General features: G+C 39.9%; 2 protein-coding genes and 2 long non-coding RNA genes across 4 annotated transcripts; 2 read left to right on the top strand and 2 right to left on the bottom strand.

Annotated features, from left to right (window-relative positions):
- Positions 1-13,210: 13,210 nt before the first annotated feature.
- On the top strand, positions 13,211-27,498 carry LOC125615304. Its single transcript, XR_007345874.1, has 3 exons — positions 13,211-13,249; positions 25,464-25,591; positions 26,879-27,498. It is a non-coding gene; the product is annotated as an uncharacterized LOC125615304 (long non-coding RNA).
- On the bottom strand, positions 21,641-22,606 carry LOC107145445 (olfactory receptor 10G3). Its single transcript, XM_015489411.2, has one exon. The coding sequence runs from the start codon at positions 22,604-22,606 to the stop codon at positions 21,665-21,667; it is 942 nt and encodes a 313-aa protein (XP_015344897.1). The 3' UTR covers positions 21,641-21,664.
- Positions 27,499-35,822: 8,324 nt separating the features above from the next.
- On the bottom strand, positions 35,823-36,970 carry LOC107145440 (olfactory receptor 10G2-like). Its single transcript, XM_015489398.2, has one exon. The coding sequence runs from the start codon at positions 36,846-36,848 to the stop codon at positions 35,850-35,852; it is 999 nt and encodes a 332-aa protein (XP_015344884.2). The 5' UTR covers positions 36,849-36,970; the 3' UTR covers positions 35,823-35,849.
- Positions 36,971-50,214: 13,244 nt separating this feature from the next.
- Positions 50,215-55,063, top strand: LOC125615305. The gene is made up of 3 exons (XR_007345875.1): positions 50,215-50,265; positions 50,788-51,001; positions 52,257-55,063. It is a non-coding gene; the product is annotated as an uncharacterized LOC125615305 (long non-coding RNA).
- The last annotated feature ends 1,931 nt before the right edge of the window (positions 55,064-56,994 follow it).

Genomic DNA, 56,994 nt, shown 5'->3' with positions numbered 1-56,994 from the left:
CGCAGAGTCTCTGATTTGATATCAAGCTCCTTGATCCATTTTGAGTTAACTTTTGTGCATGGTGAGAGAAAGGGGTTCAGTTTCATTTTGTTGCATATGGATTTCCAGTTCTCCGAGCACCATTTGTTGAAGATGCTATCCTTCCTCCATTGCATGCTTTTAGCCCCTTTATCAAATATAAGATAGTTGTAACTTTGTGGATTAGTCTCTGTGTCCTTTATTCTGTACCATTGGTCTACCCGCCTGTTTTGGTACCAGTACCATGCTGTTTTTGTTACTATTGCTCTGTAGTATAGTTTGAAATCTGGTATCGCTATGCCGCCTGATTCACACTTCCTGCTTAGAGTTGCTTTTGCTATTCTGGGTCTTTTATTTTTCCATATGAATTTCATGATTGCTTTATCTATTTCTACAAGAAATGCATTGGGATTTTGATTGGCATTGCATCAAACCTATAGAGAACGTTTGGTAATATCGCCATTTTGATGATGTTAGTTCTGCCTATCCATGAACAGGGTATATTTTTCCATCTTCTAAGATCTTCTTCTATTTCTCTCTTTAGGGTTCTGTAGTTTTCATTGTATAAATCTTTTACCTCTTTTGTTAGGTTGATTCCCAAATATTTTATTTTTTTTGAGGATATTGTGAAAAAAAAATGGCTTCTGTTGTTCCTTCAAGTACTGCCTCCACGCCATGGGTTGCAAACTCTGGGGCACTGACGTGCTTTTGGAGAAGGGAAGACAAATCCTCGTACAGACCAAACATAAGTGCCAGAGTGGTTGTTTTCTGCATTAATGGTGGAAGGATTCCATGATATAAGTTTCAAAATCCATCTCTCCTCAACTGAAGCACTGCATCCCAAGTTTTGATTCCTTAGAGCTGCTGCCTTTAAAAAGGATCTTCCAAAAGGGAAACGTGATGGCTACATTGTGGAAAGCTGTGCAGCAGCCACACAAGTAATGCTGCATCTCACCAAATTTGTAATGTGAGGGAGATGTCTTGTTTTGAAGATGTAAGGATTGGTGGTCTCTTTTCATGAGCTTCTGAATCCATCATGTTGCTTAAGGTCTCTCTTCTTCATGAAGGATTTTTTTTTTAACCTGTGACACCAGATGAGCCTCAATGGTATGAGGGATGCTAGCTTTTTGGCAACTTTCCCAATTTGCTCCATTGTTTATCAGGTTCTTTCTTCTGGAGTCAATTTTGATAACTGGATTCCCATGGCTGCGGGCTGCCAGGCCCCACGTCCCGAGCCACCGGCCCGCAGGACCGCAGCAAGGGAGCCCGCCAGCCGCAGACCTTGACCAATCTCCAAAAGTTCTTTTACACTAACAACAGACAGGGATGGGAGTGGGTGGGTAGGGTGGGGTTGGAGGCTAACTATATTGGACAGGGGAGAGTTGGGGGAAGGTGGGGGTCAGGCATGGGAATGGGAAAGACAGTGGAATGAATTGGACATAAAATCCCTATGTTCATATATGAATACACAACTAGTGTAACTCCACATCATGTACAACCACAATTGGAAATTATGCTGGGCTGGTGGGGCACACCTATAATCCCAGCTACTTGGGAGGTTGAGGCAGGAGGATCATGAGTTCAAAGCCAGCCTCAGCAAAAGTGAAGTGATAAGAAATTCACTGAGACCCTGTCTCTAAATAAAATGCAAAAAAGGGCTGGGGATGAGTGTTTGAGTGCTCCTGAGCTCAATCTTCAGTAACCCCCCCACCCCCCCAAAAAAGCCAGAATCCAATAATTGGAAGTTATACTCCATGTATGATAAGTCAAAACAATAACAACAACAACAACAAAAAAAAAAAAAAGCAAAAAAGACCATTCTACTAAACTGGGCGTAATAGTGACACCTGTAATCCCAGCGGCTGAGGAGGCTGAGGCAGGTGGATTTCCAGTTCAAAACTAGCATCGGTAAAAGTGAGGTGCTAAGCAACTCAGTGAGACCCTGTGTCTAAATAAATTACAAAGTAGGGCTGGGGATGTGGCTCAGTGGTCGAATATCCCTGAGTTTAATTCTAGGTACCCTTCAAAACCAAAAATCAAAAAAGCATTCTACTGTCATGTATAATGAAAAAGAACAAATAAAAAATTAAAATAGGGCTCAGCGGTAGAGCACTCGCCTTGTAAGTGCGAGACCCTGGGTCCAATCCTTAGCACTGCATAAAAATAAATAAGTGAAATGAAAGTATTGTTTCCAACTACAAAAACAAATATAAAAAAAATAAGCCAGGGGCTGGGGTTGTGGCTCAGTGGTAGAGCACTTACCTAGCACTTGCAGGTCCTGGGTTCGATCCTCAGCGCCACATATAAATAAATGCAATAAAAGTATTGTGTCCAACTACTACTAAAAGATAAATATTTTAAAAAGAATCTATTTTTTAATTATCTACATTTATCTCTACCCTCAAATGTCCATATCCTCCTACATCCACCATTTCTAACCTGCTCTTTTTTAAAAATATTTTTTAGTGTTGACGGACCTTTATTTTATTCATTTATTTATATATGGTGCTGAGAATTGAACCCAGCACCTCATACATGTGAGGCAAGCACTCTATCACTGAGCCACAACCCCAGCCCCAAACCTGCTCTTCTTTACATAGTCAACTTGAACTGTTTCCTCCTTCCCTTTTCTGTCCATTCCTTCTTTTCTTTGCTTTCTTCCTTCCCTTCCTCCGTTCTGTCTTTCCCTCTCTCTCCCCCACTTTCTTTCTTTCCAATGGGGTCTTGCCATGTTGCCTAGGCTGGCACTAAATTCTTGGGCTCAAGCTACCCTCCTGCCTCATCCTCCCAGCTAAAATTACAGGCATGTATATCACTGTGCCTGGTTCCATGGAGTCAGGTTTTTTTTTTTTTTTTTTTTTTGTACCAGGGGATGTGGCTTTGAACTCACAGGCACTCGATCATTGAGCCATCCCCAGCCCTATTCTGTATTTTATTTAGAGACAGGGTCTCACTGAGTTTCTTAGCGCCTGGCTTTTGCCTCAGCCTCCTAGGGCGCTGGGATTAACGTGAGCGTCACTGCGACAGGCTCTTGCAGTCAGTTTTTTAGTGCATCTCTTAAAATCACACTCATCTAGAGTCTAAGGTCATCTAAGATCAAAATCTCTAAGGAAGTAATACATATTCCAATACGGAATAGATTGCCATTTCTTTGGCTGAATATCAGATAATATAGGTGGCCTGCATTTAGGGGATAGGTAAAATTTTTTTTAAAAATGCACTTCTTGGGCTGGGGATGTGGCTCAAGCGGTAGTGCGCTCCACTAGCATGCGTGCTGCCCGGTTCAATCCTCAGCACCACATACAAACAAAGATGTTGTGTCTGCTGAAAAACTAAAAAATAAATATTAAAAATTCTCTCTCTCTCTCTCTCTCTCTCTCTCTCAAAAAATAAATAAATAAATAAAACTCCATGGCTTTCAGTGTAGTGATTTCCAAACTTAAAAAAATAAAATAAAAAAATGCACTTCTTAATATAGATTCACATTCATGCTTGTATTAGAGAGGTACAAGAGAACTGAGAGATGTGCTCTGGGCTCATTCATTAAAATGCAAAAGCAAGAATTACTGCATTCTTTGCATTGTTTCTCCCCTCCCTCCCTCCCTCCCTCTCTTCCCTCAGTACTAGATATTGAACCTGTGTGTGGCTTTGCATTGCTAGGCAAATGAGCTACATCCTCCACCCTTCCTTCCTCACCCCTTTCCTCCCTTCCTTCCTTTCCTCCCTCCCTCCTTCTTTTCTTCCTTCCTCTCAGAGCTACATACCCAGCTCCTCTTTCTTAAAAATTTGATTTTAAATATTTTTATTTATTTATTTTTTTTTGCTGGAGATTAAACCCAAAGTCTCCTGCACACCAGGCAAGCACTCTACCACTGAACACTTCCAGTCCCTGTTTTTTATTTTATTTTTGAAACAGGGTCTTGTAATTGCCCAGGTTGGCCCAGAATTTGTGATTATCCTGCATCAGCCTCCTGAGTAGCTGAGATTACAGGTATGCCCTACCTCACCCAGCTGTTTCTCTCTTTTGCAGATGGCAACTGTAGTTAAGTTGCATATTAAAAATTCCAACTTGTATTAAATTGAATTAAAGTATTAAAGTCCATCAGCAACCCTCTGAGGCTTGCTGATCTCTGTGACCTCCCAAAATAAGTTCAGTCAGAAATCAAATCAGCTTAAAGGTTCATGATTCTCTATCTCCAGATGGCAGAATCACCTTAGGATTTAACTCCAAGCCCAGACCAGAGAAATCCTTTCTTTTGGGACATAAGCACCTAGCTAGATCTTCCAATTAGTTTCATATTCAACATTTATCAAATGCATTTTATATTTTACTCACTGCGCCTGCATTTAATGGGGAAGATAGAATTAAAAAAAAATAGATGCCCCTCAACATAGAATCACATTCATGCTCATGGTAAAAGAGGACAAGAGAGGTCTGGAGAGGTGGCTCAGGGGTAGAGTGCCTGCCTGCCTAGTATGTGCGAGGCACTGGGTTTGATTCTCAGCACCACATATAAATAAATAAAATAAAGGTCCATTGACATCATATATCATATATATATTCATATATTTATATATCTCCAGAGTCTATGGTTACAAAGGCAAATAAGACATGGGTCCTGTCTGTCCCTGAGAAGAGGAGCAATGTTGAACAAAAGAATATAAAACAATTTGAAAAGTTGTCATAGAAGTATGCATAAAGTTCTCTGGGAAGAAGGGAGAATTGACACTACCTGTTTGATTTGAGGAAGAATTTTCAGAGAGATCACATATAAAACGAATGTGATGTATTATATAACTCTGTGTGTGTGTGTGTGTGTGTGTGTGTTGTGAGGTAAGATACGATTTAGAGGAATGAAGAAACAAGATAAAGATATCCTAGGCCAAGAAAACTGCAAATATGAAATCATAGAGAGCAAGGATTTCTGTATGATGTAGAAATGAGTGGGGAAAGAAAGTTTGAAAGGAAGGTTGGGGCTAAATTGTGAAAGAACATTTATGCTATATTAAGAAATTTGGGGGCTGGGGATATAGCTCAGTTAGTAGAGTGCTTGCCTAGCATACGCAAGACCCTGGGTTCAATCCCAGCGAAAGAAAGAAAGAAAGGAAGAAAGAAACTTGACTGAGTGCTATGGTGCACACCTGTAATCCTAGTGACTAAAAAGGTTGAGGCAGGAGGATCACAAGTTTGAGTCCTGCTTCAGCAACTTCATGAGAACCTGTCAAAATAAAAAACAAACAAAAAGGGCTGGAGATATAGACAGGTAGTAAAGCAACCCAGGGTTCAGTCCCCAATATCAACAAAACAAAACAAAACATTGAAGCTGGGGTCTGTGGCACACCACTGTATTCTCACTATTTAGGAGGCTGAGGCAGGAGGATTCCAAGTTCAAGGCCAGTTTGGGCAACATAGCTGGATCTATTCTCAAAAAATAAAAAGAGCTGGGTGCAGTGGTGCATGCCAGTATCCTAGTGGCTCTGGAGGCTGAGGCAGGAGGATCCCAAATTCAAAGCCAGCCTTAGCAAAAGTGAGGCGTTAAGCACTCAGTAAGACCCTGTCTCTAAATAAAATACAAAATAGGGCTGGGATGTGGCCAACTGCCACAATAGTCGAATGCCCTAAGTTCAATCCCTAGTACCCCCACCTTCAAAACAATAACAACAACAAAAACCCCATAAATAAATAAATAGAAAAGAAAAGAAAACCAAGGGGTTTGGGGTGTCTCTTAGTGACAGAATGCATGCATCATGTATGAGAGCTTTGGGGTTTTATCTCCAGCATCCACCACCCACCCTACATGAAATTTGAGCTTGACAAGGAGCCATCAGAAGTTTTAATCAAAGCTGTATTTTAAGGGCTAGGGATATATAGCTTAGTTGGTAGAGTGCTTGCCTCTCATGCACAAGGTCCTGGGTTCAATCCCCAGCACCACAAACTATATTTTAAAAGGTGAACTACTGAAATTGTGGAAAATGGATTAGAACTGGGAAGACAGCTGGGAGTGGTGGCACACACCTATCATCCTTGCTATTCGGAAGGTTGAGGCAGATGGATCACAAATTAGAGTCAGCCAGTCTGAGCTAAGAACATAGGGAGACCCTGTCTTAAATAAAATAAAAATAATAAAAACAAAAGGGGGCCAGTCTCAATGGAACATGCCTGTAAACCCAGCGATTTGGGAGCCTGAGGCAGGAGAATTGTAAGTTCAAAGCCAGCTTCAGAAATTTAGTGAACCCCTAAGCAACTTAGTGAAACCCTGTCTCAAAGAACTGGGGATGTGGTTCAGTGACTAAGCACCCCTGGTTCAATCACACCTCCCCACCCTCACCCCCAATTTTGGAAAAAAAAAGTTGGGGGGAGTGGGGCTGGGAATGTAATTCAGTGGGAAGAGCACTTGCCCAGAATGTGCAAGGTCCAGAGTTCAATTCTTAGTACTTAAAATAAACCAACCAACAAATAAATAAAGGAACTGGGAAGACAAACAATGGAAACAAATGAATTGGAAATCCCAAACCCAGGCAATAGATGATGAATGACTGACCTAAAAATGGGATGGAGAGAACATGTTCCAGACAATTATGGATGGGGAGGAATCTTGTTCATTTGCAGTAAATTATTCATCCATCTTTTCATAAAACAAATGAATGATTAGTTACTACATACAAAGATACCATGCTAGATGTCATATGCAAAGAGAATAAAAGCAGACCCCTCTTGAAGGAACATTAATCTGGTAAGAGAGATGAAACAGGTAAGCTGTTAATGGGCTGCTTCTTTGAAAAAGCCTTACATAAGGCTCTTCACCTAACATTTTCTTTTATAAAAATCCATTGAGGTACCAGCTATTAAAATCTGAACATTTAGGGGCTGGGGTTGTGGCTCAGTGGTAGAGCACAGCCTAGCCTGTGTGAGGCACTGGGTTTGATTCTCAGCACCACATATAAATAAATAAATGGTTCATTAACAAATGAAAAAAATTCTTAAAAATTTTGAACATTTATGTTGGGTGCTGTGGTGCACTCCTGTAATCCCACAGGCTTGGGAGGCTGAGGCAGAAGGATCGTGGGTTCAAAGCCAGCCTCAGCAAAAAGCAAGGTGCTAAGCAACTCAGTCTCTAAATAAAATATAAAATAGGGCTGGGGATGTGGCTCAGTATTTGAGTGCCCCTGAGTTCAATATCCAGTACCCCCAGAAAATAAAAAAAATAATAATCATTTAGACTATAAAATTTAGAGAAGGCTTAGGGAGCAAGGCAGAAAGGAGCTTGTTGTCTGTTGTTTGCAGGAGGTGATGAAATACAAATGCAAGCAAAGAAATTCGGGAATGACAGAGTGATAATTAAACAAGGTAATAGAAGAGAAAGTGAGGAGAAGGGGTGGGGCTGGTTGATAAGGGATTAAGAGATGAAACTTGACTCTATCTCAAAGTTCATTTGTAGATCATCTGCTATTTGTGAATAGATACAGAATGTGGGCCCAAACTAAAATGCAAATGCTCCTAAAAATGGGGCCCGTTAGTAATGAAATATGAAAAACATCTGATTTAAGCAGAACAAAAATAACACTCCCTAATCAATCTTTGAAAGAATCAATATGTGAATGAAGACATTCACATCCTCAAGTTTTTTTTTTTTTTTTTTTTTTTTTGGGGAGGGGGGTACTGGGGATTGAACTCAGGGGCACTCCAACACTAAGCCCTATTTTTTGTATTTTACTTAGAGTCAGGTTCTCACTGACACTTCCTTGGTGTCTTGCTTTTGCTAAGGCTGGCTTTGAACTTAGGATCCTCCTGCCTCAGCCTCTGACCCTCCTGCCTCAGCCTCTGGAGTCACTGGGATTATAGGCATGTGCTACTGGGCTCATCCTCAAGATTTTTTTTTTTTCAGTTCTGGGGATTGAACCCATGGCCTTGTGCATGCGAGGCAAGTACTGTACCAACTGAGCTATATCCCCAGCCCCCTCATCCTCAAGGTTTTAATAATGGGGGAAAAAAGTGTTCTTTGTCCTGAGTTTGTCTTATCTTAAAGTGGAACAAAGTAATATTAGTCAAGGTTATCTTATTTCTCATTTGCTTATTCAACATTTTACTGAGGGTTTACTGAATGTTGGGTACTATGCCATGTCTGGGGGAATATGATGTAGAAGAGTTCTCTTCTCTTACTCCAAAGGGCTTTTAAAACAGGAGGACACATCAGGAGAACCCAGGTCGGTTTTAACTCATCTTTTGATGTTTCTGGAAAAGGCATAGAGAGAACTTGGTAGTGTAGGGCCCAGAGTGTGTCCTAAAAAGATCTGTAGGGAGAAGGCAAGTACCTTTGATGGCAGAGATTTTAAATTTGATTTTAAAATTTAAATCTCCCAAATCTTATTTGAGTTAAAAAGCATTGATTGCCTTTCACATTTCTCTGTGCATTCCACCCCACCACTCCTCCTGTAGCTGTAGGCAACTCTTGCTATCCAAAGTTACCAATTCTCTCCCTCTTCCCACCCATCACAACTCCCATCACAGTTCCTCACAGCTTGTCTCTGGGCTCAGCCCCAAGCCTGGAGGGACAGAAAATGGATTCAGAGTTGCTACTCAAACACTGATTCCCATGGAAACCAAACCACTAAAAAAACAAAAAGGGAGAAGAGGCAGCCACTGGCTGACCTCTTAAGTTCACCCTCCAAATTTTTTTCACTTCTGGGCATGAAGGCAAGTGCTTATGTATATAACTAGCAGAACAGAATAACCCAATCCCTCCCCCATTCTCCAATTTCTTGAGAACCTTTTTGCTTTTTGACAAAAGGCAGGGGACATCTCCACCTGGTGGTAGAAATGCAAAATTACCACAGAGAGAAGCCCTAATTAGTGAGAAAATCTGCAATGCAGGCTATTAAGTTGCTGCAACAGGAAAAGGGTGAAAGATGTAACATTCAGAAGGCACTCTTCCAAAGTGTTTGATTGTGATGCATTTAACACTTGTTCCTTCTCACTGTACATTGTTTCAAGATTTAAATATTATTTTTATATTGATGCCATTTATTTATTTATTTTAAAATAAATTTATTTTTGCATCCAATCCAAATATGGAAACATTATACTGGGAATTGAACCTAGGGGCTCTTTACCACTTAGCTACAACCCCAGTTCCTTTAAAAATTTTTTTTATTTTAATTGAGACAGTGTCTTGCTAATTTGTTTAGGGTCTCACTAAATTGCCGAGGCTGGCCTTGATCTTGTGATTCTCTTGCTGCAGCTGGGATTACAGGTGTGTACCACTGTGCTTGGCTGAGGTCTAGTTTTTGGTTTCTGTTTTTTTTTTGGTGTTGAGGATCAAACCCAAGGTTTTATCCATGCTTAGCACATGCTCTACCACTGAATTCCACCTCCAGCTCCACAATGTCTAGTTTTATATCTCCCAATTCCATACTATTTCCCATGTGAATGTCTTGTTGCCACAAACTTAGTGTAAAACCAGCATGGACAGTGCTTGGTTTCCCTTCCAGAGAGCAGCCTTTGCCATCTTTCAAAGGGAAATAGATTTGCTCCATTGTCTTTTTGGTATGGCCTATTTTCTTCAGGGCTGTGAATATTTGTGCAATCATCTGCAGAGGCATCACCCCACTGATCAACATGATTACTAAAAGAGAACAAGGAAAGTCAAACCAGAGGGTACAATTACCATAAAGCTTACAAAAGCAAATTCTCTAATTCATCTTATTCTACTGGTTATCATGAGATACTTACGCTTTATCCAAAGGGATCAGGAAAAACAACAATTACGTCTACTGAGCATCCTCCTTGTGCCAGAAACATTTCCCACATCATCACAGCAACTCTATCCTGGAAGTGACAGGAAAGGCAGGAGAGGTGGGAATCTGTCTGATACACTGACTACTCTGTATTTTATCTCCTCCAAAAGTTTTTTTTTTTTTTTTTTTTTTACTAGGGATTGAACCTCGGGGTGCTTAACCACTGAGTCACATCTTAGCCATGTGTATGTATGTGTATGTGTGTGTGTATATACATATATATATATATGTGTGTGTGTGTGTATATATATATATATATATATATATATATATATATGATTTAGAGACAGGGTCTTGCTGAGTTGCTTTGGGCCTCACTAAATTACTGAGGCTTTAAACTCAAGATCCTTCTGCCTGAACCTTCAGTGCTGCTGGGATTACAGGCGTGTCCCACCAAGCCTGGCTCCTCCAAGTTTTCAGCTTTTAGAATCAATTCTTTTCTACATCCATGCAATATTTTCAATTTTATTCTATCATTTTTACCTTGAATGTGTTTGATTTTTTTAGTGTTAGGGTCAACCCCAGGGGCTCTTGCATGGGAGGCAAGTGCTCTACCACTGAGCTACAATCCCAGCTTCCTTGTAGGGTTTCTTCAAGGAGATTGGTAAAAGAAAATTTAGGAACTATATTAGAGTTCTCCAGAGAAACAGAATCAATAAGATCTACCTATCTATCAATATAGATGTAGGTATCTATAGCTATCTTAGACAAGATATATTTATCTATAGCCTACATATTTATAAATCTCTCTCTCTCTTTTTTTCTCAGAGGAGCTTTATTGTTAGAATTGGCCCATGAGATCAGGGAGGCTAATATTGATGATATTCAGTTGGCAACTTGGGAACCAGAGAAACTTGTGGTGTAGCGCTGTCCAAATTGGAAGGCCTGGGAACCAAGGGAGCTGTTGATGTACATTGCAGTCTCAGGCTGGTGGTCTGAGAATCCCAAGGACTTCTGGTACAAGTTCTGGAATCTGAGGGCCACAGTTGCTTCTAAAGGACAGAAGATGATGGATGGATGTACCATGTATCATCTCAGAAACAGAGAGAAGGAGACTTCATTCTTCTTCTGCCTTTTTGTTTTCTCTGGATTTTCAACTATTTGGATGGCAAATTCCCATATTAGGTGAGGGCGGATTTTTCTTACCCAGTCCACTGATTCTAATTGGCATCAGAATCCCCCAGGCTTGGCCAATCTCTTCTGGAAACATTTTTACAGACATATCTAGTTGTAATGCTTTCTAGCCATCTGGGTAGACCCATCACCCAGTCAAGTTGACACCTAGAATTAAACATTGTATTACAGGACGTATGAGTTCACTTTCAAGTTTCAGGCTGAGAAAGATAGTCTCTGCTGTTAGTTTGGCTCACTTTCTTTTGTCCTTTAAGTGTCAGTTACTTTTTTTTTTCTTCTTTTTTCAAAGTACTGGGGATTGAACCCAGGTGTGCTCTACCATTGAGCTACATCCCTAGCCTCTTTTAAAAACCTTTTTAATTTTGAGATAGAGTCTCATTAAGTTTCCTAGTGATCCTTCTGCCTCAGCCTCCCAAGGTGCTGGAATTACAGGCATTACCACCACATGCGTCTGGTAATTGCTTTTTCTCCCCTTATTGGTGATTGAACTCAGGGGCATTTAACCACTGAGCCACATTCCCAGCACTTTTTAAATTTTTTTTTTTTTTTTTTTTTTTTAGATAGGATCTTGCTAAGTTGCTTAGGTCCTCGCTAAATAGCTGAGGCTGGCTTTAAAGTCACAATCCTCCTGCTTCAGCCTCCCAAGAGGCTGAGATTACAGGCATGCATCACCAGGTCTGGTTGGTAATTGCTTTTCTATATGAGGAAAGATAATCCTTGATTAAAATATATGTATATACCATATTTTGTTTATCTATTCATTTGTCTGCACTTGTGATGCTTCTACCTTTTGGCTGTTGTGATCATGTAAATAATGCTGTTATGATCACGGATGTAAAGTTATTATTAGTATTTTAATTTTTTATTTCTTCTTTTTAGTTACACATGACAGTAGAATGTATTTTGATATATCATAGACATATGGAGTGTAACTTCCCATTTTTGTGGTTGTACATGATGTGGAGTTCCACTGGTTATGTATTTGTATATGAACATAGAAAAATTATGTCCGATTTATTGTACTGTCTTTCCCATTCCCATTCCCTCTCTCTTCCTTCCACTTCCCTGCCGGAGGAGTCCAGCCCCAGCAGGGATCCAGGGGTCCTGGAAGGATGAGTGACATAGGCGAAAGAAGAAGAGACGGGATGACAGGTTGCAAGTTACAAGCAGCCTCCAGATGAATCTGCTGCTCCTAGAGGGGCCTCTATTTTTATAGCTTTTATATATCTTAGGTAATCAATGTACGTCAGAAAAGATTCAGGTAGTTAATGGATAGCCTCAAAGCCCGAAACTTCTTTGATTTACATCATTTTCACGAGTTACAATCTTTTCTGACGTATATTGTTTAAAATATTTTTCTATAACCTTTGCCAATCATGATCAAGCTTTTACATTCTTACCTTAATCACTAGGTGCTAGACAACGCAACTCGACTACATGCCTCCTGATCTGTTATTAACTTTTAACTTTAAAGCATAACTATAATTATTTCATTAACCTTTAACTTTAAAACATACCTATGATTATTTGGTAAGCTTTCTTACTTCTAAACTGAAGTTCCAATAAAACACACTTAACATAGTGAAAGACTATTACTTAAAAGCCTACTACTCTGAAGTGCCTCCAAAATATATTTATGTTAATTTTACATCATTTTATTTTATTTTTTAAATTTTTTTTAATATTTATTTTTTTAGTTTTCGGAGGACACAACATCTTTTTTTGTATGTGGTGCTGAGGATCGAACCCGGGCCGCACGCATGCCAGGCGAGCGCGCTACCGCTTGAGCCACATCCCCAGCCCTACATCATTTTATTTTTAATTTCCAAGGTAATTTCCTTTTTTCATATGACCTATTTACCTGCTTTCTTAAAGAGTTTCTTTGATCCTTGGTCAAAGTACACCAAGTATTATGTCTTTGTATTCTTTAACTAAAGGGCAGGCTCTGCACCTCAACTCATTTGCCATTAATATTAACTATGTGTTTCCCATTTCACTTTAAATTCCTGTGTAAGGCAAAGGAGGGTCTGTTGGTGGGGGGATGTATTTTTATTAGCTTCTTGTCGTCCTTGAGGGGGATACCATAATCTTCCTTTATTTAAGTAAGCTACTTAAGGTGGTCCTTGCACTGTTGGCACAGCAATTGTTTTTCTGTAGCTAGGCTGTTGTTCAGGTTGTGGATTTAGAAGGAGGGGGGCTTATTGTTAATCATTAACCATGGGATAAACATTTCTTATTGCTTAGGCTTTAGGAATAACACCATTGTTTGTATCCTGAGAGAGATATTGAAACACACCTTAAGGTATGTCTTAATTGTATCCTTAATCTCATTCTGGGAATTTTCCTGCAATCTCAGGTAATACGTACTTTTATTATTGATTGATGTATGCCCTATTATCCATATCATGAGTATCATGAACAAAATACTTAACATTCCTAATGGTTCCGGTTTCCAGATGGTGCAGCCCTGCCTCAGCATCCCCCCCACACACTGTGACCTTGTCAAACATTGGGTGCAGGAATGCCTTCACCACCTCCCCACCCTCCAATCCCCTGAACATTTCCCGCTCCCACCTATTGTGAGTCAGCATCCGCATATCAGAGAGAATATTCAGCCTTTGGTTTTTTGGGATTGGCTTATTTCACTTAGTATGAGAGTCTCCATCCATTTACTGGCAAATGCTATAATTTCATTCTACTTTATGGCTGAGTAATATTCCATTGTGTATATGTGCCACATTTTCTTTATCCATTCATCTGGTTGAAGGGCACCTTGGTTGGTTCCATAGTTTAGCTACTGTGAATTGAACTGTTATGAACATTGATGTGGCTGCATCACTATAGTATGCTGATTTAAATTCCTTTGGGTATGAACCAAGGAGTGGGATAATTGGGTCAAAAGGTGATTCCATTCCAAGTTTTCTGAGGAATCTCCATACTGCTTTCCAGAGTGGTTGCACCAATTTGCAGTCCCACCAGCAATGTATGAGTGGGATGTACAATTATTTTTGAAGATTCTGCTTGCAATTATTTGGGTATATACATAGGAATAAGTTAACAGATCATATTGCAATTCTATTTTCAATTTTTTGAAGAACCATCATACTGTTTTCCATAGTGGCTGCACCATTGTACATTCTCACCATAGATCAATAGTGTACACGTTTTCACAAATTTTTACATCCTAGCCAGAGCATGTTATTTTCTGACTTTTTTTTTTTTTTTTCCAGTGCTGGTATTGGACTGAGGGACTTGAGCATGCTAGGCAAGTACTCTACACTAAGCTATACTCCCAGCCCAGGCTTTTTATTTTGTTTTTTGAACAGTAACATTATGGGTGTGAAATTGTATCTGGCACCTAATCACTGGATTATTTTATTTTATTATTTTTTGGGTTCAGGAATTGAAGCCAGGGGGCACTTGGCCACTGAGCCATATTCCCAGCCTCTTTTTTGTATTTTATTTAGCGACAGGGTCTCACTGAGTTGCTTAGTGCCTCCTCATTGCTGAGGCTGGCTTTGAATTCAGGATCCTCCTGTCTCAGACTCCCAAGCCTCTGGATTATAGGCTTGTGCCACTGTGCCCAGCATCACTGGATTATTTTAAAACAAATCTGTTATGGTTTAAATATGAGGTGTCCCCCCAAAAACTCATGTGTGAGATAATGCAAGAATTTTCTTAGGTAAAATGATTAATGTTACCTAGTCAGTCTTTTTTTTTTTTTTTTTTTTTTTAAATATTTTTTAGATGTATGGACCTTTATTTTATTCATTTATTTATATGTGGTGCTGGGAATTGAACCCAGTGCCTCACATGTACTAGGCAAATACTCTGCCACTGAGCCACATCCTCAGCCCCATAATCAGTCTGTTAATCCACTGGTAGGGATTAACTGGGTGGTAACTGGGTAGGCAGGTAGGGTGTGGCTGAAGGAGGTATGGGGGGGCATTCCTTTGTGGTTTATATTTTGTCCCTGGTGAGTGGAACTTTCTTTCTGCTTTCTGATTGCCATTTTCGGAGTTGCTTTTCTCTTCCATGCCCTTCTACCACGATGTTCTGTCTGTCTCAGGCCCAGAGCTATGAAGTTGCCTGACTATAAACTGAGACCTCTGAAACCGTGAGACAAAATAAATGTTTCTTCCTGTATGTTATTCTTGTCAGGGTATTATTATTATTATTATTATTATTATATTGGGAATTGAACCCAGGAGCACTCTACTACTGAGCTACATCCCCAGTCCTTTATTTTTTGAGTCAGTGTCTCACTAAGTTGCTTAGGGCCTCCTTGCTAAGTTGCAAAGCTGGCCTCAAAACTGCAGTCCTCCTACCTTAGCCTCCCAAGTTGCTGGGGTTACAGCTGTGTACCACCATGCTTGGCTTTATTGGGTCTTTCAGTCACAGTGAAGAAAAAACTGACTAAAACAAAATCCCAGACATCATGGGATAATTTATCATGGCTGATGCCTCAGCCTGTGACAAGAATATTTCTCTGCTATTATAAAAAAGAGTCCCTGGGAGACATCTTATGCATATATGTAGTATAAAAGTACTAGAGTCATTTGACTACAAGATTTAGGATGTGACCAACATAGAGGGGACACAGTCATGAGAACTACAGATGGCTGGGCACAGTGGTACATGCCTGTAATTACAGCTACCTGGGAGGTGGCTGAGGCAGGAGGATCACAACTTTGAGGCCAGTGTGGGCAAGTGAATGGGTCCCTGTCTCAGGTCGAGACCCTGGGTTCAGTTCCTAGCATTGGGAGCAAAACCCTGATGGGACCCTGCCTGATCATAGCATTACCTTTTGGCTGAATGTAACTCAATAAACTCTCAGTTTAAAAAATTATATTTTCAGTTTTTTGTTGCTGAAAACATTCTTCTTTTCTTTTTTTTGGCACTGCGGATTGAACTCAGGGGCACTTAACCACACTGAACATCCCCAGCATATAAACCACATCCCCAGCCCTTCTTTGTATTTTATTTAGAGACAGGGTCTCACCGAGTTGCTTAGGGCCTCACTAAATTGCTGAGGCTGACTTTGAACTTGAAATTCTCCTGCCTCAGCCTTTGGAGCGGCTGTGATTATAAGAGTGTGCCATTATGGGCTGGGGATGTGGCTCAAGCGGTAGCGCGCTCACCTGGCATGCGTGCAGCCCGGGTTTGATCCTCAGCACCACATACAAACAAAGATGTTGTGTCTGCTAAAAACTAAAAAAATAAATATTAAAATTCTGTCTCTCTCTTCTCTCTCTCTCTCTTTAAAAAAAAAAAAAAAGAGTGTGCTACTACATCTGGCTTTTATTTTCTTTTCTTCATAGCATGTGTTGTTATCCATTATCTTTCTGTTCATTACTTATGAATTGTTTCTCTTTCCTCATAGATAATGCACTTGATATCAGTAAGCTGTCCTTCTTCATTTATCACTTTACTCCCCATTGCCAAACACAGCACCAAACACATGATAATCATATAAGTATTTGTTGACTAAATGAATCAAGGTATATTATAAAATATTTCTTTTTTTAAATACAATATTTGTAAGTAAAGGGTTAAAAGTTGTTATCATCTTGGGCTGGGGCTGTAGCTCAGTGGCACAGCACTTGCCTAGCATGTGTGAGGCACTGAGTTCCATCCTCAGCGCCACACAAAAATAAACAAATAAAATAAAGGTATGCTGTCCATCTAAAACTACAAAAAAAAAAAAGTGGTCATCATCTTAATGAAAACAAAATTTGTGATTTTTTTTTCATGCTGGGAATTGAACCGAGAGCCTCATGTAGGCTAGACAAGCTCTCTGCCACTAAGGAAGGTGATTTGTCACTTTATTTGAAATTTTAAAGCTTAACATAAATTTAATAATGGCCTATGAGAAAGAAGAAATAACTTTATAGTTTGTGCTCTTATTTGAACTGCCTACAGCTTAAGGCCTACATTTCATGAGTGGGGGAAGCCTAATTGCTATTACTGTGTGCCCAGTGTATAATTCCCCTGCCCCACAGCCCCACGCACTGAGCTAGGATTAAACCCAGGGTCTTGTGAATGCTTGGTAAGTGCTCTACCACTGATGTACTTGTAAAACAAATGTTTGCTACAGATTTGTTCCATTTTGTCTGTATTTTTATTATACACCTACAGATTATTTTAATGTTATTTTATTGTTAAGGTATCAGTTATAATCACAATTATGCTAACCACTCTGAAAAGGGAATAAGAACTATAATAGATGAAGGGCGTGGTGGTGCATGCCTGTAATCCAGGCATCTCAGGAGACTGAAACAGGAGGATCACAAATTCAAAACCAGCCTCAGCAACTTAGTGAGACCCTATCTTAAAATAAAAATAAAACAGGGCTGAGGATGTAACTCAGTGGTTAAGCACTCCTGGGTTCAATCTCCAGTACTGGGAAAAAAAAAAAAAAGAACTACAATAGAATTTGGAAGTTTCTTTTTTGGCTCAGAAATACAGATTTATTTATTTATTTATTTATTTTTGTGTGTGTACAGGGGTGGCTTGGGGTTGGGGGGGGGGAGGATTCTGGGGATCAAGTCCAGGGCCTGAAGTTTTGGGCAAATGCTCTACTACTGAGCTATATCCCCAGCCTGTAAGCTTATTTTTATAATTAATTATTTGATGGGGGCTGGGGATGTGGCTCAAGTGGTAGCACGCTCTTCTGGCATGCGTGCGGCCCGGGTTCGATCCTCAGCACCACATACCAACAAAGATGTTGTGTCTGCCAATAACTAAAAAAATAAATAAATAAATAAATATGTTAAAAAAAATACTCTCTGAATAATTCAGTGACCTTAGCCTTGTTTGTACAAATGTTACCTTAAAAAAAAAAAATTAATTATTTGACCATTTTATATGTTAAGTATTTTGAAAGATTAAGCATTTGATAAACAATATTATAGTGCTGCAACACTAAACTAAATCAGTCAGGGTCACTATAGATGAATTGGGTTGGCACTGAATAATTACACAGAGACAGAGAAAATATTTTTTTCTTGGGGTTTAGGGAGTCTTCTTGGCCCCAGCCCCCACAGGGGAAGCAAGAAAGGCAGGAGAGGGAGAGAGAGAGAGAGAGAGAGAGAGAGAGAGAGAGAGAGAGAGAGAGAACACACACACACACATGCCTGAAGCCCTATTTATTGAGGGGAAGACACCCAATGAGGCAAGGGATTAAGGGATCGGGTTTCAGGGGAATGTAGCCCAGACGCCCACTCCCAGAGCTTCATTCCCCTGCCCAGCGGAGGTGAGATCCACCTGTCTTTTCACACTTCCCTCCCTCAAGGCTAAGGGTCCATGCTCTGTCCTGTGTGGCAGCTCCCCACATAATAGTTTAAGGAATTTGTTACTTAGTGTATTGTCTGTTCTCTTAACAAAGTACTAAGAAATTGTGTGGGTCAGTTTCATTTAAGGGAGAATGGTTAGTTTTCAGTCTCTCCCATCTATTAGGTGAACATGTTAATCCCTAAGGGCTGAACAGTCACATGACCAGAATCGACTATCTGCCTTCCCTGATTTTGCTTTATAGATAACACGGTTTCATTACGGTAACTATCCAATTTTAAAAGCTTGAGAATGAGGCAGAAGTAGAATAGGATAGAACTGGGGATGCTCTTAGGTTGGAACCAGAACTATTGCACAAAATTTCCCTAGGACCTTTCTTAGGTCTTGATCAACTCATGAAAAAGCTCATTAACCTTACACATATAAATTGATATGGAATGCTAATTTGTATAAATTATCCTGGCACCCTGATTAATTTCTCTATTTTATTTTAATGGGAAATTTCATATTGAGATTTACTTTTTATTGTGTGGGGAATTTATTATTGAAACATTTGATTGGACTTCATTGCATTTTTCTTTTGGATTGATTAATTTGGTTTGGTTTGTGAAAGCACCAGTTTAAGAGAAGGCTTATTCCTTTAGCAGGCAAGAAAGAGTAAGTGTGTGCTATGATTTGGATATGAGGTGTCCCCTGAAAGCTCATGGTTATAACCTAATCAGTGGATTAGTTTAGTCAATGGATTAATAATTTGAAAGGACCACTGCACTGGGTGATAACTGCAGGCAGGTGGGGTGTGGCTGGAGAAAGTAGGTCACTGGGGATGTGCCTTTGGAATTCATCGCTTGTGCCTAGCTCCTTTTTAAAAAAAAATATTTTTTAGTTTTAGGTGGACACAATATTTTTATTTTACATTTATGTGGTGCTGAGGATCAAACCCAGTACCTCGTGCATGCTAGACAAACACTCTACCACTGAACCCCAGCCCCAGTGCCTGGTTCCTTTTGCTCTCTCTGTTTTGTGGTTGCCATGAGCTGAGCAGCTTTCTTCTGATATGCCCTTCTGCCATGATGTCCTGCCATAACCTCAGGCCCAGAGCAAGAGAACAGACTGATCATAGGGCTGGGTTGTAGCTCAGTGGTAGAGCACTTGCCTCACAAGTGTGAGGCCCTGGGTTTGATCCTCAGCACCACATAAAAATAAATAAATAAAAGTGAGGATATTGTGTTCATCTACAACTATAAGAATATTTAAAAAAAAAAGAACAGACTGATCATAGACTGAACCTCTGAAACTGTGAGCCCCAAATAAACTTTTCCTTCTCCAAGTTGTTCTTGTCAGGTATTTTTAAAAATTAATTAATTATTTTTATTATTTCTTACATACATATCAGGTATTTTGGTCCCAGCGATGGAAAGCTGACTAAAACAGCATGTTAGTCTCTCTTCACACATCCATGGTATCCTCAGGAAGTCTCCAAAGTCAGGCCTGTTAAGATGCACACAGCAGCCCACCTATAATCCCAATGACTCAGGAGGCTGAGGCAGGAGGATTGCAAGTTCGAGGCTAGCGTGGGCAACTTAGTAAGACCTTGCCTTAAAATGAAAAATTAAAAACAGACTGGAAGTGTGGCTCAGTGATAGAGTGTGCTTGGGTTCAATCCCCAGTACCAGGGTGGGGTGGGGGATAAAAGATGCACATCTCATGGCATTTTTAGTTCGTTGCCTAGCACTTGCTCCTAAGGTATAAATCCAACTGAAACAGAATGGAAGAACACTCCCCATCAAGAGGATTATAGTTTATCTTAAGGGAGCTTGAACAACCATTGTGGGGAGAGTTTAAAACCCATCGGATGCTTTCAGTATGCCAGTCTTCTGGATGTTTAGGTATGCCATCTTTTGTTGTCTTCTGGATGGCTTTAGTCTCACTCTCTACTCTTGTAGCAGCAGGGAGCTGTTTATCTGGAGGGGGCACCAAGGAGCTGCCAGGAAGTTGTATTTTACCGCAAACTGTGTTTGATCTTATTGTATGGATATAATATGGCCACAGAAAAGACAAAAAGCAAGAAGATAAAATCTCACTTGGTGAAGGCGTTCCTGCACCCGCTGTCTGACATGGTCACAGCATGTGGGATGCTGGAAACTGGAACCATGGGGAATGTTAAGTGTTTTGTTTGTGATACTCGTGATATGAATAACGGGGCATACGTCAATCAATAATAAAAGTACGTATTGCCAGATTGCAGGAATATTCCCAGAATGAGACTAAGGATACAATTGAGACATGCTATGAGGTGTGTTTCAATGTCTCTCAGAATACAAACAATAGGGTTATTCCTCAAGCCCAAACAGCAAGAAATATTTATCCCACGGTTAACAATTTACACTAGCTCCCCCACCCCCCAACCCAATCCTAAAGCCACAACCTGTACAACAGCCTAGCTACAGAAAAACTATCGCTGTGCCAACAGTACAAGGACCACCATATGTAGCTTATGGTATCCCCCTCGAGGACAAGAGGCTAATAAAAATACATTCCCCCAAACAAAAGACCCCCCTTTGCTTTACGCAGAAACTTACGATGAAAATGGAAAACACAGTTAATATAAATGACAAATGGGTTGAAGTGTAAGCCTGCCCTTTAGTTAAAGATTACAAAGACATAAGAATTGGTGTGCTTTGCCCAAGGATCAACGAAGTTCTTTAAGAAAGCAGTTAATAGGTCATATGAAAAAAGAAAATTACCTTGGAAATTAAAAATAGAATAATGTAAAATTAACATACATGTATTTTAGAGGCACTTCAGAGTAGTAGGCTTTTAAATAATAGACTTTCATTATTTTAAGTGTGTTTTACTGGGATTTTGGTTCAAAAGTAAGAAAGCTTACCAATAATCATAAGTATGCTTTAAAGTTAAAAGTTAATGAAATAATTATAGGTATGCTTTAAAGTTAGAAGTGAATAATAGGTCAGGAGTCATGTAGTCTAGTTGTGTTGCCTAGCACCTAGTGATTGAGGTGAATACCTAAAAGCTTAATTATGATTGACTTAGGTTACAGAAAAATATTTTGAACAATGTATTCAATATCTGAGGTAATCAATGTATGTCAGAAAAGACTGTAACTCTTGAAAATGATGTAAATCAAAAAAGTTTCGGGCTTTGAAGCCATCCATTAACTACCTGAAAAAACACCTGTAAAAAAGGTATAAAAATAAAGGTCCCTCCAGGGGCAGCAGAGATTTCTTCTGGAGGCTGCTGTAACTTGCAACTTGTGGTCCCAACTCTTCTTTAGCCAACACCACTCTTCCTTCAGGACCCCTGGAACCCCACTCCCTGCACTGGGGCTGGACCTCGGCACTCACTAAACCTAAACATTAGAATAATTTCGTACTGTGGAGATTTTCCCAGTGGGAGATAGACCATTTCAAACCTTGTTCTTGGTTCTCAGGCCTCCTATCATTCTCTTCAGGGCTAGCTTCACCTCTTGGTTCCGCAGAGTGTAGATGAGGGGATTGAGGAAAGGGGTGATGGCCGTGGGGAACAGAGCAGCTGCCCCATCCAGGGGACTATTGGTCCCAGGCCTCAGGTAGATGAAGGCACAGGGCACGTAGTACACGGTGACCACAGTTACATGGGCCCCACAGGTTGAGAAGGCCCGGCGGCGCCCATCGGCTGTACGGATTCTGAGGATGGCCCTAATGATCTGAATGTAGGAGAGGAGGATCAGAGAGAAACAGCTGGCAACCACCACCCCAATGTCCACAAAGGTCACCAGCTCGTTGACTGTGGTATCAGCACAGGCCAGCCTCAGAACGGCAGGAATGTCACAGAAGAAGTAATCGACCCGGTTGGGACCACAATAGGGCAGGCGGAAGGTTAGAATGGCCTGGAGAGCCCCATGAATGGAACCGGCCACCCAAGCCCCAGATGCAAGCAAGGTACTGAGCTTAGCAGTCATGAGCACAGGGTAGCGCAAGGGCCGGCATATTGCCAGGTACCTGTCGTAGGCCATCAAGGTGTAGAGGAAGCACTGGGTGCTTCCCAGAAAGTGATAGAAATAAAGTTGGGCCACACAGCCAGCGAACAGGATGGGTTTGATGGCTGACCTGAAATTCATCGTGAGGCGAGGGACAATGATGGAGGAGATGCCCATGTCGATGAGGGAGAGAACACCAAGGAAGATATACATGGGGCGGGCATGGAGCTGTGGGTCTGTCCAGACGGTGACCAGAATAAGGAGGTTCCCCAGCTGAGTCAGGATGTAGATTGATAAAAAGAACACAAAAAGGAGTGTCCTTAGCCTGGGTGGGTAGGGAATTCCTGTCAGGATGAACTCAGTCAACAGTGTGTGGTTGACTCTTTGCATCTCCTGAAGAGATCTTTCCTAGAGAATGGACAAAACAGGAGTTAGCACAGAGGTGAGAGGGAAGTGAAGAGAAACTAGAGAAAGAGATAATAGAAATTTGGGGCAGTAGCAGAGAAGTTCCTCTGGTCTGTAGAGAGATGGCCAATCAGGAGAAGCTATGTTTTCTGGCAAGAGTTTTGTAAATAAAATTTTACTGGAACACAGCCATGTTCATTTATTTACATATCATCTGTAGCTGCTTTGATGCTAAGATGGCAAAGCCTCAATAGAAAAAGGTTGTGTCTAGGGGTTTGCACCTGGAAAACTATTCTAGAAGTCTATGAGACATAGTTATTGACTGTTATTTCATCACAGGCCAGGGTTTCCTGGACATAGGATGTGTATGGGAAAGGGATTTACTGCCTGAGATGCTCTCTGCGTTCGGAATCTTTCAGAGGCCACTGTCTCATTCTTATCTCTGCCAGGGCAAAAACTTACATGGGAAATGAGGGAACTCCTTTCCCCCCATTGTTATAGAGAGAATGAAATAGAATTTTGTTCGAATGGCTACTTGTGAGTGACACTGCTTGATGCTGCTTGATGCAAATATTTTGTCCAAGTTCTCAACAGTTCAAAGGAATAAAATACCAGGAGGCTGTAAGTGTATAAGTAAACTGAGTGCAAACACCAGTGTGCACCATGGTTGGTGCCCGGTGCTTGGGATTTCACTTGCCTCATTTGTAATCATTTAGCCTTGAGACCCAGTAAAGGAAGAGAGGAGAGAAAAAAGAAAAGAGGCATGGCTATAGTGAGAAATCAGAGATTAAAGGAAAAGAAAGGGCCGGGTGCGGTGGTGCACGCCTGTAATCCTAGTGGTTTGGGAGGCTGAGGCAGGAGGATCAAAGCCAGCCTCAGCGAAAGCAAGGCACTAAGTAACTCAGTGAGACCCTGTCTCTAAATAAAATACCAAATAGGGCTGGGGTTGTGGCTCAGTGGTTGAGAGCCCCTGAGTTAAATCTTGGTTACGGGGTTGGGGGGGAGGAAAAGCAAGGATGATTAAAGAAGGTAAGGAGAACAGGATGAGAGGGTAGCTAGTGCAGAGCAAACAGCTCTGTGTGGAAGAATTATTTTTAAATTCTTAGTCCAAGCCTGAGGTGGTGGGGGACTTCTGTTGTCCCAGAAATTTGGGAGATTGAAGTAGGAGGATCACAGATTTGAGGGCAACCTTGACAACTTAGGAAAACCCTGTTTCAAAAGAAAAAAGACTGGGGATTTAGCCCAGTGATAAGGTGCTGCTGTGTTCAATCCTCAGTAACAACCTGCCCCCCCAACAAACACTTTAGTCTAATCCCTTGACTAGCATTTCTTCAGATGAAGAAAAGATTACATTTCTCTCTCTATAATTTATTTATTTATTTTTGTACTGGGGATTGAACCCAGGGCACTCTACCAGTGAGTTATATCCCTAGTCATTTTAAAATTTTTTATTTTGAGACAGTCACTAAGTTCCTCAGGTTGGCCTTGAACTTTTCATCCTAACTCAGCCTCCCAAGCCTGTGGGATTGGAGGTGTGTACAAGAGTACCTGGCTGGTAATACATTTTGAAATCAGGTGGTGTGATACCTTCAGCTTTTTTTTTTTTTTTTTTTTTTTTTAGCTTTGAGACCCAGTAAAGGAAGAGAGGAGAGAAAAAAGAAAAGAGTCATGAAGGAACTTTTATTCATTTATTTACATGAGGTGCTGAGAATCAAACCCAGTGCTTCACACATGCTAGGCAAGTGCTTCATGACACTGTGCCACAACCCCAGCCCCTCAGCTTTATTTTTTTTTGTTTAAGATTGCTTTGGCCATTTGGACTCTTTTGTGTTAGAGTCTGTAAACAAGTCAGGATGGCGCCTGGCATTTTGCCAGAGGGAGTGGTTTGTGAAGTAACTCCAGCGAGCCATTAAGTGTGGAGATTCTTTATCGGTTGACTGCGAGCCATTAAGTGTGGAGATTCCTTATTGGTTGACTGCTGTATTTAGTTTATGTTAATTAGATAAGCTGTGTGGAATGTATAAATACCTCTGTTGTCCTACAATAAACAGCTTCCACTCCTGCTGTATCAATCTACACAAGTTGTTCGTCAAGCCCCCCCCCCCCGCCCCCCCCGCCCCTTACTTTTGCTGCAGCTGGATCCCCATACGGACCACCAAATGCCGCAGTCTGGCTGGGCACAAAATAACCGAGCCACCACAAAAGCCTTGTAGATTCAAACAGCAACTCTTTATTCCCGAACTCTCACCTGCACTCTACATGCACGTTCTGCGAAAATACACTCCCTCCACCGGGCTCTGTCTACCAATTCTCTCAGAACCCTGAGAGAACTCAAGGAGCGGGCGCCTGAGGCAGCAGGATACGCCCTATTCCCAGCAGGATCCACCCTAAGCAGGATCCACCCTAAACCTGGAGCCACCCTAATCCAGCAGGATCCACCTTTCAACCAAAAATGCCATGCGTCCTACTTGGCTATGGCTCTCAGCACTTTTGTGGTTCCACTACGGGGAAAGAATAGTTTTGTCAATAAATGCTGTTGGGCTAACTGTATATCCATGTGCAGAAGAACAAAACTGGACCCTTATTCCATACTATATACAAAAATCAAAATGGGGCAGGGGCATAGCTCAGGGGTAGAACATTTGCCTGGTATGTGCAAGGTGCTGGGTTTGTTCTCTATTACTGCAGGAAAAAAATATACTAAAATCAGTTAAAGACTTAAATGTAAGACCTGAAACTGAAACTACCACCATCACCACCACCACTACCAACAATGACAAAAAACAAAAGCATGGAGGAAGCTCCACAACATTGATTTTGGCAATGATTTCTTTTTCCATAGGACCCTGAAAGCATAGGGAACAAAACCAAAAATGGAAAAATAGAAATGCATCAAACCAAAAAGCTTCTGGGCTGCCAAAGGAACAAGCAATAGTGAGGCAACAATCCACAGACAAGGAGAATATACAGGTAAATCAGACATCTGAAAAGGGGTTAATATCCAAAATATATGTGGAACTCAACTCAGTAGCAAAAAAAATAACCTGATTAAAAACTGGGCAAAGGGTTCAATCCTCAGCACCATACAAAAATAAGAAAATAAAATAAAGGCATCGTGTTCATCTACTACTAAAAATATTTTTTAAAAATTGACATTATTTTCAGAATAAGACGTAGTAATCACCAACAGTTTTATAAAAAGTGCTAAAAATTTCTAATCATAAGGGAAATATAAATTAAAACCACAGTGAGATATCACCTGACACATGTTACAGTGGTTATTATAGAGACAGGAGAAAGGGCTGGGGGTGTAGCTCAGTGGTGGAGTGCTTGCTTACCTAGCAGCCTGAGGTCCTGGATTTGATCCTGAGTACTTCAAACAACCAATGCTAACAATAAAGCAAAAGCCTGTTAAAGACAATAAGTGTTGGTGAGGATGTAGACAAAAGGAAACCTTTTTACACTATTGTGGGAATGTAAATTAGCATAACCATTATGAAAAACAGTGTTTTAGTCAGCTTTTTCATGGCTGTGACCCCAAAAACCTGACAAGAACAATTTTAGAGGAGGGGAAGTTTCTTTTGAGGTTCACAGTTTCAGAAGCTTCAGTCCACAGATTGTCAACTCTACTGCTCAGGGCAGAGGTGTGGCAGAACATCCTGGTGAAAGCAGCTATGACATCATACCGAGAGAGAGAGAGAGAGAGAGAGAGAGAGAGAGAGAGAGAGAGACTGATTGACTGACTGACTTCTCCTCTTACCAAGGACAAAATCTGTACCCCTCAATGACCCACCTCCTTCAGTTACATACTATATGCCTATGCTACCACTCAGTGAATCCCCCTTCAAGGGATTAATGCACTGATTGGGTTAAGGCTCTCATAGCCCAGTCATTTCACCTCTACACTTTCTTACATTGTCTCACACATGAGCTTTTGGGAGACACCTAAAACTTCAACCATAACAAACAGTATGAAGTTTTTCTCAAAAAACTAAAAACTTGGCTAGGGTTGTGGCTCAGCAGTAGAGTGCTCGCTTAGCACATGCGAGGCTCTGGGTTCCATCCTCAGCACCACATAAAAATAAATAAATAGAATAAATGTATTGTGTCCAATTACAACTAAAAAATAAATATTAAAAGAAAAAACAAAACTTAAAGTACCATTGCCACAATCTGACATCTCACTTCTGGGTCTGTATCCAGAGGAATTGAAAGCTGTGTGTTGAAGATAAATCTGAACTCCCTTGTTCATTGCAGCATTATTCACAATAGCCAAGATACAGAATCAACCCCATGGATGAAGGGATAAAGAAGACATGGTACATACATGCAATGGAATATTTCTTGACTTTAATTTAGGAGAAGGAGATTCTGTCATTTGTGAAAACAAGAATGAACCTGGAGGACATTATGCTTGTAAAATAAAACTGACACAGAAAGACAAATACCATACGAGCTCACTAATGTGTGGAATCTAAAAAAAAGTCTCACTTGCAGAAGTAGAGATTTGACTCGCGGTCACTAGAGGCTGGGGGTTGCAATGGCAAATGGAGAAATGTTGATCAAAGGGTACAAAGTTTCAGTGGGATAGGAGGAAGGAGTTTTGAAGATCTATTGCACAACATTGTGAGCATGGTTAATAATAATTTAGTGTGTATTTAAGAATTGCTAAATGAGTGGATTTTAAATGTTCTCACTACAAAAAAATAAATATGTGAGGTGATGTATATGTTAATTAGTGTGATGAAACTATCTACAATGTATACCTATATCAGAATAATGTGTTATATATCCCCAAATACATAATTGTTATTTGCCAATTAAAAATGAAAAATTCTGAATAAAGAAAAGCACTTTAGGTGTCAAAGAAGTTGAAATGGCTTGATTAATTTTTTTCCCCCTCTGGACTGGTTTGCTTTTACTCAGAAGGAGGAGACTGAGATTAACAGGATGCCAGAAGCTCCCTAATTGAACGGAACCTCCACTTCACTGCTGTGCAGGATAGCATTCTGCCCTGGGTCAGAGGGCTATGAGAGGAGGCAAACGACAACACTGTCAAGGAATAAGACATTACGGACCAATGGTCTGCTTCTGACTGAAAACCCCAAATACGGATATTATAATGAATCTTGGTCATTTTCTTGCTTCTTGGTCTGAGTGACTCTCTGTGATTTCCTCATTGGAGCTATGAGGATGGGGAATGACCTCTGTGGACCTAAGTCTGGCAAGATCTATTGACAATAAAGGGTGGTCATAGTCCACAATCTTTAAACACTGTAAATCCATTATACCCATGCTCTGTCAAGCTTAGCTCTCATTACTTAACCACCTCTGCTATGGGATTCTCCTCAAAGGAGCAGTAAGTCCTTTAATCCCATGCCATTTGTCCTCTGTCAAGTGAATGAAAAGTGGTTACAATTTTTCAGTTTTAAATATTGCAATCACAGGGAGCAGTAATGGCTGTTAACTTCAAAAAGGTGACCACGCTGCTTTTCCAGATGCCAGAGCCATCAGAGCAGACTCCTCTCACTCCCAACTTCAGGGAGTGCAGATGGCTCACTTTCCCACCCAAGTTCTTGAGAAATTCATGGCTATGCCCAGTGTTTCTGGGCTGAATGAGCTTAGGTGACTGCTCTACTCTGGGTGCTTATCTTTCTGGGATCACTGAGGTCTGGTGTTAAGTTTTTCAGATTTGGAAGCATTATTTAGTCATGTCTCCTTAGGGGGAATCAAGCTCTGGGAATTCAATTCACACTCAAGTACTTGAGAAAATGATTTATAAAAACAACCCATTTATTCATCTGCAGTGGAGGATCTCTTTTCTATGATTAAAACGATGTGTCTACTACCCAGGGTATCTATTTATTAATAATTGGAAATCAAATTAGGAATCAGCTATGTATTTCTGAGTTTTGGATGAGAGCAAAGGGGATTTGATGGAGCACAATTAATTTAGGCTGCAATAGATTCTGATGAATTATGTTTGGTGAATCCCACATACCTTTGTCTAAGGGAATGCTTCAATATTCACTTCAGATACATCATCTTTCTCCTTTTGGCAGAAGTAAGGACACATTGATAAAGTTTTACTCTTTTTTTCCTGATTATATATCTCTTTTAGATTGCCTTTGTTATTTTCAATGACTCCTTCAGACAAAGCAAAACAAAACGTATTTTCCTAAATAATTTTTTAGAGTGCCCTAATTATTTTTTTCCTTATATTTTCATACTAAAGTCATGCTTGTGTTAGGAAATATTCTCTGAATTACTATCTGGCAGGGATTATTTCTTCTACAAAATTTCTTGTTCACAGGGAATTCTATTCTACTCACAATATGCTGATTCTTTTTCTTCCTTTTCTTTCCTTCTTCCTCTTCCCCTTCTCTTTTACTTTCTCTTCTTCTTCTTCTCCTCCTCCTCCTCCTTCCCATCTCCTCCAACTTCTATTACTGCTCCTCCTCCTGTTTTTCTCCTCCTCCTCCTCCTCCTCCTCTTCTTCCTCCTCCTCCTTCTTTTTGCAATATTGAGGATTGAATCCAGGGCTCTCTATCACTGAGATACATTCCCAGCTTTTAAAAAATTCTATTTTGAGACAGTGTCTCTTTAAGTTCCTGAGGATGGACTTGAATTTAGGATTCCATTGCCTCAGCCTACCAAGTATCTGGGATTATAGGAGTGCACCTCAACACCTATCTGGACACCTTCTAATGAGGCAAAGGATAGAAGCTCAGCTCCATTTCAGCAGATAACTTCTCCTCCTCCTCCATCCTCCTCCTCTTCCTCCTCCTCTTCTTCTTCTTTTTAATAAAAATACCTTTATTTGTTTTTATGTGGTGTTGGAGATGGAACCCAATGCCTCACGCATGCTAGGTAAGCGCTCTGCCACTGAGCCACAACCCTGGCCCAATTTGTTTGCTTCTTGATCCAAAATACATCCCTTACTCTAGTCAGCCTATTTCTCAAGTGACCATAAACACAACTTAGAAAAGTTCTTTTTCTGAAAACCGACTCAAAGCACATTTTCTTTTTTTTAATTTGAAAAAAGAATTTTGAATATTTAGAAAACTAATGTTACCTACTGCCCTTTTCTGAATTTTACAATGAGACATTTAAACTTAAAATAATCTAAAGATGAGATACATTGAATGAGTCTATACATATGTAATGAGAAAACACTGGGGTACTAAATTGAGACATGAGATTCATAGCATCCATTAAAACATGAAACACTTACTAGCAATAAGTTTGAGTTGCCTGTTTAAAATATTCACTCATATAGAAATCAGATTACAGCTTTACACACATGAACCCTTTAAATTTTGGGCAGAAAACTTTTCTTACAACTGTGAGAAGGGATCTAAAAATGCTACACAAATTGGAGCAAAGGTGGAGCTGCCACAGAATAGCAAGATGCTCTTCCCTTGTCTAGTGGGTATTAAAAATGGGCAGTGAGGGCTGGGGTTGTGGATCAGAGGCACAGTGCATGTGGGAGGCACTGAGCTTGATACTCAGCACCACATAAAGTAAAATAAAGACATTGTGTCCAGGGACTGGGGATGTGGCTCAAGTGGTAGCGCGCTCGCCTGGCATGCGTGCGGCCCGGGTTCGATCCTCAGCACCACATACAAACAAAGTTGTTGTGTCCACCGAAAACTAAAAAATAAATATTAAAAAAAAAATTCTCTCTTAAAAAAAAAAAAAAAAAGACATTGTGTCCACCTATAGCTAAAAAATAAATATTAAAAAAATGAGCAGTGAATGAATTAAGAAGGCTAGATGGGCCGGGTGTGGTGGCACATGCCTGTAATCCCAGCAGCTTGTAAGGATGAGGCAGGAGCATCACGAGTTCAAAGTCAGCCTGAGAAAAACCGAAGTGCTAAGCAACTCAGTGAGACTCTGTCTCTAAATAAAAAATACAAAATAGGGCTGGTGATGTGGCTCAGTGGCCAAGTGTCCCTGAGCTCAATCTCTGGTACCCACAAAACCCCCCAAAGAGAAAGCTAATTGGTACTTTGTATAGTTAAATATAGCAGAACAGAAAGAAAAATTCTATGAGACCAGAAAGAAAACTATACCAAATAAACAAAGAAAGACATTGACTGATGAGGTGACTAAGAGTGGAGAAACCTCTTATACGGTGTTTGGACCTAACATTGTCTATATCTAATACTTACTCTATATTTGGGGGTCTTTTTCTCCTTTTAGTACCACTGTAAATTAGTAATCAAGCCTGGAGGAGATAGTTAACTCTGGGAAATGGAATTAGGACAGTGGAAGGTGCTAGTTGGAGAGGAAGGAGTAACCCTCACCTGGTGGTATCAGCATCCACTGAAAATCCTTTTGCAATTTGTGGGAAGGAATGCAAATCTGTTGATAGAGAGATGTCAGTAATTCACAGGGCCAGCAGTGGTTCTTATGAAGAGCTCATGGCAGGAGATTCAACCAGTTCTGGCTGGATCAAAGTCCAGGTCCAACTACTGAAACTTGAATTACTTTTTATTTGACTGCTTTTTGTAGATATTCTCCCAGCTTCCTTATGAACTGGGGGAAGATTTGTGGCTCCTACTGAAGGTAACAACTAAGTTGGTCCCTCCTGAGTTCTGTTGCTTCTTTTGTTTTCCCGAGGGTCAGTTATGGTGTGTGAGACCTTTAGCTCAGGGAATATTATAATAGCACCCTGTGGTAAGGCAAGACTAATATCCATAATCTGTTTCCTGGGAGACTCCTTAGTTTTCTAACTTTTAAAAATTTTATAATGTCAGGTGGGACACAGTCTTTGGGGTTTAGGTGAGCTTGTTGTTGACTTTGGATCTGTGTTTCCTTCCTCACAAATATCATCTTTAAACCAAGGAGCAACTTGGGAAATCCATTTTTTCCTCCTCTTGTCTTTTTCTGCATGATTCTGGGAGGTAATCTTTAAATGACCAAATTAATAAAGATGATTTTGATTATTGGTGAATCCCACATACCTTTGTCTAAGGGAATGCTTCAAAGAACAGAAATACATCAAGATTAGCTTAAGTAATAAACTCCATTTTATATTTAAAGGTGAAAAGTTCAAAATATATAACTACTAACAATCAGATTACCTAGAAAACAGGACCTGCCACAGAGCCATACCTCATGGAGACTTGGACTGGTCAGAAACTGGGAATGAATCTAATTGGAAGGTAGCTCTGGGGACTGGGAAATTTTATTTTCCCCATCAGAAAGAGACATCATTTGGTCCAAATTGTGTGCTGTACCATTGTGGTTACTCAGTGGATCTCCATCTTTGTTTCTTTATGTTTTCCTTTGATGAAAAGCCAATTCTTTTAAAATGTATCTTTTTAGTCTCATTGGTCACCTCCAGTAGAATGGCTCATTCTGCCTCCTGTAGGGGATTGTGTCCATTTTTACCAGAGAGAATTTTTCTGGTTTCACAGATATCCAGGATTGGCCATCTTAGACTGTAGCCCCATTTCTCAAGTTTTTGACATTTCCTGATTTGGAATCTTCAGATATTCATACTACTAGTATTGAGCAAGGATGATGATGCTTATTATCATTTATTTCATGCTTATTATGTTTAAGAGCTTTACATATGCTAATTTATTTAATTCATATCCAAAAATATTGAGGTGGATATGAATATCCTTATTTTACAGATGAGGCAATTAAGCTCAGAGAGTTTAATTAGAATTTAGCACAGGGTCATATAAATAGTAAGTGGCAGAATCAGGACTCAAATCCAGTGTCTTTCATTAAAATCTTTGCTCTCTCTACTCCACTAGATCATGATATCTCTCTAATGGACATACTAGGACTAGATCAGAGAATATTCTATTTCAAATTAGCAGAAACACTGGGTCCCTCCAGAAAAGCTTTTACCTAAGTGTCCTTCTGCAACATAATGGCAAGATGTCTGAAATGATCAGAGGGTGAATCAATCATTCTCATCTAATGTTTTAATCATTTCCTTAACAATGTTGGTTAAGATCCTGCTGATAAGATGGGAGTCTTTTCTTTGTTTTTTTTTTTTTTTTAATTTTGTTCTAAGTAGTTATACATGACAGTAGAATGCACTTTGACACATCATACATAAATGGAGTATAATTTCTCATTCTTCTGGTTATACATGATGTAGAATCACACCAGTGATATAGTCATATATGTACATAGGGTAATTAATAATGTCTGATTCATTCTACTATCCTCACTACCCTCTTACCCTTTCTCCTCCCTTCACTCCCCTCTGCCTAATCCAAAGTAACTATATCCTCATATCAGAGAAAACATTTGGCCTTTGGTTTTGTGGGATTGGCTTATTTTGCTTAGCATGATATTCTCTAGTTCCATTTTAAGTTGTTCACAACTTATTCTTTTTTTTTTTTAATATTTATTTATTTATTTATTTTAGTTATCGGCGGGCACAACATCTTTGTTTGTATGTGGTTCTGAGGATCGAACCCGGGCCGCACGCATGCCAGGCGAGCACGCTACCGCTTGAGCCACATCCCCAGCCCCAGTTCACAACTTATTCTAATTTCATGGTTTGAACTGACACTCTTCTGTGTGTTGAAACTGACTGAATTCTGGTTAGCTGCTGTTCCACAAAAATCATGCTGTATTTCATGTGAGTTTTATGTTAGTATTTATGACATTAGTAATGGTATGTATACCTCTGAGAGAGAAGTTAGGTCTTATGTCTTAAACTTCAGTATAAACCCAGGATCTCATGGTTTTAACAGCATCTCATCCATTTGACAATAGTAATGCAGTTTTGATGTGACCTGCAAGGCCATTAATTCAGAAACCAGTGAGGGGTGATGGGGGATTAGAAAAGGCAAACAAACTAACATAGAGAAAGCTGGGGCCATTTGGGACATCACCTTTGATGAGGGAACAATGATCCAGAGCTAGCTCAACACATTTATTATATAGGTTTCATCATCAAAAGGGTATTCTGTGAGAAAGGTTCTTTAAAGCAGGCAGGCTGAAGGACGAAGTACTAGCAATAAATTATAGTTATCTTTTTGTGCTCATAATTCTCTACTTCTGGCAGCTGAACTCATGGTCAGGACTGATAACCTTGTATAGAACCTCTTTAAGCATGGTGCCACCATAGCAACTGGGCAATCTTGACCTGAATCTTTGCACAGGAAGTTCCCAGCACAAGATCAAACTCCTACTGTGAGACAGTCAGAGATCCTGAGCCAAATCACCACTCCTGACAAGGTATCCAAACTTAGGTTTTATACAAACCCCATGCCTATTAACTCAGGTTTTTATTTAACATGATTTTATTTTATTTTTTTTTTGGTATTGGGGATTGAACTCAGGGGCACTTAACCACTGAGCCACATCCCCAGACCTATGTTATATTTTATTTAGAGACAAGGTCTCACTGAGTTGCTTAGTGCCTTGCTTTTGCTGAGGCTGGCCTTGAACTCAGGATCCTCCTGTCTCAGCCTCCTGAGCTGCTGGGATTACAGGCATGCATCATCGCACCTGTCACTTAACGTGATTTTATTTATGTCACTATTGACTGTTTAAAAAAAAAATTGCCATTCCAACTTTATTAAATTATTGTGGGCCCAGAGAGGGGCGGCCACGTTATAGCTCCAGATGTCTGTCTAATCAGGGAAAAAGGAGAGCATGGATTTCAGTGTACAGCTAGCTATCTCCATGACAAGTAGCTCCTGGTAGATATTAGGGAAAATGGTGTTGCAACACAGACACCAGCTGGGTTTCTATTCTCGTGACTAAAAGGCTCAGGGGTCACTCCAGGTAAACTGGGCTGACTAGGCTGCACAAAATAACCACACAAGAGACACAAATACCTTTTTTATTGTGACGGCTCCTCTGACCTTGAGGGTCCGAAGAAAGAGAGAGAGAGCGAGCATGCGCTGACCCCTTTTATTGAGGAGAAGCTATTCAAATGAGGCAAGGGGTCAGGTTTCAGGGGGCTGAGTCTATCTTCATGATGTCCACTGTCAGCAGGTTGCCTGACACCTGGGTAGGCCACACCCAAGGGCACAGTAAGAGAAGGGGACACACACAAGGCACTTCCATGGAAGATTCTATCCTAAACAGGGCAAGGGGTTATATTACAAAGGAACAGGTGAGCGTAGCTTTACCCATGGGGCTGTAGCAAGAAACACCCATGCACAAGACACCATCCCTCAAACCCAAGAAGGGTGAGGAAAGCTCTGCCACACTTCTGTGACTGAACGCCTCAGTACCCAGCTGGGGAGTGTGACTCAGTTACGTGCAAGGTTGGTCTCCCACAAACACCAATGCAACCTGCTTTTTGTTCTCCAGAACCCCTATCTAACCAAGGAGAAGCACCATTATAAAGTTCAAAGTATTACAGGAATACAGGAGGAGGATATAGTCATGACTAGGAGAATCAGAGAAAGCTTCTTGTAGAGTGAGGATTTTTCCTGGGCCTTGAAAGAAGCATAAAACTCCAGCTCACCAATAGGGAGACAGAAGAAAGGCATTCCAGATAAGGAACCATCTTAATCAAAGTCTCTGAGGCAGGAAAGTATAGAGAGTGTTTAAGGAATGACAGTTAAATTAATGAGGTTGAGGGAGAAGAGGGAGATAGAGATGTTTTGGGAGATGAAGTGTGCAGAGGTTTTATATATATATATAAAACTTTAAATTCTAAGTTAAGAGGTCTGGGTTTATTTATGTGCAGTTTGGGAAATTAGGAGGGGCGCAAATAGATGACAGGAAATGGGGCTCTATTATGTTGGCCTCTCCCCACACCTATTTTTACTCATAGTGCTGGAAATTGAACCCAGGAACTCATGCATGGTAGACAAGTGTACCACCATTGAACTACATCCCCAACCCTTTTATTTTGAGACAGGGTCTTACTAAACCACACAGACTGTTTTCAAACTTGTGATCCTCCTGCCTCAGCCTCCCAAGTAGCTGGGGTTACAGATATGCACCACTGTTCCTAACCTTTTTTCCCCCAAATTTACCTGGAATGATTCCCCCTCCTTCTAAGTAAAGCATTCATTCTTCATAGCCAGAATATGCATTCTTCTGAGGCATGGGTCAGAACAACTATGGACAATTTGTTGGGATTGAATGTAGCACCAGGAGCTTTTCTTTCTAGGAGAATTACTTTGAGTTCAGCTTACTTCAATATCTGTTTGTTAAGCATCTGTCACATGAAGCAGCAGCTGAAAGCAGGGATGTGATGGTGACATGGTGGTTCCTGAGTCTGTAGCTACTTATTTTCATTCACAGTCCCTCGACCTGCTGCTATCCTCTTCAGAGCAGACTTCACTTCCTGGTTCCTCAGGGTGTAGATGAGGGGGTTCAGTAGTGGAGTGACCACGGTGTAAAACACAGCCACTGCTCCATCCAGGGGGCTCTTGGAACCTGGCCTGAGGTAGATGAAAATACAGGGGACATAGTAGACTGTGACCACAGTTAGGTGGGAGCCACAGGTGGAGAAGGCCCGACGCCTCCCATCAGCGGTGCGAATTTTGAGGATGGCATGGACTATGTTGGCATAGGAGAGCAGGATCAGTATGAAGCAACTGGCAGCCACTACCCCAATGTCCACAAAGGTCACAAGTTCATTGACAGTGGTGTCAGCACAGGTCAGTCTCAACACTGCTGGGATGTCACAGAAAAAATAATCCACCTGGTTGGGCCCACAGTAGGGCAGGCGGAAGGTCAAGGTGGCCTGTATAGAGCCATGGATGGAGCCAGCCACCCAAGCTCCAGACACAAGGATGGTGCATAATCTGCCATTCATGAGCAGTGGGTAGCGCAGGGGCTGACATATTGCCAGGTATCTGTCATAGGCCATCAAGGTGTAGAGGAAGCACTGAGTGCTGCCCAGGAAGTGAAAGAAATAAAGCTGAGCCACACAGCCACCAAATGAGATAGATTTACTAGCAGGAGTGAAGCTTAAAATAATTCGGGGAACTATGACGGAAGAGAGCCACATGTCCAGGAATGAGAGCACTCCCAGAAGAATGTACATGGGACGTGCATGGAGCTTCGGGTCAGCCCACACCGTGAGCAGAATGAGCAGGTTCCCCAGCTGGGTCAGGATGTAAATGATGAAGAAGACCAGGAAGAGGAGGGTTCGTAGATTTGGGGGATGAGACAAGCCCAAGAGAATGAAATTTGTCACTGTGGTGTCCAGCGATGTGTTTTTGTTTCTTCTCATGTTTTTCTGCAGTCTGCTAAGATGAATGGTGAAGTCAGACATGGGAAACAACACAGTGAGGAGGTTAGAGAATGTTTTTGTTTAATGACCAGAGCCTAGAAGGTAACTGGAGGATTTCTACATTTAGATAGAAAGCATATGCTATCAATCATCTGAGTTTGCTTGGCAAGACAACCCTCTGAAACTGGTTGGTTTCCAGGTGTCCTGAAATATTCCTTTAAAGGGAGACATTGTACAAAAATGTTGGAAGGCCAAGCACAGGGATGTGTGTGCACAGAAGTGCATATGATGGCTTTGTGTCTGAAAGAGGGACCACATAGAAAGGAATTTTTGTGGTATGGAGTAGCATGGAACAATTACTCCACATTTGCCATCACTACTGTTGGTTTCTGACTTAATATCTTCAAACTGTCTCTTCCCATGAGGACTCTGTATGAAAATTTGTGATCTGGTGTTTGCTTCTGGTGTTTTAACACCCTGGATTGAACCCAGGGTGCTATACCCCTGAGCTAAACCCCCATTCCTTTTTATTATTTATTTTTGAGACACAGTCTTTCTAATTTACTTAGGATGGCCCTGAACTTTTGATTATCCTTACCAACTGAATTTGCACATTTCTTTCTTTTCTTTGCTTTCTTTTTTCTTTTTTTGGTACCAGGGACTGAACTCAGGGACACTTGACCACTGAGCCACATTTCCAGCCCTATTTTGTATTTTTATTTAGAAACAGGGTCTCACTGAGTTGCTTAGCGCCTCTCTTTGCTGAGGCTGGCTTTGAAGGGGCAAACATTTTGCCTCACCCTCCTGAGCTGCTGGGATTACAGATGTGCCACACCATTCCCTGCTGAATTCGCATGTTTCTATAGTCTTCTTTTTATCTGTGTCCTCAGGGGACAATACCCTTCTTCCTTCTGGAAGTATGAGTAACCTGATTCATCTTTTGTTTGGGGTGGAACCCAACGTTCTGCGATGCTGGGGCAAGCGTCCTACCACAGAACTACACTCTCAGCCCCAGATTCATTTTAACTTACCTTTGTGCCTCAAGATTCACTCTGGCTGTCTTCTCTTTTGGGAAGAGTTCTCCTGCTCTACAAGACTATCCTCCAAGAAATAAGAATTTATATTGTAAAAGACAATTGCAGTATAATAATAAGAACTGTTTGCTAGCTTGGTGTAGTGATACATGCCTGTAATCCCAGCTATTTGGGAGGCTGAAGGAGGAACATCACAAGTTCCAGGCAGCCTGGGCAACATAGTAAGATGCTGTCTCAATATAAGAAATCAAAATGCTGGGGATGTACCCCTGAGAAAAATACCCAGTACCACAAAAATTATTGTGTTTATTTAAGGTATACAACATGATTTCTGAGAGATATATAGATAGTAAAATGGTTACTATAGTACAGAAAGTTAACATATTTATCTAAGCAAATTGCTAAGCAATTATATTGTTAAATATAAAACAACATAATTGACTATAATCCTTAAGTTGTTTATTAAATCATTAGATTTGTTCAGCTTACATATCTGCTGCTTTGCATCCTTTCAGAAACAACAAAAAGTAAACTAGTGCTGGGCACGGTGGCTCAGCCTGTCATCCCAGTGGCTCTGGAGGTTGAGACAGGAGGATCGATAGTCAAAATCAGCCTCAGCAATTTAGTGAGGCCCTAAGCAAGTTAGCGAGACTCTGTCTCAAAAAAAAAAAAAACAAAAAAACAAACAAAAAAAAAAAAAAACAAAAAAACTTCTCCCAAAAAACTAGTAAGAGTAATTATGTAGATCTCAGCACCAGTCTCAAACATGTTTTACCTTTATTATTATTTAAAATAATTAACTGCAAATTATAATATCCAGTAATTATTAATAATATGAATGTACCTACTTTATAGGGTCCATAGAAATGTTGATTATAGACTTTTTTCCACAAACAGAAGACTATATTAAATTTTTATTACCTTATATTCAGAAGGAGGAATACATTGATTTCTTTTAGGACGATGGATGGTGGTACTGTCTTTGGCTAGAAGTAAAAGAGATGGCATAGTTTGAGAGCATGTATATGGTGCCAATTATTAGCCAAATTTCTTTTCTATCAGTAGTAGGAAATATGTACCATAAATGTACTTCTATTTTGGGCAAATTATGTATTTTTCAATTTTTGTAATGAAAATCTAGTTTTCACAAATCAAATTATACCAGGATTATACTAATGAGACAATTATTTGGGTATTCATATATAATGAAAATAATGTACATGATGAATCCTTATCTATAATAAAAATGTCTTTTTTCACCAATCTGGGTTCTCCCCTGGCTGTGGTGCACGAGTCCAGGTGCATTTTCCCCAGTGGTCTGCAGGGAGAGGGCTCCTTCTACTTGCTCCTTTCCTGTCTGGCCCTGGGCATCCTGGCTGGCAGGGTAGGGACACCCATGTGGTTATGGTTGGTGGCCCCAGAACAGTCTCCTTTTCAGAGGAGTGACAGCAGAGGTGGTGGTTTTGATTTGGGGTGGAGTCATAGTAGGCGGCAGACTGGGGAGGTGGGTAGAGAAGACTTCCTGGAAGTGGAAGCCATGTCGATCTGGGAGATGTTTGCAGGACTGAGTCACTAAGATAGAGCAATTTTAGAAAATGTTTTAAAATGTGACATTTTATTATAGGCTTACTAATGTTTTGGAGCTGTGGAATCTTAGGCATGTAAATTTGGGGAGTGAAGAAAATTTGGATTCATCAGTCAAAAAATATTTTAAAATATCTACATCTTGGCTAATTGGATATATACTCTATTTTTTTTGTTTTAAATAGTATTTAGTATGGTTAAGTTCAGCTTATAAATAGTTGTAATTTAATATTACAAGTATTTTATGAAAAAAAATAAGAATCTAGTGACATCACTCATAGAATTGATAATCAAAACAGCAGGATGCAGGGGCTCTGGACAAGGGATACAAGGCAGAGGCTGCCAGGGAAGGAATGAGTGAGGTATAGGACCAGGACCCTCATACAGGGTCGGGATGGAATCCACAAAGTAGATGTTTGTTGTGCTCCTTTCACTAGAAGGCTGACTTCCTAACCCTTAGAGGTGGTGCCTTTTCTCACCTTGCAAAAAATCAAAGCATAGCCAGATGTGGTGGTGCACACCTGTAATCCCAGTGACTAATCCCAGTGGGGGCTGATGCACTTTTGAGGTTAGCCTCAGCAGCTTAACCAGGCCCTCAGCAATTTAGTGAGGCTCTCAAAGTATAAAATAAAAAGGGCTGGGGATGCAGCCCCTGGGTTCTGTTGTCAGTACAAAAAATATTAATATGCCTAATCAATTAACTCTGGGATTAGAAGATGAACTGAAGAAGCAGCTAGGGAAAAAAGACAGACTAAATATTGTTTTTTTCTGACAAAACTGCTACAGCTTTTTTTTGGTACCGGGGATTGAACTCAGGGGTATTTGACCACTGAGCCACATTCCCAGCCCTATTTTGTATTTTATTTAGAGACAGGGTCTCACTGAGTTGCTTAGTACCTCACTTTAAAAAAAATATATTTTTTAGTTGTAGATAGACACAATATCTTTATTTATTTTTATTTGGTGCTGACGATTGAACCCAGTGCCTCACACATGTGAAGCGGGTGCTCTACCAATGAGCTACAGCCCCAGCCCTTAGTAACTCACTTTTGCTGAGGCTGGCTTTGAACTCGTGATCCCCCTGTCTCAGCTTCCTGATCTGCTGGGATTACCAGAGTGTGCCACTGCACCTGGCTGCTATAACTTTTAAAGTCTAGAAATTAATCATTTGTTCCTATTGAGAACTGACCCAGCTTTAAGAACGATTTTCTTCTTGGACTCACAAGGACACAGCAGCAAAATCTTGGAGGTGGGGTCTGCTCTCAGATGGTCCAGCAGGCGAGGACAGCGCCCTTCAGAGCATGCCTTTGGCTTGTGGAGATGGGCTACCAGATCTGTTTTGGAATAGAATCAGAACCTTCCAGGGGAGCTAACCATGGACTGATTTAAGAATCTATGAGATCTCCAGCTCTTGGAAATTCTTTATAGAGTGTGATTACTCTGCTTATAGGCTTGAATCAGCTTCATTATTAGCTAGATCTCCTTTGATCCAGATTTAAAAAAAACACTGTTGAGAGATTTGGAAAGTACTCTTCACCTCTTGGGAGTTCTACTCAGAAGCATTTCTCCCATGAGAACTATGTTCCCCAGGACCTCATTATGCTTTGTTTTGACAGCGAGCAGGAATCATGTCTACACATTTAGAAAGTGAGCTGTGAGGAACAGTATTATCAATTTGGATGATCTTTAACTTCTGTGATTCCTTTCTTTGAAGTGTTGTGGGAGTAACACATTTATCCACATTATACACAGAAGTGCATTGAAATTGTACTTAATTTTCAATAATTAAGCCAGTTTTCCTTACATCTTTTCACTTCTCTTGATACTGAGAAAAAAAATCTCTCAAATTTAGCTCCGTTGAATAAAGTTAGTTATCTCTTGGATGACTCCATTGTTCTTGTAGCATTGGGGAACAAGGATGGCTGCAAATTTTTTGGATACTAGCTCTTCTTTCTTGGGATATGGCAGGTTGGGTTGGCTCCTTGGACCATGTAGGTGAGGATGGTGCCATCTAGATTCTTGGTATGATTTTCTCCTATTCATAGTTGAAATCAGTTGTGTGCTGGAGTTGGCTTATACTGGCTTACAATAGCTGATTGTTAAATTTTCAGAAGTTCTGTAAGCTCTTTATTAAAGTTGCAATTAAAATGTACATTTGCAATTAAATACACATTTTCAATTAAATTATACTTAAACAAATGTAATATTAAACACATTACTTTCTAATTATTTGACTATATTTTGCTAATATCTATGCATTTCTTCACATCTATCGTATTTTTATGATGTAATTACCACATAATAGTATGCTACCACACTTCTCTTACCAACTCCATGTGCAGAGGTGCTGTGTTGAAATTGGCTGTCATAATAGAATTTACACCAAGGAAAGTGGAAGACACTACAAATCAACGCTTTTTAAAATCTTAATTTAATTCTAAAATAAATGTTTAATAATTGTACATATCCATTGACTACAGTGTGATAATTTGATATATGTATATAAGTTGTAGTGATCAAATCAAGGTAATTAGCATTTCCTTTTTAAACATTAATCAGTTTAATGGGAACCTTTGAACTCCTTTCTCCTACTTCTTTGAGATAATAAATTAGTATATAATATATTAAATTAATGTGAGCTATAGTCACCCCATTCTGCTGTAGAACACTAAGACTTAATCTCTTAGCTAAATTTGTTTTCATACCATTATCAAACCACTCTCAATTCTCTCTTCCCTTTCCTATTTGTACTTACAGGCTACCCTCCTTATCCTGTAGTGATCACTATTCTACTCTTACTGTTATGAAATCAACATTCTTAGCTTTCCCATGAGTGAGAACATGCAATACTTGTCTTTCTGTGCCTGATTTCTTTCACTTAATGAATTAACTAATTTGGGTCACTTGTCCATTTTTTAATTGGATTTTTTTTCTGTTGCATTGAGTTTTTTGTATATTTTTCTTTTCTGTAAATTATCTCTTCATTATGTTCATTGTTTTTTTTTTGCTATCCAGAAACATCTTATTTATTGTAACCGTCTTTGTCTATTTTTGATTGTGTTGCTTTTCTTTTTTTTAATTTGCTTTCCTTTTATGGCACTGGAAATTGAATCCACCATGTTCTTACACTGAGTTATATTTATTCCCAATTCTTTTTCAAATATTTTTATTTTGAGACAGGGTCTTGCTAAGTTGCTGAGGGTCTGGATACGTTGTAGAATCTGGCCTCAAACTTGGGATCCTCTTACTTTAGCCCCTCTCCCCCTCCCCCGAGTTGCTGGGAGTACAGCGTGTACACCATGCCTAGCTTTTTAAAAATTTTTTATTTTCAGATGGGGTTTCACTAAGATGCCCAGGCTGGTCTCACAGCTTTGATCTTTTTTCCTCAACTTCCTGAGTAGCCAGGATTATAGGTATGTACCACCATGTTTAGTTATTAATATTATTTTTTGGAACCAATTCTAATCATTTACCAGCATGCCACTGTCCAAAACTCACAACTCTTGTTCTTGGCTTTGGTCTGGGAGTCAATACATTCATTCTGTGGTGGTTTTGCTTTTGAGACAGTCAGGGTCACCTCCTTTCCCCTTGAAAAGTAAGACTCCCTTAAGACTAAGGGAATCAAATCAGGGGAGAATGAGACAGACAGGCTAAATCTCAATTTTGTATCATTATCAGACTACTAGGAAATTAGGAGTTAAAAAGTGGAACAGTCTTCAAGGCTAAGGAAGTGAGATAATGTCCTGGAGATAGGAGGTTGGGAAGTTAGCTCAGCCTTCTGAGACTGTGTGGCCTGCAGAAATGCCAAGGAGTCAACAATCAAACCCACTGAGATAGGACAATAGCCTGCTCTGTTCTGAAAATAATATTAGGGATTTCCCAGATGAAAAAGAGCACACCCCATGGGGCTGGGTTGTGGCACAGTGGTAGAGCGCTTGCCTAGCATGTGTGAGGCCCTGAGTTCGATTCTCAGCACTGCATATAAATAAATAAAATAAAGGTCTAAAAAAAAGAGCACAAATTGCTACTTAAAAAAAAAAAAAAGAGCACATTCTAGGTGGCAAGAGGTAAACACATGTGTAGAGTAGTCACTAAAGTAACCTGCAATTACCTTTACTTTTAGCATAGTAAACCCTCCCCTCCCCTGCAGGTGAAGACTTAAGATGGTAGTGAGACACGGGACACATGAAGGGACATGATGAAGAAGAGCACAACTAATTTCCTCTTCTGCATGTGGTGACAATAAGAGACTGGGCCCTGCCTACCCCATGGATTCAATAAAAGCTATATATCTCTGTCTTTTGACCAGCCTGATAATGCTGCTGTGTCTTCCTTCTTGCTCCAGAAGAAGCCCCCAGTCAAGAGGCTTCTTGTGCGTTTATCTGGTTCTTCTTTTTTTTTATTTATTTATTTTTTAGGTGTACATGGATACAACACAATGCCTTTATTCTTTATGTGGTGCTGAGGATCGAACCCAGGTCCCGCCCGTGCTAGGGGAGCACTCCACCACTAAGCCACAATCCCAGCCCCTTATCTGGTTCTTCTGATGGAGAGCACAGGAACCCACCCAGCAGGGGACTTTAGTCCTAGTACTGTCTATAATTCCCCATGCTCCTTTGTCTTCCCTAGAAAAACATACAGGCACTTTTGATTCCCTTATTTCCTGGTACTGGAAACCAGTTTTCTATATTTTTGTCCCTTGTACTATGAATGGAAAACAAGAATAAGGTTTGGGAGCCCCTCTGTGCCATTTCCACACAAACATGCTATGATTTTTGGTGACTTTGGTTGCTTAATACTCCTTAAGATTCTCACTTGTTCTGAGGTTTGGTTTCAAGTTGGGGAAAACACGAGACCTGGCATAGATAAGGTTAGCCTTATCTACCTCTTTTTCCTTTCTTTTCTCTACAGTCTTCCCAAATTTTCAGGGGTAAAAATTTCTTGCTTTCACTTAATTCAATTTGCTTGAAGACTTCACCATATAAGTTCTGCCCATCAAATCTACCAAGACTAGCTTGATGTGTTACAATGAGAGAGGAAGTAATTTGGGATTTTTGGTCTCATGACAAATCCTAACTTTCAAGTTGGTTGTCTTGCTGCAGACATGAAAATCTATTTTGGCCACCAAAAACTAAAAAGCAATTTTCTCATTTATTTCTACTTTAACATTGCCATCCTGATCTCTCTTGACACAACCCTCCACCCTCCTCAGCATATTGATGCTTTAGGTAGCCAGGGACGAGGGCCTGTTCAAAGACACACAAATCAAAGTACCTCAAGGTATTACTTGATGTATAAAGGACAGACAGATGTACAGTTGTATGTCCTATAGCTGGGAGGAATATAAGGAACTGGTATTACGTCTCAACTTACCTTGTGGGATAAAATAAGGAGGAAGATTTTAATATTAGAGTCAAATTTCAGGAGTCTCCATGCAGCTACAGTGAAAATGTTCTTGTTCCATCTTGACTCTCACTGTATGGAAAGTCCAAGGACTAGGGACTGATCCATTCCTAGAGGTCAGTACAATGGCAACATTATCTAGAAAAGTAAATCTGGAAAACTATTTTCAGTAGGTGAGTCATGTGATCTATGGCTTCACAGTGTAGGTGGTGTTCCAGAAGATGTTTTTCCATCTCTGTCTGCCTCGGTGCCATGAGCAAGTTCTCCTTACTTAGGCATCACCTCTTTTTGTCTGGTGTAGGACAGAAGTCTTTCTTCTCTCACTACCACAGCCAGGCTTTTTTCACAGCCACCACAGCCTGGGCTACTGTTATCACAGCTCCTGAGTGACTTTGATTTTGGGTCAATTCAAATAAGCATATTCAATGAAGGGTCCCCAATCTCTGCCCCACATTGTTCTAGGAAGCTTCCTTTATTTCTGCTCTAAGTCCAAGCTCAAACCATGGTGATAGTCTTTCCCTTCATTCTCATTCAAGATTTATGTCTTGTTGACATTTCTTTTGGGAGAATGAAGTTCCATTACATAAAAAATATTACATATATCTTATGAATTTGATCCACATTCTTTCTATTTCTACCATCCCTTTTAAAACAGAATCCTTCAGAGTTTCCTTAATATTAATTATCTTGACTTTTCCGCTTCAATTATTATAGTAGGATTCCTCCTCCATCTCTACTTTCATAAAACCTCGGTTCTTAAGGTCATCAAGGACTAAACACACACACACACACACACACACACACACACAGAGAGAGAGAGAGAGAGAGATGTTTATTTTTGGAAGCAAAAATTGGTGAGCTGCATCTTAACTACAGGTTAAGGTTAAGATGAGACCACAAAGAAGAGTAGCTATTTTTACTGATGGTTTTAGCAGGGCTAAAGGCAGATGCTAGGAAAATTTCACACTCATGCTCCTCCTTAAAGGTCAGTAGACATGGAGGGACACTTCTGGAGAGAGAAAAAAGAAATGTGAGCAAAATAAAGGAGATCTGAAGCACCTGTCATGAATGTGGAAAGACAAGCAATACAGAGTATCTTTAGCATAGGCTGTGAGTGGAATTAAAGTGAGGTATAGTTGGGGTCTTATACAATGAAATAATCTGTCTTTACTTTGTAGGCACTGGAGAGCCATTGAAGATTTTAAGTAGAAAAATGGACAGTCAGGTTGAAATTGTAAGTTGGTCTTAAAATTGGGCATCTGCGTAAAGACAGGATTAGAAGAGAGACAGGCCATGTCAGGCAACGCTGATACTCTGCCCACGTCCCTTCATATCTCTTACCGCTGTTTCCATGAGCCCCTTCCTTTGGGTGTGCTTCCAGCATCTGTTGATTTATTGCAGGGCACAGAGGAGGGAGCTCTTTGCCTGAAAAGGTAGCAAGCCAGCCAGGTGCAATGGCACATACCTGTAATCTCAGTAACTCAGAAGGATGAGACCAGAGGATTTCAAGTTCAAGATGAGCTTCAGCAACTTAACGAGGCCCCAAGCAACTTCATGAGATCCTGTCTTAAAAATAAATAATAAAAAGGGGTGGGGATGCAGCTCAGGGTAAAGGGTTCAGTCCTTGGTATCAGGAAAAAAAAATGTAGCAAGTTAGAAGTGCCTGGTGGGAAACCCTGGTCAGTGCCAGAGAGGAGAGAGATGCTTTAGATATGCAGACAGAGCCACCAGAATGGATCCTCTAAACTGCAGGGGTATATTAGTAACCAAACTTCCTCTTATCTGGACCACTTATTCAGCATAGAGCTAGATGAAGAGTAGCAGCACTTTACTTATTAAACAATGGTTAATCATGCTTTGAACAACATTTAGAAAGAATCTAATTTCATAAGTAGGAACAAATCTCATAAATAATTTTGCTGCCTAGTTTAGTTTTATATAATGTCAGTTGTAAAATGAGACAACTGAAAAGGACTAGAGGATTTACAACTTTTGTTTGGATTCTAAGTAAATGTCTACTTTTTTGATAGGGAGAGGAAAACTAATCATTGCGGGGGTGTACAAAACATCAATGATATGCGATGCCACCAGATGGCAATATTATATTTCTTATAACCTGGTACTAGTGTCTATTCATTACAGTAAGTAGAAAATAACAATTTCAGAGGGTTCACAAGGGATATAAATTGCCTTTGATTTTTTTTGCCTTCAGCATGTTTATTTCCATCTTTATCCAAGTTCCATGAAGTTTATTTTGATGTTCTCATAATAGGTACTAAAAGTTTCCCATTTTCTACTAATTTTTATAAAACATGGCAAACACCCAGTACTGTTTAGATAAATTGAGTAAGATGAGAAGACAGGCAGTTTCTGTCTACACATTAGCTATCCATTTGCTCTTTCACAAAAGTCTGCGGTATGAAAGACTGAATCCAGCATGCATAAAGTGTTTAATATGCACTTATAAAAGACAAGGAGAGGGGCTGGGCTTATGGCTCAGCAGTAGAGCACTAACCTAGCATGTGTTGGGTGCTGGGTTTGATCCTCAGCACCACATAAAAATAAAGGTATTATGTCCAACTACAACTAAAAAACAAACAAGCAAAAAACCAAACAACAATAATAAAAGACAAGGAGAACCTGAAATCAACATGGATCCAGCAGCAGTATTAACAGTCTAGATCTATGAGGGAAGATGGGCCTGATTTGGTGTGACAAAAAGGAACAGCAAAGATTCAAAATCTTAGCAGGCTCCCAAAGCAGAACTCAGCTCATGGCTGTAAGATTTTTTTTTTCTTTTGTGGAAGTTTAGTAAATTAATTTCAAGTAGAGTAAGATTCTTCAATATCTATCAATATTCACTTAAATGCATCTTAAAAATCAGCTTTATTTTTAGTTGTTATTGTTATTATTTTGGTAATGCAGATTGAGCCCTGGGGTGCTATACCATTGAGCAACATTCCTATTGTGTCCTATACATGGACACAATATCTTTTTATTTTTTAAAATTTTGAGACAGGGTCTTGCTAAATTGCTGAGGTTCTTGCCTAATTGCTGAGGTGACCTTCAACTTGTGATCTTCCTGCCTCAGTCTTCCAAGTCACTGGGATTACAGGCATGCATCACATGTACTGCTTAAAACATCAGCTTTATTGAGATTAATTCAAATGCCATATAGTTTACCTTTTAAACAGTACAATTTAGGTGTTCTTAATATATTTATGAAGTTATATATTGATCACTATCTAATTGCTGAACATTTTTATCACTCCTAAAAGAAATCCCATACTCGGTTACAGCTCAGTGATAGAAAGCTTGTCTCACATGTGCAAAGCACTGGGTTCGAATATCAGCACTGCATATAAATAAATAAAATAAAGGTCCATCAACAACTAAAAAAAAAAAAATCCCATACTCATTAGCAGTTGCTAACTGTCTGACCCCTCCCTCCCAATTCCTGGCAACCATTAATTTATGTTTTGTCTCTACTGATTTGCCTATTCTGGGCAATTTGTATTAATGGAATCTTGTTAATGCGGCTTTTACTGTCTGGCTTTTTTTTCATTTAGTATAATGTTTTCAAGGCTCATCTATGTTGTAGCATGTATCAATACTTCACTCCATTTTATGAATGAAAAATATTTCATTGTACAGTTATATATAATATTTTATTTATCAATTTATCAGTTGATGGATATTTGAATTGTTTTTGGCTAATGTGAATAACACTGCTATGAATATTCATACACAAGTTTTTGTGTGGGTATGTGTTTTTTTTTTTCCTTTTGGGTCTGTAACTAGGTGTAGAATTGCTGGATTACTGGGTCATGTGGTAGATCTATGTTTGAATTTTTCTTTTTTTGTTTTAGTGATGGAGATTGAACCAGACATTCCTTAATTTCTTAAAAAACTCACAAACTATTCCAAATGACTGCACCATTTTACTTTCCTACCAGCAATGTACAAGGATATCAATATCTCCATATCTTTGCCAACACTTACAGTCCCACTTTTTAGAAATTATAGCCATCTTGCTGGGTGCGGTGGCGCATGCCTGTAATCCCAGCAGCTCGAGAGGCTGAGGCAGGAGGATTGTGAGTTCAAATCCAGCCTCAGCAAAAAGCAAGTGCTAAGCAACTCAGTGAGACTGTATCTCTATTAAAATACAAAACAGGGCCCTGGGGGATGAGGCTCAGTGGTCAAGTGCCCCTGAGTTTAATCCCAGGTAACAACAATAAAAAATAGACATCTTTTCTATTAAATCATATTAAGAGGCCAATAAATATGCAAAGTATTGAAATTTCTTTCTGTGATATATTGATATATAGTTGAAGTTATTGTTGAAGTTTTTTTCTCCTCTTCTTCCTTTTTTTTTTCTTCTCATCTCTTTCTTTCTTTCAGTTCTCATTTAATTTTAGTTTCTTTTAATTTGTATAGTGAAGCATGGTCATTTTGACATTAACCAATACAAGATGCACAAGGAAAAATATAACCCATCTCCATTTTCCCTCCATAACCCCTAACGTAACAAATATAAGCAGCTTACTGTAGGCATTCTTGCACTTTTAAAAGTTTATAACACACATGTATATTCATGATAACAATCTCATTTCATACGTATCACTCTGCAACTTACTTTTGAATCTTTTTTTTTTAACCAGAGCTCCATTAACAATTGAAGGACTCCAGCTTTTTTTTTTCTAAATGATTTTTAGTTATATATGGACACAATATCTTTATTTTGCTTATTTATTTTTATGTAGTACTTAGGATTGAAATAAAATAAAATAAAATAAAAATGAAATAAAATAAAAATGAAATACAGTGCCTTACATGTGTGAGGCAAGCGCTCTGCCACTGAGCCACAACCCATACTTTTGAATCTTTTGAAGGTTATTTCTACATTTGTTGTTTTAAGTACACTTAATTATAGACAATTTCTCTTTCTAGCTTTCAAAACACTCATGACACAAATGCAGTATTCAATATGTGCACATACACACACTCATCTCTAATTGAGCTAGGATTTCATTTTATTATGTCATGAGAAAGGAAGCTGTTAGTATGGGGGAAAATGACTTCTTCTGCTTTTGTTTTATGGTCACATTTGCTTCTCTGTTCCTTATATGCAATTCTGTTATTCAGTTTTCACCAGAATCACTTGGATTAAAACCCATGGGTTGGGCAGTTGAAAATGTTCATGGGAAGAGACTCCTACAAGGAACCCACAGCTGCTCCTGTGGAGGAAGCTGGAAGCCACCCCTCAGGTAAGCAGCTCCTCCCCTGTGTCCCTCTAGGCTTCACCAGGTGGAGCTTCCCTCCTTCCCTCACAGGGAGGGTTTGTCTTCTGCAGCTGCCAGGGAGGCTGTGCCGGGCTGGTGGTATCCTGCAGCCCATGTGGGGATTTTTCCTTTTTCATGCTTCCCTGCTGGTGGGAGGTAAGCCTGAACTTAATAGCAAACACAGCTGGCAGTTTTCACAGGAACTTTCTTCCAGCTAAATGATTGCAACTTCTAGCTTTTGTAACAAAGAGTCTTCCCTGGTGGATTTAGGAGGATATTCCAATTATTATGGAATATCCAATAATAACTACTGTTTTGCTTCTTCTTTTTTTGTTACTTTTTTTTTTTTTTGGTACTGGGGATTGAACTCAGGGGCACTCGACCACATCCCCAGCCCGATTTTGTATTTTATTTAGAGACAGGGTCTCACTCAGTTTATAAAATGATAGGGCCTCTCCATTGCTGAGGCTGGCTTTGAACTTTCGATCTTCCTGTCTCAGCCTCCCAAGCCACTGGGATTACAGGTGTGCACCACTATGCTCAGCTCTTTTACTGTTTCTATCCAAGCAATTCCCTTGTCAGTGGCAGCTTTCCTGTGACCACAGGGAAGCATCATTTTTGATAACCACGTGTCTTCCAGGAGTGCTGTCCTGGTAACGGTCTTGGTACCCCTCACAGGTGCTGCAGGACAAAGTGTCGAGCAGCCCACTGAGCTGACCGCTGTGGAAGGAGCCTTCATCCAGGTCAACTGCACGTACCAGACATCTGGGTTCAACGGGCTGTCCTGGTACCAGCAACGTGAGGGTGGAGCACCCATGTTTCTCTCTTACAATGTTCTGGATGGTGTGGAAAGGAGAGGCTGATTTTCTACATTCCTTAGTCGGTCTGATAGGTACAGTTACCTTCTTCTGAATGAGCTCCAGGTGCAGGACTCTGCCTCTTATGTGTGTGCTGTGAGAGACACAATGGTTATGTGGCTGCACCTCTGAGGCTGCACCAAAATTCAAAAGTCAACTGGGGGGAAACAGGTGGGCTTGAAAAGTCCTAGTATTTTTTCAGTGTATGCTTACTCAGATGTCTGACTTCAAACTCAAATAATGTAGCATAGGACTGAGAGGGAGTCTCATTACTTTCTGAACCACTGATTGCTAGAAGAATGGGTCAACTGCTTTTTCTTTCTCCTATTTCCCTCTTTATTCTACTTATTTGTACCTCCAATAACTTGTTTTATTATTATTATTTTTTTCAGTACTGGGGATGAGCCTAGGGGTACTCACTGAGCTACATCCCTAGCCTTTTTTATTTTATTTTTATTTCTTAATTTTTGGGTATCAGGGATTGAACTCAGGGGCACTTGACCACTGAGCCACATCTGCAGACCTATTTTTGTATTTTATTTAGAGACAGGGTCTCACTGAGTTGTTTAGCACCTCACTTTTGCCGAAGAAAGCTTTGAACTTGTGATTCTCCTTCCTCAGCCTCCTGAGCTGCTGTAATTATAGATAAGTACCACTGTGCTCAGCTAACAACCCCAGCCCCTTCCCCCCATTTTAAAAAATTTATTTATTTGTTTTAATCAATTATACATGACAGCAAAATGCTCTTTGATTCATTGTATACAAATGGAGCACAATTTTTGACTTCTCTGGTTGTACTCAAAGTAGGGTCATATCATTTGTGCAATCATACATGTACCTAGGTACGATGTCCATCTCATTTCACCATCTTTCCTACCCCTTGTCCCCTCTCTTACTCCCCTTTAGTATTTTGAGACTATGTCTTGATAAGTTGCTGAGGCAAGACTCAAACTTGTGATCCTCCTGTCTCAGCCTTCTGAGTTCTGGGATTACAGGTATATGCCACCATGTCTGGCTGTTCTGTGATCTTAAGGATGAAAGACAGAATTGGCTTTGGAGGAAGCTCTTTATTTGAGGGAGGGATTTCTTGGTGAGTGCCTTTATTTATTCAATGGTGAGCTCTATTCTATATTCATTTACCCTTATGAAATTCTGAAATGTGTGAAGTAAATGTAAATTTCTGAGCTTGAAAAGAATTTCATTTAATTCTGTTAAATTTATCTTCGTTTTTGTGATTCTCTGAGGGGTTATTTGGGTACCATTTAACATTATGGTGGATTTACCCAGCAGGTTGGAGGCGGTGGAGGTGGTGGACTGACAGGATGAGGAAGACAAGGAGACCTCCTGCCTGTGGAATAAGAGAGTGAGTCTTGAATGGAGGGTATTCAGTGGGGAGGAAGGAGGCCAGCAGGAAATTCCCGAGAAAGCACTGCATGATGGGCATGGAAGGCAGTAAAATATACCATTCAGTTTGAAGATTTTCTTTTTCTGAATGATATTCATGTATGCTATTCCAAAGTCTGTGAAGCTTTCTTGACATTACCTATGTATTCTGTCCATAAAAGGAAGAGCAGAGTTTCTTCTATAGATATTCCTCTTTCTCTGTATCTTAGTATATACATTTAATTTTATATAGTTTTTCCCCTTAGTTTTGGGGGTTAATTTCTTCTATTAGCTAATTTGAATCAATCTTTTTGGAATTAATAAGAGTGCTTAAGTGTTAAGAACTAGCAAAGAAAATGAAATGGATATTTTTGTCTGAATAATTTTTTTATTGAGCACCTAAGATGTGCTAGGCAGTCTTTCAGTTGGTAGGGTGAATCAGTAATCAGTGAATAAACAATCACTATACTCATATTGCTTATGTTATAGTGAAAACAGAGAATGAGTAGACTTGTTAGCAAATATACCTTTGAAAATATAGGGGACTTTTTAGCAAATGTGCCTTTGAAAATACTTCACCCTCAGAACTGACTTTATTGTTTTTAAGAGAAAAAGAGCTGAGGTACATGCAAGCAATGCTTTTGCTGATGTCATGTGCTTGTTTTAAAGTTTATAATATAAATCAGTCACAAGCTAGTAAGGAATATATAACACTGGATGATTACATGACTATAAGTCAAGTAATCCAAAGATTTTTTTTTTTTTTTTTTTTGGTACTGAGGATTGAACCTGGGCTGCTTAACCATTGAGCGACAACCCTAGCCTGTTTTATTTTTTATTTTATTTGGGACAGGATCTCACGAAGTTGCTTAGGGCCTTGCTAAATTGCTGAGGCTGGCTTTGAATTTGTGATCGTCCTGTCTCAGCCTCCCAAGTCTCTGGCATTACAGGCATGTTTCACCAAGACCAGCTTTAGTCTTTTGAATTATTCAAATGTATGTGGTTCATTATGAGACTCCACATAAATTCAGAAAAATACCAATAATTTTGAGTGGAGAATCTAACACTGAAACAAATGACCATATACATGGTATTGTAAGGAAAATTAATGAAAAAATTTGAGCCCTTCACTGAAACTTTGAGGAGAATCTAAAAATATTCTAGCAAAGAGTAGAAATATCTAAAATATTCTTGCAAAGAGTAAGTGGTAAATGCAAATAATTATACAATATCAAATTTCTTAAATTTGAAGACAGGTAAGTTATTGATGTTCTCATTCCTTTGTATGCTATCTTTGTATTTAATTTAGTCACAATGAAGCATTTACAGAAAGACTTTTTTTTTTTTTTGGTATTGGGTATTAGTAAAGACATTAATAGGTTTATTCTGACCTTGATTCTCTATCTATTTTCCCCTGAAGACTTTGGTTTCTAAACCACATGTTTTTCTACCATAGGGTTTATAAAAACAAAGACAATCAGTCTTTGATACTTTCTATATTTGCTCGTATTCTCTCCTCTATATTACCCAGCAAATTTTTCTATTTCCACCTGAAATAAGGTTTGATGATAGATGTTAGAGCTATTGCCAATAGGCAAAAACCAACGTTTTTAAAATTACTGTTGGTCAAACTGGGAACTCAGCTCAGCTGTCATTGATGAACCCAGCCTAATTCCATCTTAAGATTGGGAGTCATCTTGTCACAAGGTCATGAAAAGTTACTGTAAATTACTGTGATTTCTAAACTTGTTTGGAATTCCTGCCCATGCCTGGCTTTCCCTGACCAGATAACAACCCTCTCTGAAACCTCAGTGGTGCCTCATAAATTCTGATGATGGGATCTGAATTTATTCCCTACCTTGAAATATCATGCCATATAGATCATTAACCTACTATCTACCTTTGTATTATGCTTGTCAAAATTCTGTTAGCTGTAAGTTCTCAAGACACCCCACCTTTGCAACTTTTTGTCCTATAAAACCTTGTTCCTGGAGAACTGGGGTGCTGATCTTTAACCCATGTTAGGAGAGACAGCTGCTGATCAGCTATCTTTGTGTACACAAATACAAACTTGCTTTAATTTGATTTAAAATTGGAGTTGGTGGTCTTTTCTTTGCATAGGGGTTCAACGTCATATTCAAAGAGCTGTAGCTGCATTTGGATTTGGTAATCAGACATTTCTAAGTTTGAATCCAGGCAAACAGAAAATGTCTTAAGAAAAAAATGTCTTAAGAAAACGTCTTAAGAAAAAGTGTTCAGAAAATGTCTTAGAGATTAAAAGGTTCTCAGGCTTGGAAGGCATTTGGAGTACATCTGATCCAAGTATCTTCTAAAATGTTTGAATAAATCTTTGCTTTTTGAACATCTTTGGGCCTTATTCTCTTGAGTACTTGGTGGTGAATATCTCCCTTAGGACCTTTGTGCCTGTCTCTGTCCCTCAGTGTGGGCAAGGTGGAGCATCCCCTTGTCCATTTATTTTTCTATTCTTTGGTGTCTGTGGAGCTTCTATAGTCATGCTGATACTTAGATGTTAGGAGCATGTTCTCACTGTGACAGTCTGTCTTTAGTTCCAGTTCCCCAGGAAAATAACCAGAATAACAATTGTGGAAATGTTCTTCTCAACAAGACTACTGTGTTATTCAGCTTTTTGTCATTGTGACCAAAATATCTGACAAGAACAATTTAGTGGAGGGAAAATTTATTTGGGGGATGTGGTTTCAGAGGTTCAGTCCATGGTCAGCTAGCACCATTGCTCTGGACCCAAATGATGGCAGAACATCATGGTGGAAGGGTGTGGCAGAAGAAGACTGCTCAGCTCATTGCAGCTGGAAAGCAGAGAAGGAAAACAGGGACAAGACATATCCAAGGCACGTCCCCAGTGACCTACTTCCTCGAGCCATGCCCCATTTGCCTACAGTTACTACCTGGCAGTCGATTTAAATTATTAATCCATCAAACGGATTAAGCCACTGATGAGGCTGCAGCTCTTATAATCTAAATCATTTCAATTCCGAACCTACCTGCATTGCCTAACACACGAACTTTTGGGGGCACACCTAATATCAAAACCATAACAACTACATTTCATCTCTGGGTTGTGTTCTTCACTGTTTTATAAATACCTCAGGAGAGCTGGGCGCACTGGCACGCACCTGTAATCCCAGTGGCTGAGGATGCTGAGTCAGGAGGATCACGAGTTCAAAGCCAGCCTCAGCAACGGGAAGAAGCTAAATAACTCAGTGAGACCCTGTCTCTAAATAAAATACAAAATTGGGCTGGGGATGTGGCTCAGTGGTTGAGTGCCTCTGAGTTAAAGAAAAAAATTCTGTAATCAAGTGTCACCTGGTTTCTGTTGTTGTATTTTCCTATGAACTTCAGAAGGGATTAGGAAGAATTCCAAACTTTCTTTTCTAGATAGACACCTAGTTTGGATATCAGTACTGATTAAGGGAGGCCTCTGTCCATTTTGTGATTTATTTATTTTTTTGGGTACTGGGGATTGACTGCATTCAACCACTGAGCCACATTCCCAGCCTTATTTTGTATTTTATTTAAAGACAGGGTCTCACCAAGTTGCTTAGTGCCTTGCCATTGCTGAGGCTGGCTTTGAACTCGTGATCCTCCTGCTTCAGCTCCCGAGCTACTGGGATTACAGGCGTGTGCCACCGAGCCCAGCATTTTGTGATTTGTTGATAGGCAGTACTGGAAGAAAAAAGATTACACTTAAAAGTCCAGATAATTTACGTTGGGGACTGCAAAGGATCTGGGGATCTGATCTTCTAAGGTTGTAGATTAACTTGCAAAGCAGATATGCTTTTCTCCTTGATAACCAGAACTTCATTTGGAAAATGAGATTCTCCTGAGGCCTGTCAGATACTCTTAAGAAATTGTTTCTAATTCATATTAGAATCTCCTTTTAAAGGGCTGGGATTATGGCTCAGCAATAGAGTGCTCGCCTAGCATGTTCGAGGCTCTGGGTTTGATCCTCAGCACCACATAAAAATAAATAAATAAAATAAGGATATTGTGTCCAACTACAACTAAAAAATAAATATTGAAAAAGAATCTCCTTTTAAAATTCTTTTACCTAGGTCCCAGCTCAGATCAATTAGATCAGAACCTTGGATAGTGGAACCTGGGCACTACTATTTAAATAAAAAAGGTTCCTAAATGATTGTAAATGCAATGAAGTTGGAAAATTATGGTCTTAAAAGATAAATTAGAGTAAACCCCAGAGTTGAATATCACCTGAGCTTTTTGTGCAAGGGACCAAAAATGGCTGAGTTCTGTATGGGATGCTGTGGCAGATGAGGGACAGATGGTTACTAATGTCAGAATTTCTGTCTTTCATCCTAGGCTTCTCTTATACCTTTCACTTGCTGTTCTCTAGAAAACAAAAATGGGCTGTGTGGTGGTGCACACCTATAGTCCAGGAACCTCTGGAGGCTGAGGAAGGAGGATTGCAAGTTTGAGGCTAGTGTCAGCAATTTAGCAAGACCCTGTCTCAATATAAAATTTCATATAAGGACTTGGGATGCATCTCAGTGCTTCTGGGTTCAATTCCCAGTACCAAAAAAAAAAAAAAAAAAAAAAAAAAAAAAAAATAAGAATACATAAATAATTGAAAGTCAATTGACAGTAAATT

This window comes from Marmota marmota, unplaced genomic scaffold (assembly GCF_001458135.2).
Source record: "Marmota marmota marmota unplaced genomic scaffold, marMar, whole genome shotgun sequence".
Classification (NCBI taxonomy): Eukaryota; Metazoa; Chordata; class Mammalia; order Rodentia; family Sciuridae; genus Marmota; species Marmota marmota.
Note: the sequence above shows the minus strand (reverse complement) of the source record. Positions and strands in the feature narration are given on the sequence as shown.

Excerpts from the sequence above, each read along its gene's own strand:
- LOC107145445 (XM_015489411.2), bottom strand. The coding sequence starts at position 22,606 with ATGCAAAGAGTCAACCACACACTGTTGACTGAGTTCATCCTGACAGGA.
- LOC107145440 (XM_015489398.2), bottom strand. The coding sequence starts at position 36,848 with ATGTCTGACTTCACCATTCATCTTAGCAGACTGCAGAAAAACATGAGA.